This window comes from Emys orbicularis, chromosome 14, assembly GCF_028017835.1.
Source record: "Emys orbicularis isolate rEmyOrb1 chromosome 14, rEmyOrb1.hap1, whole genome shotgun sequence".
NCBI lineage: Eukaryota > Metazoa > Chordata > Testudines > Emydidae > Emys > Emys orbicularis.
In genome coordinates this window covers 38,368,875-38,438,006 of record NC_088696.1, presented here as the reverse complement: position 1 = coordinate 38,438,006, position 69,132 = coordinate 38,368,875, and the positions used below count along the sequence as shown (strand labels likewise).

General features: G+C 55.3%; 4 protein-coding genes across 6 annotated transcripts in view; 1 reads left to right on the top strand and 3 right to left on the bottom strand.

The window, feature by feature from the left end:
• Positions 1-5,173, bottom strand: part of LOC135888989 (sialidase-like) — a 16,349-nt gene extending 11,176 nt beyond the window's left edge. The window contains exon 1 of the mRNA XM_065416801.1: positions 5,084-5,173. Coding sequence (XP_065272873.1) covers positions 5,084-5,173 — 90 coding nt within the window. The remainder of the gene's footprint in view (positions 1-5,083) is intronic.
• Positions 5,174-14,044: 8,871 nt separating this feature from the next.
• On the bottom strand, positions 14,045-35,691 carry MMP15 (matrix metallopeptidase 15). Of its 3 annotated transcripts, none has more exons than XM_065416556.1 (10): positions 35,530-35,691; positions 22,516-22,664; positions 21,906-22,028; positions 20,310-20,617; positions 19,263-19,424; positions 18,081-18,322; positions 17,599-17,737; positions 16,929-17,079; positions 15,916-16,031; positions 14,045-14,529 (listed from the first exon to the last, which is right to left on the bottom strand). In XM_065416556.1, the coding sequence occupies exons 1-10, from the start codon at positions 35,689-35,691 to the stop codon at positions 14,045-14,047; spliced, it is 2,037 nt and encodes a 678-aa protein (XP_065272628.1). The 3 variants fall into 3 exon arrangements, with proteins under 3 accessions (XP_065272628.1, XP_065272630.1, XP_065272629.1); XM_065416558.1 differs by lacking the exon at positions 35,530-35,691 and having other exon boundaries at positions 14,045-14,275; positions 14,411-14,529; positions 22,516-22,658; XM_065416557.1 differs by lacking the exon at positions 35,530-35,691 and having other exon boundaries at positions 18,081-18,268; positions 19,260-19,424; positions 22,516-22,661.
• A 6,941-nt stretch (positions 35,692-42,632) lies between these two features.
• USB1 (U6 snRNA biogenesis phosphodiesterase 1) lies at positions 42,633-51,719 on the bottom strand. The gene is made up of 7 exons (XM_065416584.1): positions 51,571-51,719; positions 50,045-50,199; positions 49,014-49,197; positions 48,325-48,378; positions 47,316-47,421; positions 45,996-46,079; positions 42,633-44,310 (listed from the first exon to the last, which is right to left on the bottom strand). Exons 1-7 carry the CDS (start codon positions 51,717-51,719, stop codon positions 44,206-44,208), a joined length of 837 nt encoding a protein of 278 aa, XP_065272656.1. The 3' UTR covers positions 42,633-44,205.
• A 6,717-nt stretch (positions 51,720-58,436) lies between these two features.
• On the top strand, positions 58,437-62,084 carry ZNF319 (zinc finger protein 319). The gene has a single exon (XM_065416696.1). It carries the CDS (start codon positions 58,437-58,439, stop codon positions 60,093-60,095), a length of 1,659 nt encoding a protein of 552 aa, XP_065272768.1. The 3' UTR covers positions 60,096-62,084.
• The last annotated feature ends 7,048 nt before the right edge of the window (positions 62,085-69,132 follow it).

Sequence of the window (69,132 nt, the reverse complement as noted above, 5' to 3'; positions counted from 1 at the left end):
CCCATGTGTGTACACAGTTACGTACACCATAGTTGCTGGCTGTCATTTTCTCACTCCTGCCCCATGCTTTGTACCTCATTTATTTTTTAGAGAGGGACTATCACCTCCCTGCTTTGTGACCTGGTAGCTCTGCATATGCAATTAAACAGCCTATTGGCATTTTTTTTGCTGTTATATCACAGGAAAACCCCATGTCTAGTTTGCTGCCCACTGTCACCCCTAAGTCTCTTTCCATGTGTTTCCTTCCCATTGAATGTTGGGGAATTGGAGCCTCCCCCCCAGACACATTATTTTGCATTTTTCTCATTTCCTGCCCGTCGGTCTCATCTTTCCAGCTCCCCTGCGATTATTTCTCTGTCCTCCATCGTGTTTGCAACGTCTCCCAAGTCAGTGCCATCTTGCAAGGAGGCAGTGTCCCAAGCAGCAGTAAGACCGGATGGAAGATGGCCTGTCCCACATGAAACGTGCAGTGGCATTATAGTGAGGCTGGGGGAATGGTATTGGCCAAATCACCTGGGAGCCCTGCAATGTGCAGCAGCTGTCAGCTCTCCATGGGGAACCCAGTGGGGATTACAGCCACAAGTGACAGAGCTACTCTACATGGTTCTCCCCCGGCTTGGGGCTGCTCATTCCCTGGATTCCTGCTCCGTGGTTCTCCAGATCAGTTTCGGCCCTGGTGTGTTTTCCTGCTGTGGTTTGGATGGGGAATGTGAGCCTGGATTCTTTGGGCTCGTTAAACTGGCTGTCTCCTTCCAGACCCCTGGGCTTATTCTCAGTGAGGCGTGGCTTCCAGCCACTAGCTGGCAGTGGGGTAGGACCTGCATGCGTGGGAGGAGCAGGAAGCCTCCCTCTGCCTTTGTCCTTGCTGAACTTTCACAGGACCAAAAATAAAGGCTGAGAGCAGCTGCTGCCTAGGGAAGTGCTGACTCCACCTTGGTGGTCTGGTCTAGAGTCCATGACAGTTCTGTAGTGTAGGGGATTTGGATGGCGTCCCTTTAAATAGCTGGTGAGCCCTCTCGTACCTTTCTCCATGGCTGTAAGACCCAGATCCTCCAAGGTATGGAGATGCTTAACGTCCCTTGGTTTCAATGGGAGGTAGACAAATACACATCGTAGCTTTGAGGCGCTGGGCCTAAGCTCTTTGGATCTATTTGCCCAGCTTCCAGCCCAATGGGGCCCCGATCGTGATGGTTCTACTGTAGGAAATGCACTGACTATTACTTAGGGGTGACAGCCAACGGGGTGGATACGCCTCACTCTCACCCTCCATGCCAGGGCGTCCCTAGCTAGAGGAGGGGGGATGGCACCGATGTGAGACGGCAGCATTTGGGATCTGGCTATGAGCTGGAGCTGGTGTTTCTCCAGAGCTAGCACTGCTTCCTTTGAATGGCAGGACATTCAGCGGAGCGCCCCAGGGAGTTAGTGGCCTGGTCTCATTGAGGAGATGCAGTCCCGGCTCTTCTCCTTCCAAACCACCCTTCTTGATCCTCATTGAGAGACATCCCGCAAACCAGCACCGGGCCCATCCCCGGGGACCTTTGGCAGTGTAACACGAAGCCATTGGCTCGGCAGCGGGAAGGATTCAACCTGGGAATCTGGAGGCCACTGCTGTCTGAGCTCAAAGAGCCACTCTGCTGACTAAGACTTTAATTAATAATTAATTTTTAATTTAATTAATACTTTTTTAATTAATAATTTGTAATTAATGGAGATAGCCTATCTCCTAGAACTGGAAGGGACCTTGAAAGGTCATCGAGTCCAGCCCCCTGCCTTCACTAGCAGGACCAAGTCATCGACCTCTACCCATGACCCAGCCACCGATGGCGAGGGATGGCGAGGGACGGTGCAGCACACTGCGGGGGGGGGGGGGGTGCGTTTCATAAACAAGGCTTCTCTGGCCTGGCTCTATCTTGATTTCCTCCCTCTCTGGGCTGTGGCGGGGCAGCGTTGGGCTTAGCAATGAACCTGCAGCATGACCTTGGAGCAAATGGCCATGACTAGCCTTTGCTTTGGGTGCCCTCCGTCCATTGCCCGGCAGGGAACTGAACGGCCGGGGCTGCGAGGGACGGGGGCGTGTTTGCAAGGCTGGTGACAGAGCCCAGCGCCGGGTTCCTAGGATTGCAGGGAGAGAAGAGGAGACAGAGGAGGGCCTTTGTCCTTGAGTGGGAAGGCTGCATTCTGGCAGGCTCCCTGGGAGAAACAGCTGCCTCTTGCAAAACCATCGGCTGGTAATCACACGACTGGAGATAGCAGGGGGAAAGCAGACCCGGGGGGTTACCTGTGCTGACCGCTCCCCTCCTCCGGCGAGGCTCCCCAGCAAACTCCCCTCTGTCTGCGCTAACCTGGCTTGATGCCCCGCAGGCATGCTTCCCCCACGGCAGCGATCCCACTGCCCAGTTACTCGTAGTGGGGAGAGCTCTTCCGTGCAGTCTAGCTGAGATCCAGGCCACCCCAGCCGTTGTCAGGGGCTCTGGTTAATTCAGTCACGAAATGTGTCGTGGGTCTTAGACTGCGAGCTTTACGGGGCAGGGACTGTGTCTTCCTGCGTTGTACAGAGCCTGGCCCGGTGGACTGGGGACACGGGGCACTACCGGGATATCAGGGGCAAATAATAATTCCCTACGGGTGTTTAGCGCCTGACCCTAAATCTCTGGCCTCCAGTTTGGGTGTCATTTTTCCGTTGCCTTTCCTGTGGCTTTCCTCTAGTTCCCCCAACTTTTTCTAATCAAACTGGGCCTGATGGCCGGCTTTGACCCCACTCCCAGTCTGTCCCTCGGTAAATCACCCTGAGGTTTGGCACCATCTCTGCTCAGAAGAGGGGGGCTAATGGAAGAGCAGGGGGCTGCAGGGCAGGGCTGAGGGGCTCTGGCAGAGCTGGGGGAGGGTCTGGGGCTGGGATAGCCGGGGGGGGGGGCTGCAGGTGGGGACTGAGGGGCGTTGACAGACCTGGGGGGTGCTTGGGGGCTGTTGTACGCCAGGTTTGAGATATGTTGCTCCCCAGCCTCCAAACCGATGGAGCTTTTAGATAAATCTGTAAACATTTTAGACCAGTGCAGGGGCTGCTGCTTTCAGGGAGGCCAGATCCCATAAGCACGTCCACCTGGGCAGACGTCACACAGCTTCTCAGCAGGGACTGGTGCAGGTGATGTATGTGCCTCGGCTGCACACAGGGGTCCTGAGGCGACCACACGTCCCCACAGCGCCAGCCTCCAACCATGAGCATGGGACACATGGACTGGAGACCCAGCTTTCACCCTGCCCGCGCCCATAAAGCCCCATGAGCCCCCCCGCAGCATCCCAGCCTTTGAATGCTGCCCAGTTGGGCAGCTGTGGCGTCAGCAGAGGACGATGGGGGCCAGTCCCAGCTGTTGTGCTGGCGTCAGGCTAGTGGGGCAACGTTTGCTTCGTCCTAATTAACTATCAGCTTCATCCTCAGGCCTTCTGTGGCAAGTGGAACGTTTCCCCGTGGAGCGCTTGGTGCAGGGACCTTCTCCCCTCCCAGCTCCTGCCCACGGGCCTCCTCCCCTCGGGCCTCCTCCCCTCGCCTTGGCAGGTGCAAGGGCCACCATCGTTCACCCTGTGCTCGCAAAGCACTTTTCCAGCTGCTCTGCTGAGGAGCCATCAGGTAGGTGTTGAACAATGACATGCCCAGGAAGCCAGTGGCAGTGTAGGGCGTAGACCCAGCCTGACTCCTGAGCCTCTGCCGTGATCCCGCTAGGCCTCACTCCCTCCTTCCCTGCATGCACCTGTCTGGACCTCTGCTCTGCAGCATGTGACATGCATGCCGTGGCCACCAGGTACGCTCCAGTGGCTATCTGGCCGCGTGAGACAGCTCCTGACTCAGTGGCTGTCTCAGCTCGGGAGCAGGTGAGGGCTGGAGTGGCAGGACTTGAGGTGCGTTGGCTCAGCTGTTGGGTCCCGGACTGGGATAGCAGCGGGGGCAGCCGGCAGCCGGAGAGGCCCTGGCAGAGCTGTAAGGCGCTAGGGCTGGAATTGCAGGGGTGCCGCAGGTCAGGACTCAGGTGCATTGACACAGCTGTGTGTTGGGATCCTAGCCTGGAATAGCACATTCCTTAAACCGCATTTGAGTCAGCGCTAAGTCCCCGTCCAAGGGAGCAGAGAAGACTCGCTCCATGTAGCCCATGCATGAACCCTCGCAAGAATCAACTCTCCCGCTCCCTGACCAGAGGCCTGTGAGGCCATTAAGTGCTTCCATCAAATGGTGTAATTGGCTGGACGTCAGACAAGGCAGCCTGTGCATTGTGTGTGTGTGTGGGGGGGTTGATGGGAGAGGAAGTGAATGAGGTCAGTGTGGCTGGGGGGGGAGGGGCGCGGGGGGGGGGGGGGGTTGGATGGAGCAGTGTTGTGAATGGAATGTGATTAACTCCCAGCAGGTTGGCAGGTGGCCAAATACTTCCCGGTTGCTCTGGGATTTCCAGGGAGCTTGCTGCAAGGAGAAGAAGGTGAAGTGGGGGTGTCTCCCCAGCCTCGCTATCGGGGGGGCTGGTTGAGGCAGAGGAACCCACTCAACTGCACACAGGCTGAGGCGCGCCTGGCCCAAGGACCCAGAACATCGTGTGAGCCAGATGCTGCCCCGCCCCGGTCACACCTGGGGCCCATCATCTCCCAGGATGCAGCAGCAGGCCAGCCAGCCTGCCTGTGTTACAGAGACCATGTGGCGTAGTGGGTGGAGCACAGGGCTGGGAGCCAGGAACCCCCCCACCCCCCAAGTTCCACGCCCAACTCTGCATGGACTCCTGCGGCAAGTCACTTACAGGTGGCTGCTGCCCCAGGCGCAGGGAGGGTGACCTGGGGAACGGCTGCACTGAGCTCTGGAAGTGCTGTTCTGTTCACGGGTCCCCAATGGTATAAAGCCTCACGCTGTGTTTTCCCGCACTGGCCCCATCAGAGGCAGGCTCCCAATCCCCCCCGACAGTCAATACTGAGCAGCTGGCCAGCCCCTCACGCCTGGCCTTAGTCCTAACGGCGGTGACGTTCGCATCCCAGAACCACCATCTCCCTGGCTGTTCCCTGAGGTGCCACAGAGCGGCGTCCCGCCCTTGCCAGGGAGACGAGCCCGTACCCCAGAGTCCAGCCCGAGGATGCTGGCTGTCAGGAGGCCTAGGGCCTGACTCTGCTCCCCCACGCTGGTGGAGATCAGGAGTGGCTTCATTGCACCCCGTGGCAGGAGCGAAGCCTCCTTCGCTCCGCAGGGGCCCGAGCCAGGTGCCACCAATCCAACCCACGCAGTGGACGAGCGCAGTTTGCCCTTCCCCTGGGAAGGAGCCGTCCTTGCAGAGAGAACGGCGCAGCCACTGCTGGCCTGTGGCTGCCAGAAGGGTCACGAGCAGCACCGTGGACTGGCGCTGGCATCAGGGCATCAGGCTGGGCACAGTGCGAGGGGGGGCTTGGTTGGCCCTTCACGCCGAACCTTGCCCTCAAACTAACCAAATGCCCAGGCATTAGCCAGAGCCCTCTGGCGCGCTGAGCACTACGACTGCTGCGGGTAACAAAAAGGCCTTTCTGCCCAAGCAGCAGGGAAGAGGAACATCAGGCCGGCTGCTGCAGCCCCATGAAAGGAAAGTCTGTTGTTGTCAGTTGCATCTGAGGCCACGGCTCTGCAGCTGATCCTCTCCTGTTGCAGAATGCGAGGATGGCCCGGCTCTGCTTCCAAAGCCCGGCTGCGCAGAGAGCAAGGATCTCAGCAGAGGCGGGAACAAATGCCGAGGGGAGGCGGTGGATTATTGTGTCTGTGGGCTGGGACTGAGGTTTGTGGTGAAATCAACACCCGCCAGAAAAACCATTTGCTCTGTGAATCCAGGGCCAGCTGGTTCCCAGCTAGCAAGCTCTCGGCCCTGAACTCAGCGCCCTGGGCTTTCGGGGGAAAAGGCCCATGGGGTGCAGAGACCAGGGCCATCTGGCACATGGAGCATGCTGGAGCCTTTTGCCTCGGCGCCAGGCTTCAGGCCGATTGTGCTGGGGTTGAGAACCAGGGCGTTGTTCCCTGCAAGAGTCCCACCTTTTTGGCCCTGCAGTGACCGCCATTACCTGAGTTTGTCGTAGTTCAGCCCCTGTGCTTACCACAGCGGGCCAGTATTACTGCCACCCTGCGCAAGGCTGGAGCAGCCAAGCAGCAGGGCAATAATTATAGGGCGGGGCCTCATGCAAACCCACATCTCTTGTGGAGACTATATTCCCCCCTCAGTAATCTCCAAAGCTGTGCAAAGCTAAGAGGCTGATAAGGGTTATCAGTGCAGATCCAGCCTGAGCGCCTATTTACCCTTTTGCATAAAACTAGGAGGAGGGGCCGACCAATGGCATTAAAAGCCAACAGCCAGCCCACTGATAAAACGAGGGTTTGTTTGGGTGTGTGGGGTGAGATGTTTTAAAATGCAAGGCATAATTAAACTGTGGAACTCAGTGCCGCAGGATATTACCAAAGCTAAGATGTTAGCAGGATTCATAATGAGCGTAGACATTTATTTGAATAGGAACATCCATTTATGGAGATATACACCTATCTCATAGAACTGGAAGGTCATCAAGTCCAGCCTCCAGCCTTCACTAGCAGGACCAAGTACTGATTTTGCCCCAGATGGCCCCCTCAAGGATTGAATTCACAACCCTAGCTTTAGCAGGCTAATGCTCAAACCACTGAGCTATCCCTCCCCCCCCCGAGGTACATTAGCTAGGACTAGACATTTAGCAGGGAGAGAAACACTCATGATTCAGGGCATGTTAACCTCCAGCTGACAGGGGTCAGGAAGACACCTCCCTATACTGCATTATGGGAGCTCTTACAGCTGTCTCTGAAGCTAGTGCTGGACACTGTCAGAAATGGGCTACTGGACTAGAGGGCCCATTGCTCTGATCCAGTCTGGTCATGAGCCCAGCGCATGCGTCCAGGTTTGGGACGACCGCTGCAGGGGGAGGTCTGGAAGGACTCATCATGTGCCTGCCTCGCTGAGGCAACTCCTGCAGCTGCTCCCCATGGACACCTGCCTTTGACGGCAATGGGCGTCTTGTGGTGCCCAGCCGCAGGATTGGGGTCCCTGTCTGCAGCATCACACACACGGCCAGGTGCATTAGAAGGGTCTTTCATTCCCTGGGTATTGGTAGTGGTGGGGTACTGGCCTTGCTGGGCCAGTGGGCCTGATTCACCTCCCCTTGAGCCAGAGTCTCATACCAATGCCCACCACCTGGGTAGCAATGATCACAGAGGGTAAGAGATCACAGGAGGCTGAACACCAGGCAAAACAAGTCTTTTATTGGCTTGTAAAACATTCCCCTCTTTTGCCCCACTTCCCAGCTGGAACGGCTCCCCCATGCCTGGCAACAGGCCCTGTCCCAAAGCCCCTGCAGCCGATAGCGAGGGGCTGGCATGCTGCAGGCAATGCTCTCCTAGCTGCCAAGCCAGGGCAGCATTCAAAGCTTGCCCCACAGAAGCCCGTCTCCCCTGGGTGTTTGCCACCATCGCTGCAGCAAGCCTGGGCTTATGCTAACGCCAGGAAACGGCAATGCAACCTGGCCTTGTGTTTCCTCTGCAGTCCATGGCAGGCCCCTTTGATAGCAGTTTATGTTGGCTTTAACCCTGCTCCGCAATCTCACAGCCTGGAAAACAAAGGCCCTCCCCAGCCAAGTCAATGAAGCAATTGCTGATAAGGTGCTGTGGTCAGGCCGCCTCCAGCTGCTCCTTGGCACCGCCCGGGCTAGGAGGATGGCACAAGGAAATGGGACTGTGGCAGCTGGGCTGCTAGGGGTTGGAAGAGGCTGAGAGCTCTGCACAGGAATGTCAGGGACTGGTGGGCTGGAGGAACGTCAGCTGCTGAGCGCTGGTGGGGAGGGGAGGAGGTGTCTTGGGACGAGGTCAGGGATGCTTTGGGTGCACTGGCAGAGCTGGGGTAGCAGGAGAGCCTGTGAAAGATAGAAGGACAGTGATAGAGCTATAGGGGTAAGCCCAGAGCTGGCCAGGACTGAGGGGCACTGGCAGAGCTGGGTGTGAGGTCCCAGCCCTAGAAGACAGGGGTTCTGCAGGCTAGGACTGAGGGGCACCGGCAGAGCTGAGGGCGCAGACTGGAAGGCAAACTGGGCTAGCAGGGAATGGGGAAAGGGAGGTGCCATCATCCTTTTACACTCCTGAGGGCTGGTACATATGCAGCTCCCAGGGGTATCAAGCAGCGCAAACAGGCCCTCAGAAAGTTAAATCCTGGAGCTGTCAGCCCACCTCCTCACCCCTGGCCCCCTGCCCAGCTCGCTGGGCCCTCACTACCTCCTTGTCTGAAAGCCGCCCAACACAAGGCAAGCTGCTTTTCCTCACAGCCCCATTGTTCCTCTGAGTGCCTGCTCCCCAGATACCAAAACGTAGCCAGCCAGGTCCGTGCTGCGCCTGACATGACTTCCTGGAGAAGGGGCTCCAGGGCCAAGCTCCTCCGTGGAGGTTTTTCTTGCAAGGAAAGTTCAAGCTAGAGCCCCACCCTTGCTAGCCTCCATCCCCATGGCCAGACCAGCGCTGGCGCTGGCTCCTGGTTCATCAGAGGGCAGGAGAAGACAGCCTTCGAGAAAGGCCCCCGCTGTCCATGCACACGGCTCCCCTGCTCGTGAGGCAAAGACTGGCTCCTTCAGGAACGTATTCAAAGGCGGGAGGGGCAGCTTGGGTGCCAGGAATCAGGATGAAGGAGACAGGGGGTTATTTGCTGTAGCAATAGCTGTTACCAGCAGCTCTCCCCGAGCCCTGGGAACTAGTCCCAACCTCATCCCTGCCCTGATTCTGCGGGAGGCCTGATGCCCAGTCCCAGCTCAAAGCAGGGTGGACTCTTACTATCTCCATGGCCCTGCCCAACTCAGGCTGGGCAGCTGCTCCAGTGCCCCCCAGGGGCCTGATCCTGTGAGCCGCAGAGCACCCATGAGCGGCAAGTGCTCAGCACCAGGGCCGGGCCGGGCCACCGGAGAGTCCCCAGGGCAGCGGGATGGAGCAAGAGGCAAGTGTGTGGAACTGCCGCTAATTGCCCCTGGGCTTAATGGACTCATGCTAAGGGGAGCCGGGGGAGGGGACGCACGAGACAGCGGCCCACGGCTGGTTTGGTAGGATTTATTGTGTAGCAGTTAAACATGACCAGCATGGACGTTAAAAAAAACCAAACACACGTGTACACACGAGAGAGAGACAGACAGACAGACACCACAAGGGATAGGGCCTGGCCTGGCGGGCTGTCACCATGAGCCTCCATGCCCCTGGGACACGACCTCTTGCGCTACTGCCGGGGCCCCCTGTTCTCCGCCATGGCTGCCGGCGCAGAGCTGAGGTGGTTAGGGTTAGTTACCCTCCCCTCCAGTCCCATTTCCCCCGTGCTGATGGGGGCATGGATGGGATGCGGGGACAGAGGGAGACATGGGGTGGGGAGAGCTGTCAGGCCACAGAAACAGCCCCTCCTCAGAGGCAGCTGACCTGGGGGAATTGGGGGGGGGGGTGTCACCACCTCAAGTGTTGGTGCCCTGTGCCCTGCTAGGGAGCCTCAGGCTCACATTTCAATGGGCCCTGTTGGCGCTGAGGCCCAGATCCTGGAAGTTAGGCACCTAAATTCCTCTGAGGCTGAGGGCCCGACAGCCTTGGGAACCTAACCCCGGCCTGCCTTGCTAACGCTGCGTGATTGGGCCAGACGTCACTTTGGGGCCCTTTCCAAGCAGGCGTCGGCGTGGAGAGGACCATCAGTCTCACGCCATGGTGAGCTCACCCCTGCAGGAGGGTCAGTGAGGTGAAAGGATCCCCTGGGGGGGACGCTGCCCCAGCGGAGCTGAGCCGCCTGCGGGAAGGCAGGGCGTGGAATTCCTGCCCCAAGGCAGAGCAAAGCGGGAGCTGGGCTCTGGGCCAGCCCTGGCCCGAAATGCACTTTCTCCAGTGCACACCTGTGTGCTTAAAAATGGAACAATTTTCCATTCATTAAAGCCAAGGGCTCTGCGAGTGCCTGGCCCGGGCCCAGCTCCAGCTTCCAGATGGGCTCAAAGAGGGGAACGGCATTGACCGATCAGCGCTGGGAACGCTCCAAATGGGAAAGACAAGCGGCTGGAGCCAACAAAAGGCTTTTTCCAAACAAAGGTGGCCCCATGGTTGCTGACGGGGAAGCCGGGAGCCCGTGCTTTCCCACGGAGGGGTACTGAGTGAAGACTGCTCCAGGGAGCCAAGCTCCTGGGGACTCCAGCGATACTGCCCCCGATCCCGAGGGCTGAGAAAGAACTTGCCCGGCAGCTCCATGTCCTGGGAGAAACGCCTGCCTTTGCGATAATAGCTGAGGTGCCCACAGGGGAGCAGCACCCTGGGGTGAGGGAGAGCAAGTGGCTCTGCTGACTGGGACCCTGGGAACCTAGAGTGCTGAATTATCAACGGTCCTCACCTGCAGATCAAGCCAGGCTGCCCTGGGAGGGTTCGGGGAGTCCTCCGGGATCCTGGACAGTTTCCCCCTGGGGCACTGAGTGAACTGCCCTGCCAGAGGCACCGGTTTGGAAGCAAGCCTGTAGCCCCCAGCCACACAGTGAGACCTCGCCCAGGCAACTGCTATCCATGCAGCGTGGGAGGGGGCAGGCGCCCAGGGACCCTGCGGAGCCGTCTCACCTCCAGCTCAGTGTCAGGGGCAGGGAAAGACACCCACGGGGCCAGAGCCTCAGCGAGTCTAAACTGGCATCGCTCCCCTGAAGCCAATGGGGCTTTACTGGTTTACACCAACTGGGGATCTAGTCCATTGACTTCAGTGGCGCCACATCCATTTACGCCCGCGGAGGCTCTTGTCCAAGTCAATGGAGAGACGCTGATTTCCAGCTGGGGAGAAGCTGGCTCTTAATCTTTGGCCCAAGCAGCCTATTCATCCCTGTGGTGTGCAGCAAACGCCGACCCCCTCCGCCTAGACACATCCCCTTCGCCCGGGCAAAACTGCCAGGGAAACAGACTAGCCCAGACACAAACGTTACTTGCTGGCTCTTGACCATGATAACAAAACCACCAGTATTTTACTCAACCATGAAAAAAGGCAGATTTGGCCAGGCCAGTTCTGGCCCAGAGTTCAGGCATCGGGAACCACAGTAAATCCCACCCGTTTCTGCACCTTGTGCCCATCGGCGGTGCTGGGACAATTTCCCCGTGCAGGGTAAAGCCAGCACGTCTGGTGCAAGAATGGAGCGGGCGGGATCTGCCGAGTGGGTGCTGCCCTCTGGTTCAGGAAAAAGGCAAGAAGGCCTCAGCTGCGCCCACGGGGGTTGGGTGTTCAGAGCCCCCTTGCTCCCGATACGCAACCTTTCCTGGTGGATCCCAGCTCTCCGGGAAGAGGTGTGCCCGATAAGGCACAGTCGAATTCAGTGGTGTAGTTACAAGGAACCTGTACAGTGTCAGCTAATCTGGGGCTTGCCAGGCTGCTGCCGAAACTGGGAAGGCATCTAGCCTGCCTTGCTGCCCCGTCTCCACAGGCTGAACAACCCCGACGGCTGTCCCTTGGCTCCCACAAAAGCTTTTATGGAGCAAAGTTTCTAAGCCACCCCTCCCCCCTGCGCCCCTTCCCAGAGTGGCTTGTCCCCCGCGCACGGCGCTCTCAGGCTCTGAGCGCCCGCACTGCTCTGGGGCAGTGGGGGCTGGGCGCCGGAGCTTGCTGCTTTCCCAGCCCCATTTCCCACAGGCCCCGCAGGCTGCTGTTTGTTTCGGAAGTGGGTGTGCGGGGGAGAAGGAAGCGGATGAAAAGCAGCTACAGGGCGACTTCCATCGTAAGAGCATCTTCCCAATGGATGGAGGCCCCGATGGGAACTGACCAGTGTCGCTGGGGCTGGGAGAAGCACAGGCCCTCGGCTCCCGGCCAGCCTTCCAGGGCAGGTTCCAGAGACCTCTGCTATCTTTAGGCTCCCTCCCTCCCTCGTTTCCCAGCTGTAAACAGTTAAACAGGAAATAAACACAGTGAGGTCACCTCCACCCCGTGTGCCTGGCCCAGAAAGCCCAGCTCAGCACGCCTCGGAAACCAACCAGTGCCTGGGGAATCAGCAGCAGCTGGAGCCGGGCTTCTCTTGCACCGTCTGCTCTGCCAATGCCCTGCAGCCCCCCCTGCTATCCCAGCTCTGGGCCCCCACCCAGCTCAGCCAATGCCCCTCCGCCCTGCCCTGCAGCCCCCCCCATCTATCCCAGCTCTGGGCCCCCACCCAGCTCAGCCAATGCCCCTCCGCCCTGCAGCCCCCCCTGCTATCCCAGCTCTGGGCCCCCACCCAGCTCAGCCAATGCCCCTCCGCCCTGCCCTGGGCCCCCACCCAGCTCAGCCAATGCCCCTCCGCCCTGCCCTGCAGCCCCCCCCATCTATCCCAGCTCTGGGCCCCCACCCAGCTCAGCCAATGCCCCTCCGCCCTGCCCTGCAGCCCCCCCCATCTATCCCACCTCTGGGCCCCCACCCAGCTCAGCCAATGCCCCTCCGCCCTGCCCTGCAGCCCCCCCTGCTATCCCAGCTCTGGGCCCCCACCCAGCTCAGCCAATGCCCCTCCGCCCTGCCCTGGGCCCCCACCCAGCTCAGCCAATGCCCCTCCGCCCTGCCCTGCAGCCCCCCCCATCTATCCCAGCTCTGGGCCCCCACCCAGCTCAGCCAATGCCCCTCCGCCCTGCCCTGCAGCCCCCCCTGCTATCCCAGCTCTGGGCCCTCCCCCAGCTCAGCCAACGCCCCTCAGTCCTGCCCTGCAGCCCCCCCCAGCTACTCTAGCCACAGGCTCAGATGTATAATCCTGGTCAGTCCACATTCCAATCCCTGCTAGACACAAGGCTGAGGCCATCAAACTCATGGCACCTGGGACCTGAGCCAGGATTGGAATCCACTTCTCCAGCTGGCCCGTGCACCCTCACGACCCCACCGCCCTCCCCTTGCTGTAGCTTGGCACTGAAATGCCCAGGAAAGCCAATGTCCACAGCCCAAGGGTGGCCATGGGGAGAAGCTCCTGGAAGAGGCCGTTTCCCCTGGGCCCCGCTGCTAGCGCGCTGTGTGTGGGGAAAAGCTGCTGCTAGACATTAGCACCGTCTGGGCGGGCGAGCGAGAAGAGGGGCCGGGGAGATGGCTTCCCACTCCCCCAGGGCAGTGCACTGAGCGGCTGGCCCACCCGCCCCGGGGAGGAGCAGGGCTGCAAAGACCACCGACACGAGGAGACAGGGAGGGGAGCTTGAAACAGACATCAGAGCCAGACCGCCTCGGATGAACCGAAGAGCCAGGCCTCTCCTATAGGACCTCACCCGGGAAAAGGCTTCCCTTCCCTGGGGCTGGGGGACGTACCCCCCTGGGATTGATCAGACTGGTGACTTGTCAGGGGTGAACTACCCAGACCAGGATCCCCTCCCTCTGCTCCACGGGCCCAGCCAGGACACGGCACAGACAACACACGCACGACATGTGGATGGGCACCAAAGGGAAACATCCAGGACCAGGAGGGCTGATTGCTGGGGGAAGAGCAGAGCTGAGGAAGCATTTTGAGTTCTGCCCCTCCGAGCCTGTGACTGGGCGCCGAGCCGAGAACGCGGGAGAGACCCCCATGGCCCAGGAGGGCCGTAAGGGAAACCCCCCCCAGCTGTCCCCTCCCGTGGGGGGTTCGGCACTCGGGGCCCAGGTGCTTCTGTGAAGCAGAGATGGGGCCCCCCAGCAAATGGCTGCTCCCCAATGCCAGCCCTGCAGCGACGAGAGATCAGGGGCTGCAGAGCACGGACATGGTCTCCCTCGCCCAGCGGGAACACTGGGAGCAACCCAGATCGTGGGGCAACCCCCCTCTCCCCCAGCAGGGAGGGGGCCACAGGCGGCCTTGATCCAGGCACGGGAAGGGCAGAGGTGGCTGTAAGCACGGAGGAGTCTGTAATGGGGCGTCTCTGACATGCTCGAAGGGGAAGCAGGCCTGGCCGAGCGCATTCAACTCAATGTGCAAAACCTCGGTGTAAGTCATCCGGGACAGGCTCCGGGGGCTTCGTCTTCTCAAGCTTCTTTGTTAGCACCATGGTGGTGGGAGAGGGGGATCGGGCTGGGGGCGGGGGTCATGGTGGGGCAGGGGTCCAGGATCAGACCCACTCCTGCAAGGAGCGTTTGCAGTAGAGCAGCATCCGAGGGGCCCCCTTCCTGTGCATCTGGATGATGGCGTAGATGAGGCCCAGAATGCAAAGCAGCAGCACCAGGGGCACCATCACCATGACGATGCTCATGGTCCGCGTGTACTTGTCTATCTGCACCACGATGTCCACGTCGTTGCCGCTGCCCCGGGTGGGGCCGCCGTAGTCCTCCTCCTCCTCCTCCTCCTCCCGGTCGCTGGGGCGTGCTTCGGCCTCCCCTTCGTCCCCCTCCCGGTCATTGCCCGTGCCCCTGCCGTCCGGGTTGAAGGGAGGTCTGTCCAGGTCAGGCCATCGGTGCCCAGGGTCGGGGTCTGGCACCAGTGCCTCGTGGCAGCCCATGAAGTCCCGCAGGATGGACTTGGGGTACCCCGGCTCCGTCTTCAACCGCTCATTGTCGAACTTCCAGTACTTGGTGCCTTTGTAGAAATAGGTGTACGCTGGAAGGGAGCCAATGAGAATAGGTTAGTGCCACCTGATCTGCTAACGGCTCGGCCACCCCCCCAGAATCAACCTCTCTGCTACCCCACCCCACCAGGGAGCCACCTCCTCTGGTATTCTGCCTGCTGCCACACCTGATCAGCCTGCTGGACTGTCTTGTCTGCTATCCTCGCCTCTGGTGGTAGCCAATAACTGATGCTTCAGAGAAAGGAGAATAAAGCTGGTGACAATGCACTCGGCTAATTGTGCAGTGCTGAAGGATGTGTGTTGGGGGAAGGAGGGGTTCCTTCCTGACCCGTGCAGTGAAGGGCTGATGCCCTGAAGCATGAGAGTTAATTTCTCCTAGTGCAAATATAATTGATCCTTTAATTACTCAGCACCTTCCTTTTTAAAACCCAGTCCCAGGAGCTGACCCTATCACTCCCTGGATCCAAAATCCCACTACATGCTCTATGAATGAGCACTTTGTTTGCGACATCCTGCTGGGAGTCTGTTCCCGGCCAGGGACAAACAATTCCCTTTGCTTTAGCGCGGCCCCGGGGGAGCTTAGCGGTTCAGTGCCCTGCTGAACAGAACAGAAGACGGGCATTAGGCTAAGCCAGGTTATGCTCCAGCGACCAGGAAACGGAGCAGAGGAAATTGGACTTCCTGTAACTCCGAACGAGGCGCTCTGCCGTGCCCTCTGCAAGCTCAGGGGTTGACACCAGTCTCCATTCCCGCACCCGGCTCAGTGTAATGCTGCTGCTCCAGTGACCCTTTAGCACCAGAAGCCAGGTAACCCGTGGGGAGCCAGGCCGAAAAGCAGCAGCCCCAGAGTGAACACGGGGAAAGGCCGAGAGGCCGACGCAGGATCGGGGGCAAGCAGAAGCCTGCAATCTGCCGGGGGTTCCACAGGAGGAGTGGGGGGGCAGTTGAACAAGCTGATCAGCTGCTTCTCAGAGCATTAAAGGAGTGAGGGGGTACCAATAATACTACAAAGCAGGGCGGAGCGAGAGGGAAGAGGGGGGAGGGTATAAAGACAGGGAAATGACCAAGTTCCCACCGAGTGGCCTGTGCCCATCTGGTTCCCACGCCCTTGCCAAGGGGCTAGGAGGTTCGAGAGATAGGGATGAAAGGGACTTTCCAACATTTCCCCCCCCCCCCCCCCCACACACACACACAGCTGTGAAAGAGCCATAAGGGGCAGTGATCATTGTTCTCCCTGGAGCGCCCAGGCCAGATCGTCAGCTGGTGTCAATGGCTGCAGCATCTCTGGGCCCATGTACATCAGCTGTGGGGCTGATACAGGTGCTGCTGGGCAGTGCTGGGTGATTTCCCCGCTGGGGTGCGGGTTCCTACAGAGGGGGTAGCCGGCTCCTGCAGGAGGGCTCGAGCGTCTCACTCACAGGCATCCGAGCTCAGGAAGGCCCCCTTGGGCGTGGGAGGGACTCCCACCCACACGGTGATCAGCTTCGGGTAGCCAGGATCCACAGAGTGGGTCTCCTCGTTAAAGCGCCAGTACCTGCATGAGAACAGACGCCCCGGTGAGCAGATGGCACCCAGGCAGCTCAAAGGTGTCTGCCCCCCGCACGGCAGCACCCCGCCAGAAAAGGGTCCCATAGGACGGCTAGGCCAGCTCCAGCCCCGGCTTAGAACCAGCAGGGGGCGTCCCGCTTGCTTAGATCGCGGGAAGCGTGGGGGGGTATATTCCTCCCGCCCACCCATCCTAGTCCAACCAGATGCTCAGTGACACACACGACGATACCTTTGGAACCTCAGAGCACGGTGCAGAGATGGAAGGAGCAGCAGCATCACCCTCATTTAACAGGAGGGGAAACTGAGGCACAGAGCCAGGCGGTGCCTTGCCAAGGTCAGTGGCAGAACTGGGACTAGAACCCAGCCTCCCAGTCCCGTGCGTCAGCCGCAACGTCCTCAGATCGCTGGATCCTACCCACAGTGAGCAGATTGGAGCAGCACATAGACACTCCCCACCCCCCCAACCATAGGTTTGAGTCCCGCAGTGCTGCGGGGTGGGGGGATGCTGGGAGGCTGGCCGGGGGTCAGAAGCAGAGAGCCATGGGGAAGAGCTGCCACCCCAGGTGAAGGGGAGGAGGAAGCTGGGTCCCAGGGCCCACGCCAGGAGAAATCCACAGGGCTGCAGAAAAGTCTCTCGGGAGAAGTGGCAGAAGGGCCAGTGCTCGGGAGGTTACATGAGGGGCTGGGAGGAGTAGGATGATAAACAACACTCAGTGCATCCCATCGGGGGCGCCCCGCATTGTCCCCATGAGACAGATGGAGAAACTGAGGCACACAGCAGAACTGGAAATAGAAGCCAGGGGTCTCCACAGCCAGGCCCCTGCTCTGACCCCATGACCACGGGAAGCCCTGTCGCCCGCATGGCCCATCGGGGCCAACCCACCTGTCCCCGCGGAAGAAGAAGGTGTGTCCCGTGGGCTCCCACCAGATGGCAGTGTCGATCTTGTCGTAGGGGATGCCCTGCCCGTAGCTGGTGAGGGGCTGCGGGTACCCGGGCTCCAGGTTTGCCTCTCGGAAGAGCCAGTACCGATCCCCTGGGAAGGGAAGGAAAAGCCATGGGCCACGTGGCATGTAGGAGACAAGTCACCCCGCCCAGCCCAGCCCGCTGGAGCCCACAGGCCCTCCCGGCCAGGCACGCGGGACCATGCGCTGCTATGGTGCTGAGAAACTGCTTGCGCTAAGCTCAGCACCCGTGTCCCTGCCCTGGCCCTGTTCTCCCGCTGAGACACGGCCTCTCTCAGCAGTAGCACCCCTGCTGGGCACCATCCATCTGCTGCCCTGCCAACCTCCAGGGCTCCTCCTCACCCAGCCTGAGCTTCAGCCCCGGCATGCTGAGCTGGGCACTGCCCCCGGGCCCTGAGCCTTTGCCCCTGGCATTGCCTGAGCTGTGGGGGAGGCCAGGGCTGGGACAGCAGGGGGCAGGGGCTCTGGGGCAGGGCTGTGGGGCACTGGCCGGGGGTGGGGTGAGTCTGCCCAGCTCTGGGAGCAGCAATCGCTCCCTCTCTCCAGCTCTGCATTCACAGAAAGCCCCTGCCCCTCCCCGGGTCTCTCACCTTTGAAGAACACGAATTTGCCGTCGTGCCTCTCGTAGGCGGCGTCGATGTCCCCGGGGAGGCCCCTCCAGAAGTGCCCGATGGGCATGGGGTAGTTGTCCAGCACCCGGTTATGGCGAACCCTCCAGAACCATCGGCCCTTCAAGACAACAGGCCACCAGGCGTGATGCTCAGCACGGCCCAGGAAAACAGCCCGCCCAGCCCACTGCGCATGGGGACCCAGGCCCTGGGCTCCTGGGCTCGGCGGGGCAGCAGGATTCACTCGTAGGGCTCGTTGGGACGGCCCGGGGCAGATCTCCTCACCTCGACCCGCCACAGGCCCAGGGCAGAGGAGCACACTGGGGGGCAGACGGCCAGGCAGCCGGGGAAGGGGGCAGCGGGTGGGGGAAGCAAGTGTCCCATAACCAGACACTGGGAAGGGCCAGGGGGAATGGAGGGAGGGAGGCAGGCCCAGGGCAGGATGGAGAAATGGTGCTTGGTACCTTAAACACAAACATTTCCCCGCGCAGGACAGCCACGGTGTCGAACTCCCCATCACAGATGTTGGGCCCATACTGGTCGGGCCGGTCGGTGGTTCGGGGCTGGTCCGGGTTGCCTGGTTTCGGGGGCCGATCTGGTTTACCGGGGGGAGGTGGCTTGGGGGGTCTGTGGTCTGGCTTTCCAGGGCCGCGGGGAGTCACCGTAGGGAGGGGCCGGGTGGGCTGGGGCTGCCCATCAGGGGCACCTGGGAAAGAGGAGGGGGCAGTGAGAAATCACTCCGAAATGTCTAACCCAGCAGGACAGGAGCGAATGTGCTGTGCTGGTACAAATCTGCAGGCACCTGGGCCTCACCATACCGTGCCCCCATCTTCATGGGCTGCATGGAGTCAGTGGGGTGAGATCCCAGCACTCATGGCTCCAAAAGCACAGGCCTCTGCCACTACAGCTCCAGGGGAATCGCTCGCAGCAGTACAGGGCCTATGACACAACCCGAGCAGGGCAGGGTACTCACTAGACAGGGTAGTGCTTAGATTTTATTGTGACTGGGGACAGATGTTCCCCACATATTACAGCTGTGTGCCTGGAAACACCCCCGGCTTGGGGGCGGAATGACAAATCATTAACTCCTTACTGCCTGCTGCGAAAGGGACAGAGATGCATTTCTGTCTCCCTAGCCTCTCTGACGGCTCCCGGACTCCAGTCCAGGTTCCCAAACCGCAGCCCAAAGGGCAAGGACAGGCAATGCTGGGCAAGCCCCGACCCTGTGCTCCACGCCCACTGCGCTGTCCAGCATACAGCTACCCTCTCAGTACGGTGACAGGAGTCTGGAGAGAGGGGAAGGGGCCCGGGCCACAGTGGACAGCCACTTCCGGGCAGATACAGGGAGGCTGCTCTGGACGACTGGAGCTGCAGAGCAGGTTCTGGTGATACAGGGGGCAAGTCTGAGGAAGGGGCAAAGGGGCACCTGCCTCATCGCCTGATGTACCTGGATCGATGCTGCACAGAAAACTGGTGGCTCAGCAGCAACGAAGGGGTTAACAGCAGCAGCTTAGGGTTCATGCTTTGTTGAAGGGAAGGGACTTTGATCCGGCCTGTCTCTACTTCCCAACACACACACCTGGGCTGGGCTGGCCAAGCCCCACTCCCCGCCCAGCCCCCATGCAGGAGGCTGGGACCCAGCTCACCGTACAGCTGCTGGATGCCCTTGAGGTCATCCTCGGGCAGCTGGAAGTTCTCCGTGTCCATCCACTGGTAGAAGGGGGCCATGATGGCGCTGGGATTGCTGGAGTGCTCCAGCCCCAGCGAGTGCCCCAGCTCGTGGATGGCCACCAGGAAAAGATTGTTGCCTGGGAGGGAGAAATGCACTATCAGACGTGGACAAGAGCTCAGGGACTGCCCCCAGCAGGGTGGACAGACCCCAGGACGCTCACCAACCCTGGGGCTCCTGCAGCCCAATACCCGAGAGGTTAACAATCCTTTCCCTTCCCCCAGACCTCCCTGTGCCAAGCCGGGGCTCTCTGTCCAACGATCTAGGCCAGCCAGTACCTCTCCCACGGTTCTCCCTGACCATGCGCCAGAGGGGGCTGTGCTTGGGATCAGGACACAACTCACCATGCCAGTAATCTCACGCTGGACAGTGTACCCGACACATCGGCAACCCCTGCAGCCTTCAACTCACGCTGCGTGGTGCCCACGCCATGCGGGGCAAGAGACAGCTGCCTCCTCCTTTCTTGCCAGCCACCAGTGTAAAACTCAACTCGGCCTTAACTATCGCTGCTACAGCCAGAAGGGACCGCTGTGACCCTCCAGCGTGCCTCCTGCAGAACGCAGGCCACAGAACCCTACCCAGTAAGTCCAGCCTCAAGCCCATAACTTATGGGTGAGCTAGAGCAGGTCTTTTAGGCCCATATCCCGCCTTGAATTAAAGACGTCAACTGATGGAGAAGACACGACCTCCCGAGGTACACTGTTATTGGCTAATTACCCGCACTTAAAACCTTGCCCCTTATTCCAGCCTGACCACGTCTAGCTTCAGCTTCTTGTTATGCCTTTTCCTGCTAGATTAAAGAGACGGTTACTACCGGAAATCTCTTCCCCAGGTGGGTACTTGTAGCCCACAGTGATCTCTCAACCTTCTGGATTCCAGCTGAGACTCCCCCTCCCCCTACACTAAGTCCTTTTCCCCTCTCCGCCCCAGTCACCAGCCTTCCCAAGGTGCCAGCCAGTCTCACCAGACACGTCGGTGTTCTCCAGTGTCCAGGGCTCGTCCGAGTCAAAGTGCGTGTCCCCTCCCATCCCGGGGCCGGGGAAATACGCATGGGCCAGGAAGCCCCCCACGCCATCGAAGGGGGAGCTGTCTCCATGGAAACCGGAGGCAAAGAGCACCATGATGTCGGCCTCCTTCCTCCTCTTGTGCCTGATGTCATCATAGGGGACCTCTTGGAAGACAAGGGGCGTGGCCTGCTCCCACACCCGGAAGGCTCGGCGAATGGCCTCGTACGAGTGGTACCGCCCCAGCTTATCCGTGTAGTTCTGGATGCTGGAGGCACAAAACCGGGGGTGGGGTTGTGAGTGAGCGTGGGATCGCTTGTGAGGCATGAGGAACCGGGACAGGAGAGGGATCAGATGGGTCAGTTTCACTTTGGTTTCAGGTCAGTTTTGCTCTCTGGCACTATCCCTGTGCAGCAACATCTGGGCTGTGAACCCGGCAGGGGGAAAGCTCACATCCCACCCAAAACCGGTTTCACGGGGCATTACTCATGTATTAGAACGTAATCCAAACCTTTCTCCAGCAGGGACTGACGCCAGGATCTCCAGCTCCAATGCGCAGACCTAGCTAAGCACTGGGGGACGGAGCCTGCTTCCACTGACGTCAATGGCAAATGTCCCACTGGCTTCAGTGGGGAAGGAGCAAGCCCCCAAATCCCCTGTGCACAGCAGAGGAGCGGGGAGTTCTCTCTGGATCAGCCATATGGGGTAGGGCGGGGGGAGGGACAGACACTGGGCCAGCAGGTTACATCAAGGTTTATGATACCCTGAATGCTGGGCCCTGCCCTTCCCTAGGGACTCTCATCTTTCAGTCTTGTTGGTCCCTTGGCAAAGGGCCCGAGACATCCCTTTACTGCCCCATTTCATGCCCTGGGATCTCTTTAACTGCACTGCCCCATGTTTTATAACCATCCTCTCCCAGCTGGGGGGGCAGAGGGGGGTGGGAGCGAAGCAAGCAGCAGAACCCCGTCCCAAGAAGGGAAGCCAATGTCGCTGCTGGCGAGCCACCCTCCAGTACAGCCAGTAGAGCTGCATCGACTCACAGCAGTCGAGGAGCTCGCCCGGAGGCGAGTGAGAGACAGAACATGGCATCAATCCAGTAGGTCGCTCGTAGGTAATGGCAGCACGGCACCTGGGCAGGCAGACATGGCAGCCGCTTAGTGCCTAGCGCTGAGCCTGGGGTGCTTGTTTTGTTTGGGCCATCTGCTGTACGTGCTGCTCAGCTGAAATAATGCCCCAGGTAGATTGATGGGTGGCTGCTGGAGCCCAGCCCCTCTGGAGAGCAGATTCTGGTCCCTAGCCCTGCTGCCCCACCTGGGGGTTGTGCCCTGGGCATGACCCTCTTCCGCTCACCCTGCTGTAAATCAGGAGTAGCTCCTGGAATGACAGCCTTGTAAAACTAGAGTAAGTGAGAATCAGGCCCCGGGTGGTGAGCCGTTTGCCCCTGCTGCATCCTGCATTTGGCCCTAGCAGCCTGGGAGGCCGAGCAGCCCCCGGCCAGGCCCGAGTGGGGACGCAGAGCACTCGAAGCCAAGGCCCAATGGGCCGAGCGCCGATACCTGAAGGTCAGGTGGGTTTGGCTCCAGCGCCGCCCGGTGAGCGCGTACCGCTTCCGCCGCATGTTGGCTTTGATCTGGACTCCAAACTGATCCGGGACACCACAGCGGGGCCGCTTCATCCACCTGGGGGAAGCCGAGCACAGCAGCCACCGAGTGAGGACTGAGAACGTGGGGCGCGTGTCTGGCAGCCTCGCAACGCAGAACAAGGTGGAGGGGGTGGGGCTTAACGCCAAGCAGGAGACCAGACCCTAGGCTCTGGGAAGCCCAGTGTGAAGCTAGATGTGGGGGGCATCAGACAGGTTCCCAAGTCCCACCCATCCGAGAGTGCCTGGCAGTGGGGAGAGTCAGGCGGTTGTTATGGCTGGGGAGATGAAAGGGAGGTCTGGCAGATGCAGGGTGTGGGGAGCCGGGGTCCTTTGGGGCTGTAAGAGGTGGAGGACCGCTCCGTCTCCTCCATCGCCCTGGGAAAGGGGCCCTGTGCTGCTGCCTTGGGCTGGCCCTCCCACCTCAACGTGCCGGATAGTCCAGCCAGTGTCTCCTGGGAGCGTCCCAGGGCCTGGGCGGGAGGGGAGTGGCAGGGAGTTAACGCCTCCCCCTTTCACACGCTTACAGCTTGGTCTCCTCGTCCAGGATGCCCGTCACCGTGATCCCGTAGAACCTCTGCATCTCGGAGAGCGCGGAGGCCAGGGTCTGCGCCGAGCGCATGGTGGACATCTGCCGGCTGGACTGCGGGAGGTAGCCGTAGAGCCGGAGCCAGGCCTGCAAAGGAGGCACGAGGATCACACGCTGAGCCTTCCCTGTGCCCATGATCCTGGGCGCCTGGCTGGCACAGTGGGCTGGGGAGAAAATGGCAAACCTGCCACCTCCAGCTCAGGCCTTTGTGTGGCTACCGACCTGGTCCGGAGTCAGTCCGGCACCCTGGAGGGGGAAGTCTCCGCCGCCCCATGGGAACCAGCCCCGTCTCCCCCTCTCAGAGTCCCCGGCGTGCCCCTCTACGCAGCAGCAGCAAGGTCTGCTTGTGTGCGTACTCCTGGGGTCAAGGCGTCACGCTCCAAAGGGTCCAGTTCAGCTGGCTACTCCCACGCTGCTGGGACAAGCCTGGGCGCCCCGCTGCTGGGAACTGCTCCCACATGCTGCCTTCTAGCCACCTGGGGGAGATCCAACCACCCCCCTCCCCCCGTGTGAGTAACAAGGGGCAGAGATGGGCTGCAGCCCTTAGCACAAGGGGGCCCTCAGCTCCCTGGGGCTGTGAGGTACCCAGGTAATGCAAATAAATGATTCTAACAATAAGGGGTTGCTCCTTCCCGGACCCCTCCAGAGGCCTGGGATCCTGATGTTGCCGCTCTGAGCAAAGGACAAATGAAAAGGGAACTGGGCTGTTTACATTCCAGGCCCAGGAGGCTCTGGGGGGCGGTTTACATGGCAGATAATAAGGCTTTGATCTCCCTCCTGTTCTTCCAACCCTTCGCTTTTATTTACCTGCTATTTTTAACCTCCCTTTTGCACACGTGGGTCTGCCAGGCCGCTGGCCAGAACCGATCCCTCCCCAAGCCGAGATCATGTATCCTACGTTGGGCCACCCCGCCGGACGGTAACAAGAACTGGCAACCAACTTGCTTGTCACAGAGAGGGGGGACGCTGCGTATGGGCAGAGAGGGGTGGAAAACCGGGCCCTGTGCCAATCACGTGGCCAGGGAGATTCCAGGAAGCATCAGCACATGGGCATCAGCTCGGAGGCGGCATGCTGGCAGGGAATCTAGCCCAGGGGGTTGGCGAATCCAACTGGAGACGGGACAGCGGGAGGGGAGGTTGGGGAAAGTGGTACATGCTGCTGCGCTACTAGCGCTGGTTACTCCTGACCCTTTCCATATCCTTTCACATTATTGTTTCCTTATTTCTCACTTGGCTCCAAGCCACTCACAAGAAGCGCTGCAAAGCCCTAGCGAGCAACGCCTCGTTAGCGCAGGGAACTTCAAAGGTGGTTGCATCCTGAAGAGGCAGATTAACACATCAACTCCTGGGTGAGGCAAGAGATAAAATACAGAGCAAATGGGAGGCTGGGGCAAGTCAGTGTTTTATTGTATAGTGAGCGTGGCAGTTTACATGGGGGAAGGCTGCATAGTCCACGGATCGGGCACGAGCTTGGGAGATCAGAGATCTATTCCTAGCCCTGCTGTGGATTCCCGGGGGGTACGTCTACACAGCAAAGAAAAACCTGCAGCTGGCCCATGCTCAGGCTCGGGGACTGGCTGCGGGGCTCTTTCATTGCTGTGTAAACTTCCGGGGTCGGGCTGGGGCCCTGGCTCTAGGACCCTGTGCAGCGGGAAGGTCCCAGAGCCCCGCAAGCCCAAGTCAGCTGGCACGGAGCAGCTGCCGATTTTTCTTTGCTGTGTAGACATACCCTATGTGACCTTGGGGCAGGATTGGCCCAGGAGCTTTGGAAATCTGACCACTGCTTGAGGAGCTGAATTGAAAATCTGGTCCATTAAAGCCTGCTTTTCAGAAGTGCTGAAAATCCACCCCAGCTAGGGATGCTCACCACCCATGCAAATTAGCCCACCCACCTTGCTGCCTCAGTTTCCCCAGCAGTACAATGAGGACAGTGATAGCTGCTTTTGTAAAGTGTTTTGGGGTCTATGGGTGGGAAGCAAATCAGAGCCCCATCCCTGCCCTGAGGAGTTCACAGTCCAGGTTAGACCCAGGGGAAGATGACAGTGGGGGAGAGGGTATGTAGGACAAGGGGGGGACCTGCCCAGTGAAAGTCCGGGAGGGGACTGTTTTCCCACCAGATGTTTCCTGTTAGCTCAGTTTCTTGTAATATACGTGGAGTGTGTGTGGTAAACAGAGTCAGCGCCGCGGAGATGAAAGGATGGGTATAAAGAAGGCAACAGGGAAGGAGATGGTTTCTTTGTGTGAAACGCCTGGCTGCTTGCCTGATGCAAAATCATTTGAGCTAATTCAGCCAGGGTTCTGTCATTGATCCGATGGTTCCTTAAAAGGGGCTGGAAGGAGAGGGGGCAGAATAAGCCAATTTGCAGAGTCAGCTCTTCCCTGGCCCACTGGGACGGTTTGAGAAGAACTTTGCTTCCTGCCAGCAATGTACAGCTGGTGCCCAGTGCTCTCAGGGTACGAGAGCGGCCTCACGCCACCCAGTGGGATGCAGGGCAGGCACAACGCGTAGCCAGAAGTGCTGGGAGCTGCGCTGCCTTTCCTCTAACCTCCCCCTCGTGCGATCGCACAATTTGCTCTCATCCAGCAGTTCAAAGCCTGACGCTGGGAGCAGCTCTATTGGTGCAAATCCACAGCTCGACGTGGGGCACACGCACCCACGCAGCCAGGCCAGCCAAGGGCTGAGGCCCCGCCCCTTTTGTTTTATGGCTGTTGGGGGACTTGGCTGTCATTTGCAGCACGAGTAGCCCCAGAGAACGTTGCCTTCCAGCGAAGCCTCTAAGCCAGGGGGCCCAGCTGATGCAGTGCAGGGTTCCTTGAATATTTATCCAGCTACCAAAGTGATGGGCCCCAAATAAATGCCGCTGAAAGGCGCTGGGAAAGCAGCCATAGACACAGATGCAAACCCAAACCCAGACACTGCAGTCACCAGCTAAGCTCTGCCTGTGGAGCGTGAAGTCAGGATCTGACGGGGCCCTCGCCTTCTGGGAGCATTGAGCTTTTGTACGTGACAAGCCACGAGGGCGCGAGATCCTCACCAGCCCCTGAGCAGGCCTTACTGCCTCTAGCGGCGAAGCATCTCCACGCCAGCATGGTCATAGCTACACTTACAGCCTTCCCTGCGACTAAGGTTTACAGTGCTCTGACAGGGGACTCAAGTGGGCGCTCAGACAATGAAAGCTAAGGCTCCTAAGCTCTAGTCCACTGCTGCCACGGATTCACTGCGTGACCATGAGCAAGTCACTTAATCGTGACGTGCCTCAGTTTCCCCACCTGTACGATGGCGCTAACCTGCTGCATCTGCCTTGGGGAGGTTTGTGAGGATCAAGTACCCTTTTGGAAGTGCTTTGAAAGCCACGGCTGGAGAGTACTAGAGAAGGGCACGGTGTCCTAGCGGTGGGCTAGATTTCGGGCTGTGTGAAATCAGAAATCTCTCGCTGGAGGGGAGATCCCAGGTGCTTTAGGCATCTCTGTCATGCTGAAAGCACTGGAACGACTAATTAGTAACGGACATCAACAGAGCTGGGGGAGACATTCCCATGTTATCCCGCCCACTAGAGCAGGGTCTGTTGGGATTCAGTGGGGCAGGGTGAGCTGAGGTGTGGGGAGCCGTGGCAGAGCGCTCCTTGCTAACACCAGTTTGAACTTGAATTTTGTCGGTTGATAAATCTGCTTTTGTCTGAAGAGGCTTTGCAAGCTGGCTTCGACTGCGAATAATTAGCAGGTCACTAGTGAACTAACTAATGAATCCTCAGTGACAGATACAGAAGGCTCATGAGCCTTGTTTTACATTTGGGGAAACTGAGTCATCGAGCCGGGGAATGACTTGCCTATGGATACACAACAAACTTGTGGCAGACTCTGGCCTAGAATCCAGCTCACGTGACTCCCAGCCTCCTGCTCGAATGAATGTGCTGCACATAGAACTGCCCCTTCCACGGTGTGTCATGGGCAAACCCTTGTAGAACAGGATGCCAGCGAGCCAGGCACAGTGACTGACCACAAGCATGGCAGAGGAAGGGGATTGCTGGCTGCCCGCTCCACAGTGGCCAATGCCTGCCAGGCGGGGCAATGGTGAGGTGAGTAGACTTGCTGTCCTGGATCAGATCATTGGGCTATTGCGTCTGGTTTTCGGGGGGTGGGGAGGAGACGGGAGAAGCTGCAGCTGGCATCACCCTCACTGTGAGCATGCTAATGGGAGACGGCCTAGTTCCTTTCACTCCACTTCCCCCGGCCATCGCCCAGCCAAGCAGGTGTCCCATCCCCCATCTCAGACCTGACTGGAGACCCCCCCCAGCACCAAACAGCTTGGCTTCCTTAACATCTCCCTAGCAGAGCTGCACGGGAGCCTGAGAGGCCCTGACCACATTGTGGGTCCTCAACGCTTCTCAGGATCAGGCCCTGACAACATCTCCTCTCTGCTCCATTAGCTGCAGTCACAGTTCCCTGGCAACAGCTCCAAATCAATAACGACTTATGGGCCCTGTCATGCAAAGGATCCCAGAGTGCTCTGTAGCCTCCCTCAAACAAGGGCAGGGTCAGGCCTCTTGGAAATCCCAGCCCTGAGCATGTGCTGGGGAGAGGTTCTTGGAACCTATTAAAGCTGGGATCATGTTTCTTCTTGCACGAGGAAGATACAGCAGGCCATGTGGTTTGTTTCCTTACACTGATACCAGTCCCGATTAACTCAGAGTGGAGCGACAGATTTTTTTTTTAATATATATCAATGGATTTGCTAATTGATTCATAGCAATCTGATCTACAGGCATGTGGGGTCTATTACGATTTGTAGCCAGAGGTCCCTGCCAAGATCAGGGCCCCTTTGTGCCGGGCACTGTACATATACAGTGAGAGAGAGAGAGTCTCTGCTTCCAATCGCAACAGACAAAGGAGAAAGGAAGGGTCCACGTTCCCATTTTCCTGCTGGGGGGCTTAGGCACAGACAGTTGAAATGACTTGCTCACGGTCACTCAGGGCCCGCGGGGACAAGCCCAGAATTCAATGCAGGGCAGCGCTCAAGCCACAAGACCACCTCAAGGGAAACGGTGCCAGCCAGTCACCATGGAGTCTGAGTGCCTGGGTAGCAACACAGCCAGCCCTGGGGAGAGAGGGGACGTTACCCCACGAGTTGGGGCAGGCCGTGCTGCAGAATCCAGCTCCCGTTCAGCGACCACCTCTGTGTGCTGGGATGCCCCAGCTCCACAGGGGCTCCCTGCGGAGACTTGGACACAGGGCAGGGGCTGCTAGCTGCAAAGGTTGGCGTCTTGCCTCTTCCAGGCCTGGGAGTTGGGAGGTCCCTTCCCTGCAGGCCCTGCCAATCTCCCCAGCACAGCAGCCAGCTGCTCAGGCTACACGCTGGCAATGGGAACCCCGCCCACCTAACGGAAACAAACACCATTGCCAGGGTGTGTAGGAATTGGCTTGGCCCAGAGCCCAGTGGTGAGGGAGGCAGAGACCCGTAGCGCAGGTGTGCTACACCCCATCATAGGCCTTCGGGCCAGAAGAGCTAAGCCTTTGGCTAAGCTGCCAGCACACAGAGGGACCACACCATTGGCAGGACCCAGATCACCACCCATCAGATGCATGGCCAGGCAGGCTACTGAAAGACTGGCGCAGCCCCTCACTCAGCTACCTGGGACAGGTGCCCAGGGGGTACTAAGGCACGGCCCCAAAAGGACTGCAGCTAAGCCAGAGAGCGAGCTCGGAGGCCAGGAGGGCACTCAGTAATCTGCTCCCCTGACAGCACTGCACCATGAGATTGGTTAACCTGCTAACCATCACTGTGCTAAGGAACATCAGTCCCTCAGGAGTACATGCCTCCCTAGGACTTTTGCTGTATATGGCAGCTGCCTATTGTTACAGCAGGTTCTAGGAGGCGTCGTTTAACAAAGACCTCTTTGCGATATGGAGCATGTGCTGATACCTGGGGCTTGGGTATTTCTTTAAACACCTGCGGGTTCCCCCACTCTCCCTGCATCCCTGCCAGGAAGGCTCATACCACCCTTCTAAAAGGATGAAACCTGGAGGTCAAAAGCAAAGCTTCTTAAACAGGACTGTAACCCTGCCCGGGCTCCAGCAGCGTAAGCGCTAACACGCCACTGAGTGACCCACTACAGCCATGGGACGCTAACTGGATAGTCTCGCGAGTCCCCATTCACGTTTAATCGTTTCAGGTTAGCTTCAACCCACTGGCTCTGAGCTGGTTCGTACAGCTGTTTGAGGTGTCCGCTGAAAGAGCCGAGGAGTGACTGTCCATTGGGCAGATGTTAATATACCTGCACTCTGTGTACGCTCCACCGCTAAATTCTGCCCAGGGGCCCTGGTTTCAATGGCACTCTGGGGCGGTGGAAATTCTGTAGAAGCTTCATTTATATTCTATACTGGAGGGTATGAATGAATTTAAATACAAAATTGAATTATATGATGAATTAGAATACAATAAATAGAATGCATCTCCATATTTCAGTTTTTAATGCGCTGCAAATTTTTGGATTGATGTGAGGGGGACGCTAAAGGGGCTGGGCTCAGGGATGGGGGCAGCTGGGGTTTTGAGTACCCAAGGAGGTAGATGAGGCAGTTTGGCTTTGTGGAGGTAAGTACTTCAGCTGGATGTTTCTGCTAAAATGATCACTAGTGAAACAGATCCACTGGTGACATTGTCATCAGTAGGCTTCAGAGTTAACAGTGGGATTGAGAGGTTGGAACATTTCAGAGCTCCTGTTTCAGGCTGTCTACAGGCCCAGGCAGACAGCACTTCAGTGGTTTAGTTTCCATTTGCATTTTTAAAGTTTTCCCTGTAATTGTGAGGACTAGAAACATAACAGACTATAAACACTTCTATTCTGGAGCACAATCCTACAGCAGGTGGTGTATTCCACGACAAATGATTGCTGAAGTCAGGAGGCCCCAGGGCAGAGCTATGCCACTGCACAAGGTGAGTGCGATTCTCAACTGCCCCTGGGGATCTGGATGCCCATTTCCCACTGATTTTCATTGGAAGAGGGTGTCCAAGCCCTCAGCTGGTATGTGTAGGCCCATGTTACTGGAGGAGATAATGCTCACACCAGGGAGTGGTACCAATGGACTCTGCTGTAAGACCAGTTAATGTGGGCTCTGGTTCTGAGAGGAGCAGTGCCCTACAAAGCCCCACTGACTCCAATAGGAGTTAGGGTTGGGTACTGCCTCCCAGGGTCAGCCCAGTGGGGTAGGAGCTGATTCTCCTGTATTCTGGCTGCCTGCCTCTTATCAGGCAGCTGAAGAAGTGAGGGTTTTTTTACCCATGAAAGCTTATGCCCAAATAAATTTGTTAGTCTTTAAGGTGCCACCGGACTCCTTGTTGTTTTGTGGGTACAGACTAACACAGCTACCCCCTGATACTTGCCTCTTAGCAAAAGACTCACTACTACTACCTGGCTGTTGTAGGGAATCCATTGCCTGGATTTTGCCCCATTAAATGGCACCCCATGACTTTGCACTCCGCTTGTGCCCGGCCCCTGAGGAGCTCAAAACACTTCACAAATGGGGGTGTTTATCCCCATTTCACAGATGGGGAAAAGTGAGGCACAGAATGGGCTTGAGCAAGATCCCACCGTAAATCAGTGGCAGGCCTCCTGCTGCTGTAACCACGAGGTAACCCTGCCTCCCCTCCACATGGGGATGGGGAAAGCAGCTTTTGCATACATACGAACATTTAAACTCAACCGGAGGGAGGATTTTGTTCCAGCAGGGGTGTGGATGGTAAAGCCTTCCCTGGGACATACTGAAATACCAAGCGGAGAAGAGATCAGACTTTATTTTTTTTTTTTTGCCCTACATGGGATATTTTCACCACTGCATCAGTGTAGAAGCAAGAAGTTCCCAAGCCTGGGAACAGCATCCCAGGAACACAGCTAGGTGACGACAGCCCCGTAGAAGGATATGTATTATTATTACACCAGCCTTTAGCTGCCCGCTTGCATGAGGTGCTGTACATACTCATCATAAGAGACAGCCTCTGGCCTGAAGAGCTCACACTCCATTGTAGATAGGACAGATGGGGAAAGTGAGACCCAGAGAAGCGAAGGGACTTGCCCAAGGTCACACAGCAAGTTACTAGCAAAACTGGAACTACAGCTCACATTGCTCGACTCCCACTCTGCCACCTTCGCCCCTAGAGTGCCATCCTTGCCTTTCAGTTCTCTGAAACGATTGAGCCATGAACATTTCATAGCAACAAAGCTATTACAAACCCCCCATTGTGAGCAGTTAAGTGACACCCACACTTTAACGTCCAACATTTTACAATGTGCAAGGGCTAGACGCACTCTAGAGCTAATGCAAATACTTGCAAGACCAGTAAACGTTTCCAAGGAGGAGTCCTGGCCTGATCATCAGGCAGCTCTTTATTATTATTAGTTTATATTGTAGCAGAATCAAGGAGCTGCAGGCACAGCTCCAGACCCCACTGTGCTAGGTGCAGTACAAACAAAACGAGGCAATCCCCTGGTCTTCATTGAGCTTTCTGGCATTCACTGCCTCTTGCTCCATAAGTGAAACCTTCAATTCACCTGAATCCATCTGACAAAAACAACATCTTTTCGATGCTCACAGGGTCCTGTGATCGCTATTGAATCTTAGTTTCTAGTAAACTCCCACTGAAATTCCAGCTGGTTTTCAAGCCAGTCCTAGGAATGGAAGTTTTACAGTCTGCTGCCCCCTGCTGGACATCTTGCTCACTGCGTGCTGTGAGCTGCCTTTCGTTGGCTGGAAGTGGATGTAAGGTTAGCAGGTTGCTTGCTTTTTCTTTTCTCTGTAATAGTTTATTGAAGATGTTGTAAAGGGTGACAAATGAAAGGAGCGTCTCTATTGCATTGCATGAATTTGCCCACTGGAGCACAGGGGCATGAGTCACAATTGCACAGCGTCACCATGCTGGTGCATGCAAATGACCACGTACTTGTGCAGCTACCTAATTTGCATGTGCAATCACTGTAGTTGTGCGTGCCAATTAAATGCATTTTTATATAGACAAATTCTCAGACAACCAGGCCCTCAAAGTAAAGATCATTGGTTATAAACTCCAAAGACAGCCACATCCTGCAATGTCCTCTAACCCCGCCACATATCTCCTACTCATCAGCCCTCGCTGCAACCCAGCTACTGGGAATACTGAACGGGCCAGGCTCTCTGTTCAGCCAAGGTGACCTTTCAAACATGTTCTCAAATGCGGGTTGCTATCTTGCCTGACAGTGGGTCTCCTGAAGTTCCCAGATGGCAGGAGTTTTGTGCCAGAGCCATTGTGGGTGGCACATGGGATCTGGGTGTTGCTGTGGCACTATGGAACACAGTCACTGTCTCCGCAGTGGGGACGGGGCATGAGATGGGCTCACTATGCCCCTGACCCTTGCCACATTCCCAAGTGGCACAAGGCAGTGGAACTGGGGGAACACCTTCCCCGTGACAGATTGACAGCTGGGATCCTGCCAGCAACAGGAGCTAAGCGAGTCCAACTGGAACCTTCAGGGTTCACCCTGAGTTCAGCCCAAAGGATGGGCAGAGATTTGGCTGATTCCTGGCCAAACCATCTGAACGTGCATGCACGCACACACACCTGAACACTGGACTCCTAAGCATTTAGTGTCCCCACTGTAAGGCCAGGATCATGCCCTCTGCATTTCCAGAGGGGGCTGCATTCCCAAGCAGGGCCAAGTGGGAGGAACCTGCTGGGCGGAGGGGGAAATCCAGCTCTATAACCAGAGCCCTGTAGGAATTCCCTGCCCTACCCAGCCCAGCTCATTACAATCAGGTCAGGGCTTGGCGGCTGTGAGGCAAGAGCCAAGGTGCTGGGGGAGGGGATGCAGCACCGGTCCAGAAGTCTCAGTCAGGGCAGAGACCCAGCCAGACCAGCAGGCAGGAGCCGGGGGAAAGCAGTGTCCAGCTGAAACTCGACAGACCCAGCTTGTGAGGCGGTGATCTCCCTGCACAGGCCCTGATTACACTCCCCACACACGGCTCAAGGGCAGCAGCGAGACAGACGCTCTTCACAAGGGAAATGGCTATATATACACCCATGCGCACCTCCTCCTCCCCCCCCCCGCCTCACACAGACCTCGCCTTGCCTTCCTTGGGCTCCTCATCTGCTGCTTTAGCCAACCCTGCCAAGCTCGGAGTCTCCCGCTAAGGGGGATGGGCTGGCCTAGTGTTACGCAGACACTGGAGGTTTTTCCTCCCCCACCCAGACTGTTTCTGAGGGATGGGAACACAGTGCCAGGTCGAAGCCCTCTCTGTGCATCCAGAGCCAATGCAAGTGTCTCCTGCCACAACACTGCAGCCCAGCAATTCACCCCCAGCCTGAACCGCAGGGGGACGGGTTCCCTTTTGGGGCAGGATATTTCCGTTTGCAGGCCCAGTCAATCCTTAGCCTCTCAGATGCAACAATCACCAAGGGGCCAATGTGCTGGGAGACACCTAGTCATTAGGTACTGACTGGGACGATGGTACTACCACCTCGGTCACGCAGGCCGCTGAACCACCGGTCAGCTGCGGGCGACTAACCGCCTGGACTGGTGGCGCCTATTCCTTGGCCTGCAGCTGGATTGGAAAAGATGTCCTAGCAGTGAAAGGCTCTGCCTGCCATTCCCCACACCAGCATGAGCCACCCACTCTCCTTACAGGACCAGTCAGTTGTCATTTAAAAATAAATAAATCTCTTATTTCCTTACTAGGCCGCTAGCCTTGTGACTGCCGGGGCTAAAGGAGCACCCTACAGCCCACCCCACGTGTCAGCCAGGGCCTGAACTGCGGCAACAGCTCGCTCAACTCTACCGTTTTACTCCATACATCACTTGTTACACGACTCAAATGGACTTCCTTCCTGTATAAGCCTATAGCCTCATCAGGCGCCCCCTGAACTCAATGGCAAGACACCCACTGGCTCCCACAGTTGCCCTAGGCTCTTTGTTTGAGCCGCAGGGTCCAGAATGGAAATGTGTCGGCACCAGAACGACTTAGTGAAAAACGTTCTCTGAATCCAGCAGGAGGCGGCACCTGCCTCGTTTCCAGCCGTTCGTTGTCGCTGGCTCCGTTTCGGTGCTGGCGGGTAGAGAGCTGAGCTCCTTGGGCAGGGAGAGCCTCTCCTGTGGCTTGTGGGGAAGGGGGGCCAGGGACTGCACAAGTATAAATAGGGAGCGACACATCCTGCCCGTGCCAACCCTCCTTCCATTGTATTATGCACATGGGGAAAACAGAACACTGCCCTGCTAACAACCACTGGGCTGCAATCGTTAACAGAGGCAGCTTCCTCCTTCTCCTGAAGTTCAACCATTTCACCTCCATCCCAACTGGCCAGCCCCTTCCTAGTTCCGTTGTGGTCTCTTCCCAGATCCAGCAATGCACTTCAGTCCTCATCCACAGCACCCCCTGCTATCCCAGTGCTGGGCCTACGCCCAGAGACTACCAGGATAAAAACCAACTAGCACCAGGGGGGTGTGGGGCTATCAGGCTCATGTCTTGTTTCCTTTTCATCTGCAACCATGTCCCATTTCACCCAAATACCATCTAGAGGCTCAATCCAGGAACATGGGTCTGGTTCACGGCCAAATGGCTTCTGTGAAGGCCTATTATAGGATCATTGGTCTCCACCACGTGGCACAGATCCTCTCCCAGAGCCCCATCAACACCTCCTCTCCTAAGAGCCAGAAGGGGTCCCCAATGAGCAACAAAGAACTTCCTCTTCAGGCTGGGAGTTCGGCCCACTGCTTCTGTAGCATTCCCAGCCTGTACTAGTCACGGGCCTGGTCCTGAAAGGTGCGGAGTGCCTCCCACTCCTACTGAAGCTGGGGTCATCCACCATCTTGCAAGATCAGCTGCCAACGGAGCTAGAGGCAGAGACCAGGAGGTGACCTCTAGCCCCCTGCAGGGCAGCAGCAGCAAGTGCCCTGGTCTCTCTGCACCTGTACTTGAAGCAGGTTGCATTTTCTCGTGCCAATCACTCCCAGCTCACATTCCCCTGGCTCCCCACAGAGGAAGCTACACATGCCCTTGAGCTAGCACAGTGCTGCAGCCTCTGGCTTTCCCATGAGGGAGACGGGACCGACAGGGGCCTGGGAAGAGACTGGACAGTACACAGCAGCTTATGGCTGGTGCAAAGGTGGTGAGGGGAGACCAGAGAGAGAAGGGGCCACCAGCCAAACCCATGCAGAAGTAATCCCGTCCGTGTGCCTGCGGGCGGATAGCTCATATAATGGAGATGATAGGAGCCAAGTGTGTTGTTACATCTAAACACACAGATGTAGAGGGGATTCTCTAACAGAGCAAAACCAGAGCTGGAGAAGGGAAATGTTACAGACACAATGTTGGGGCAGAGCACTGCAGGGCTTTAATGCCCCCCCGATTGACCACTTCAGGCCTGGCATTGGCCCAGTACTCAGTGACAGGGCTCAGTGGCAGCTCCTGGAGGGAGCAGGGCCAGTTTGCCCCCCAGGGATCACCATAGGGTGCCGGAAAGCAGAGCCGTGCTCGCACAAAAGGGATTTTTTAGTCAGTGGGCAGAGTGAGAGCAACAGGCAGGTTAGAAGCCGAAGTGCAGGCAAATCAACCCGAGCCTGGGGAGACAAGTGGGCCTTTATTGAAGCACGGTTCCAGGCTAAGCGACCGAAGAACCTACTCAAGCAGGGTGGCCCAAGGGCAGGTCTCACGAGGCCCCGGCCGCCCCATCACTCGCATGGCAGAGCTAGGCTGGGCAGCTGCCGGGCTGTTTTGCTAGTGAACAATTTCTAGTCACAGATCAGGGAAGAGACAAACCCAAGCCACGATGCCATGGGCAGGTGAGTTCCCCTCGAGTGTGCAGCCCGGCAAATCAAGGGTGGCTCCCCCTAGCCCGGCCCGATGCCAATGAGGTCCTGGGCTGGGCACCGCTGGGCCGCCCCCTGGCACGCCCACACTTTCACCCAGGTAAGCGACGACCACGGGCCCCTACCTCTGCATTGACTTCTCCATCCTCCGCCGCCTCGCTGCGCCCCACGGAAGCCAGCAGCAGCAGCAGGCTCCAGCCCAGCATCTTGCCAGAGCCCGTCGGGTGCAGAGTCCAGCCCGGCAGGCAGGTGGGGCTGGCGGTTTGCAGACCGGCCCTCCCGCCCATGGTGCGGCCGGGTGTCCTGCGCCCCCCGGGGGGGGCAAGGTCAGCCTCTCCCGGCCCCGGCTCGGGGCTGGCCGCCCCCGACGCCTCTGCGGGGAGCCCGAGACGCAGCAGGGACCCTGCAGCCAGGGGGGCTCGCTCCACCCCGCGCTAGGCTCCCGGGGCCCCGCTGCCTTCCGAGCCTGCGGCCGGGGCTCGCCGGGCCCCCATGGCTCGCGCAGGGGCCCGCAGGAAAGTTGCACGGGGGCTGCCGCCGCCTTTGTCTGTTGCGCTCAGGCCCCCCGCGCCCGCCCCATGGGGCCGGGCTCAGCCCTGCCGCGCGCTGGGCTCCCGGGGCTCGCCGCGCGGCCGGGCTCGCCGAGGCGCCCCGGGGTGCAGCGCCTGGCGGAGCTCGCTCCTCGCGGCGTCCTGGGCTCGGTGTGCGGCGCGAGCAGCCCGGGAGCGCGGGCGAGCCCCGCCTCTGCCCTCCCTGCGCGGCCTGGGCGGGCTCTTAAAGGGGCAGCCCCCCTCCCAGCCAGCCCCACCCCGGGGAGAGACACTGTCACACCCCCACCCTCAGACCCCTACACACACACACCCTCAGATCCCCCCACAGACACACCCCTACACACACACACCCTCAGATCCCTCCACTCCCTACACACACACACACACAGAGATGCACACTCAGACCCCTACACACCCCACCCCTCAGATCCCTCCACTCCCTACACACACCGACACAACCCCTACACACACAGAGAGATGCACACTCAGACCCCTACACAAACACCCACACCCTCAGATCCCTCCACTCCCTACACACACCGACACACCCCCTACACATACAGAGATGCACATTCAGACCCCTACACCCACACACACAGAGACACCCACACCCCTACATACACAAATACACACACCCTCAGACCACTACACACTGACACACCCCTACACACACTGACACACTCCTTCACACACACAGCCTCAGACCCCCCACTCTCTACACACACACACACCCTCACGCACAGACACACCCCTACACACACACCCTCAGATCCCTCCACTCCCTACACACACCGACACACCCCTTACACAAACACACAGATGCACATTCAGACACCTACACACACACATACAGGAACCCTTGAGACCCCCTACACCCACACCCTCACACACAGACACCCACACCCCTACCTACACAAATACACACACCCTCAGACCACTACACACTGACACACCCCTACACACAGAGAGAGACACAGCCCCAGCAACACACACACAGGCACCCACAGACCCTAGACACACGGCCAGACTCGCAGACAGTCATAATCATACACTTTCCCCATCATGCCCCTACACTCAGACCCCCAGCTCATATGTAGACACATGTACACACACTAGCATCCCCTCCAGACACACAGTCAGTTCAATTCAATGAGGATTTATGGGCCAGCACTTATACTATCCATATTCTTATGTGGATCCCTCTCACCATGGTATGAAAATGAAATAGAAATACCACCACCACCAAGAGCTATGTTGGAAGAATGAGCTTGGAATTTCATTCATTCTGACTGCAGAGAGATTCCTGATTGTTCTTATCAGTAGCCGCTCCAGTCCACACCCAATCACACTGCCTCAGACCACTACTCACTCTCACACACACCTACAAATTTTGCAGCTCTTCACACATACGCACACAGCCGAAGCTACGTGCAAACACACAGATACAGTTAGGCTTCAGAGATACTGGACAGGAGCCAGACTACACTCAAAACCTACGACGACATAGCCATGCCAATAGGTGCTGGAAGAAGGGTTGCTGCTGCACCTCCTGGATCGAAAGGGTTTCCATTATATGCAGGGTTTACAGTTTGGTTCAATGGTTCTCAGCACCCCCACTATACAAATTGTTCCAGCCCCCCTGAGCTATGCCGACTTAATCCACCTCCCCTCCCCAGAAGACTGCTTCCTTCGACCTAGTTACCATTGCTCAGGGAGGTGGAGTTCCTAGAGTGATGGAAAAACCCCTTCCTTCACTGCAGTCCACAGCTACCACTCCGAAACCTGTCACTGATTCTGGGTGTCTCAAATATTTGGGGCTAACTGGGGCCTGATTTTTCAGAGGTGCTGAGCACCCAAAACTCCAGTTGAAGTCAGTGGGAGCCGCCAGTGCTTAGCACCTCTGAAAGTATCTCTGGTTGGGCAGCGAAAAATGGAGGCCTTCCGAAATCAGTGGTCACTTTTGAAAATGGCTGCCTGGTGTCTGCAGAACAGTACAGGTGCTATTGCCTAGGTACTATGGTGCCGTGGTCGTGACCCAACAGTTATGGAGGAGGCTCCTCCATTGCAAGCTCTTGTCACGTGCATCGAACAGTGTGGGCTGACGTGCCAACTTTGTTGCCCTCTCTAAGGTGAATGCTCTTGAAAATGTTAAAATTCCATTGAGGTGGGTGCTAAGTTATCCCCATGTGTGCGTGGGAGGGTGGAGAGGTGGGAAAGGGGCTTTCTGGTTGTAGAGACTGTTTCTCTGTTTGTATAACCTCCACTTTGTTTTTTAAATGCCTGGACTTTGTCCCCCATACGGACAAAAACCTCTTGTGTGTCACGCACAGGGGGGAGGCCATGTGTGCTGAATTAAACCTTGCAATTGCTCTTTCTCTCTCTACGGATTTTTGCCTTGTTGTCCATCACTGTTGTATCTAGGCACCTTCCACATAAATAGATTACCAACAGCAAAGTACCGCAGGAGATTGCATGGAGTCTCTGGCTTGTTTGCCCTTTTCTGGTTCTCAGAAGCTCTGCTTGGGATAGGGTCTTCTGTTGGCAGGGAACAAGGCAGCAATTGATGCAGTGAATGCCTCTCTGGTTATAATGGTAAAGTTAAGGTTTATTTCACTTTAATGTACGTGTCTCTAGTGTCTTTTCTCAGAGGATCTCAAAGTGTTTTACAACCAATAATGAATTAAATCCAAGGCAGCAAGCTCTACCGAAATTTGGTGCACAGATCCCTTGCATTCTGGGGCAGATTCAGACAAAATAAAAATGATTTTTTTATATATTTAAAATGGGATTTATTGAATTAAATACAAGGCTGAATAACACAGTTCCTCTAGCATCAGTTCTGGTTTGGAGTTTGAAATTGGAGTCCATTTAATGTATCTTACCCCCACAATTTCAATTTGAACAGGCTGTAGATCTTTGTATTGAAAATACAGACCTGAAGTGTAGGAGTTGTCACAAGGTAAAGAGAGCCTGATGCAATGTGTGTGTGCATGTGTGGGGGGCATTTGGTACTGTTGTGTTGGCCATTTCTGCTAAAAAGTTTGGCAGTGAAATAGTTAACATGTAAAGCGTCATTAATACGTTCCAGAGTCAACACCCCAGTGAGACAAATGGGAGTAGCTCAAACCTCCCTGGGCTATTGGCTCAGGCTCTCTGCAAATTCCCAGGCATCACTGCCTCACTCACACTTGAGTCACAGTTGGAAGGTTTTCTTCTCAACCATTAGGGCTGGAAATGGAGCTTTGAATAAAATGAAAGCTGAGACGCTGGAGCCCAATTCTGCAGGAAGTTCCCTAGCCAAGGCGGTATGAGGCGCAGAGCATGCCTCGCAACACAACCGTTCCGTTTCTCGCACGTACCACTGACGTCCTGCTGAGCCATCTCCCAGCGGGTTTATTTCAGCGTGGGACCCTCTGGATGCACAAGGCTATTTACTTCCAGTAATTGCCTTTGTTGGGCCAATTACATCCCTAGCATAACTGCCCTGGAGCATCCCAGGGATGAGTTCAAGCGGTGATGATGCTCCAATCCTTGACCTGAATGCTCTCAGTGCTCGGGTGATGTTGTAACCACTTGGTGACTTTGGAGGACCCAGTTCCAAGCGACTGGAGCAAGCCACTCCAGTGGCAGGGCTGGACTCTGCTTAGTCACCATAGTGTAAATCCAGAACATCTCCATTGCCTTCATGGACATCACTCTATTTACTGTGTGTGACTGAGATCCAGACGTGCTTCTGTCTCACCTGCAAGAACCCTGGGCTGGGAGACAGCTCTGCTCTGCCCTGCCAAGCACGTGCCCACAAAGAGCAGAGCAATCAGACAGGGAGTGGTGTCTTCCCCCTGCTGGCTCCAGCGTGGCACTTGTAATTAAACAGCTCTGCTTCGCCAGCTGGAGCAGACAGCAGTAATGAAGCTGGTGCACAGACAAGGAAGCAAATAAGGGAGCCAGGTTCATTCTCCCTCCCTTAGAATCAGGAGTGGCTAGCAGGGAAAGAAAGCATCGTTTGCCAAGGATAAGCTGGGAGGCTGGGGAGGGGACACGCCCCAGCCCTGCAGGGCTAGGAAGGGATGCACTAGCACAGGAGTATTTGCACTGATGGTGGCGAGGGAAACACTTATTGCACACCGAGCCAAACCCGATTTCGCGGTCTGCTCCTGTGAGGTGTCAAGGGCTTCCTATGAACAAGGTCATGGAGTTGAAGGCCAGATGGGACCACCAGATCATCTAGTCCAGTGGTTCCCAAACTGGGGTTCGTGAACCCCTGGGGGTTCGTGAAATGTTACAGGGGGTTCTCGGGAAAAAAATCCCTAATGGCGGACAGAGCTGTCCCTAGGGACCCGGACCCCAGGCACCATGGGGCCAGCAGCCAGGAGCCCCTGGACTTCCAAGAGCTAAGCAGACCAAAGCAAGCATATCTATCATACTGAGGAGATTTAAACTTCAAGACTCCTTATAAGAAATGGAAAGGGAGGTGGATATTTTTTGCTGTTTTTAAAATTAAATAGGCAGCTAGTATAGTTTTTAAAATTATGATGAAGAACAAGTTTAAGCTTTGTTGTAACGTGCATTGTTTGCCTGGACTGCTCAAGACCTGAATGCTTGTGTAGGAGAAACTCTTTAAGTTGGCTTCTTAAATACCTTCATGCTGCTTTCACATCTGATACTCCTTGGTGAAACATAGCAGCCTTGTATTATAACAGGCTTATTCAAAGTGATACAAGCTACGAAAGTGAGATCTTGGAAGAGTGTTGCCATTTTCATAATGTAATAAAAATACTGTAATGATTAATAATAATAAATAGTGTGTAATAAGCATGGCATCAAAACAAATTTTATATTTCCAAGATCACTGCTTTTATAATTTATACTCAGTTAAAGGAGAAAATCCCTGGAAATATTCATTTTTAGGAGGGGGGTTCACGAGATTTGACATTTTAGTGAAAGGGGTTCATAGGTTGTTAAAGTTTGGGAACCACTGATCTAGTCTGACCTCCTGCATTTCACAGGCCACCAACCGACACACTGAGCAAGACAGGGCCTTGCTGAGATCCTGATCACTACCAAGCCAGCCTCTCCCTACAGGGGTCTCTTAGCTGTCGCACCCTGAAAGCTCTCCCCATTCACCTTGCAATACAACTCCCATCATGGCCTCCAGCAACTGAGGAGACCCTCGCTGTCACGCCTCATGCCCCATCTACACTGCAAGTGCAACTGGGCCTTTGCAGCCCTCTGCTGGCCTGGTGACAACGAACACCCAGGAGTTCAGCATGGACAACAGCAGCTTTGTTCACCCAATGACCTTGTGATAACTCTGCGCCAAGCACCCTGCTGCCTAACCAGGTTTGTATCGGTGCATCCTGGGAAACCTGGCCAGCTGTCCCATCATGCCTCATCGGGGGAGACCTGCACACAGAGGCACCAGCAACACACAGAGCAATGACCTCTGGGACGTCCTACCACACAGAGAGCTGGGAGAACAGAGGAGTGGCTGATCCATTTACACGGGCACAGTAAGGGAATCCTGCCTACACTGCAAAAACAGTACATGAAGGCCCTGTGTGCTGGCTTCGGCCTCTGACCGGGGGCTGTCATGGTTACCAACTGAACATTAACCCATTGCTAGTAGGGACAAGCCATGAGTAAAGCCGATAGGGGTACGTTGCTGAGCCGCCATCTCCCTGAAAGTCAGTGGGTCTTGGGCTGCTAAGTGTCTAAGACACTTTGCAAATGAGACAGAGAGAATTTTAGCCCCTGTGGCTAACAGGTTACAAAGAGGGCCAAATTGATGGGGGGGGGGGAGCCAGGAAGTTAAAACCCAGGAGAGGGGGGACATGATCTGGACAGAATTCCCGGCTCTGCAACTGACTCACTGGGAGACATTGGGCAAGTGACTTCATCCAGCCTCAGTTTCCCCATGTGTAGGATTGTGGCTAAGGATACTCACCCATGAGAGTGGAGAGGGGGGTTCGTTTTATATTATTTTTGTTTGTAAATCACATTGAGATCCTCCAATGGCAGGCCATAGAGATGTGCAATGTATTCCCCCCCCAACAGTTGGGTGCTGCCCCACTCAGGGGAACTGTTAACAACACCAATCATGCAGCACCAGCAATGAAGTTGTGCATCACTGGGCAAGCCACAGTCACGTGGGCAGAGAGCCACAGTGTGAGCACAGGTCGATGCCACCACATCCCATCTGGCATGACCACGCTAACACACCATCACAGGGTGGAATAAAGAGCTCATTTCACCAAGGCTTTTAAAAATGATTACTGCATTGTGCATGGGGGGAGTGGTGGGGCAGTGTTCCTGATAATCATGAAGAGTGACAGAGCGTGATCTCTGTTTGGGAACAGCTGGAAGATCTTGATACCTGGATTATTTTATGGAGGAAAGAGAGTTGAAGTGTTTCCTGCTAAAGGTAGCGGGTATAACTGCACGCTTGGGGTGAAATCCTGGCCCCACTAGAATCAAAATTTCCATTGATCCCAAGATCTTACCCTTAAACTCCATGGACCACACAGAAGTAATTCAGTGCAAGGTTGCATAGACTGAAGTGATCTTTGACAGAACTGAGCTCTCAAGACAGTCAGGTTACTGGCTTGGAAGAAAATGAATGCATGCTAGAACAGTTAGACTTCGGTCTGTATGAAAACACAGACACAGGGACCAGAGGCAGAAATAGGAGGTTTTATTTATATATATATTTAATACAAAATTTTAAACAGTGAATTTCATCTTCTGGCCCCTACAAACCCACTCAGGGAGTCCATTAAGAATTTTTAAAATCAAATATTGCAGGTAAGAAGTTGATAAACATAAAGGACTTCTTAGCAAGATTTGAAATGGCAATGAATCCCCTGTGATACTGGTCTCTCTCAAAGCCACGTTGGCCAGTGATACCACCTCCCTGCTATCTCAATGGAGAGAAGGGCCACTGAGGGGCTGATTCTCAGAAGCACTCAATATCTACAATTTCCTTTGAAGTCAATGAGAGCTGCAGCTGCTAAGGACTTCCGAGAATCAGGCCCTACATGTCCAGAATATACCAGGAAAACAACTTTATGGCAACTAGAAACCAGGGTTTGATACTAAACAAAAGCCTCAGGTTCTTCTGGCAGACAAATATAGATTGATGGACATAACTTGCCTGCCCTGTCCAGAATGTCCGAGAGGCCAAAGCACCTGTCAAGGGCAGGAAAGTACAGTCTGCACAGGATCGCTTCAGGAGCTGAAGTGCAGGGCTGTCATTACAGGATCCAGTTAGCTTGATTCATTTGAAAGTGGAGTTAGTCCTGGTGCAAGGTGCGCCCCCTCCCTGGAGACCGATGTTCTTGGCTTGCCCAAATTAAGCTAAACAACAGCAGGTAATTCTGGACTTGGGTATGATCAGAGGGCTGCCAAATACCCTTATTGCTAGCCAGTTCACTTGGGAAAACCAACACTGCCCTCTTTTGGGCATTTGGCAGTATGACAAGCTTCCTATTTAAAATAAAAACCTGCCCTGTGCCTTTTAAAATTCTCAGAAAATCAGTGCCCTGCTGCTCTTCTCCCCCCCCCCCCCCCGCCCCCAAAAGTCTCTCTGTGGATCAGTTTAAACGGAACACTTTCCACTAGTCCCAAACTGGAGTTAGGCTACTTAGCATTGAAAGTCAAGGGCCTTCCCCCTCTTTGCCAGATTTAATCCCACCAGGACTTGGACTGAGGATTTGATCTCAATTTCTCCAGTGTGGCAATAAAGGCATCGGGGAGGAGGAGCCTTATAAGAGGACTTGTCCCCAGTCAGCTGTAGGCAGAGAGATGCTCTGTCCTAATAGAGAAGGCCCTAAGTCTGCACACCTGGAACTTGCTGTTAATAGCTAAGGACTCAGAGCTCAGGACAGTAACTATGCTCTAGATCCCCTTAGCAATGCAGGGCAATTTCCAGCTGTGTGACACACTTCCCTTAGCAACCTCCCTCGCCTCTGCACTAGAAGGCGACTACGGCTTAAAACATCAGCACATCTGCCAACCATAGGTAGCCTAGAACTGCCTGTGTAGATGGCAGTCTACACAGCACAATAACCTAACAGCCTCACATATACACACATCTAGGGCCAGCGGCTTCAAACAAAAGCAACCTGGCTTGAGGCTACAAACCTCCCGAGGCTGATGAGCTGAGAACAGCAACTCGGCATGCATGTGAAACTCCAAACTGTCCAACAGTTAGCAGAGGCGTCAGAGCAGCTGGAGTGAGTGGCTTCCGGTCTCCTACCTCAAGGGGAAGGAGAAGAACTTGTTCCCAGATCTGCAGCGGATCTCATCCCACTGGAATCGCAGCAGGAATGCAGAATCCTCAAACCCATCCACAATCTCCTGGAAAACACACCCAGGGCCGGTAAGGGAAGCGTCACTGTGTGTGAGCTCAGGAGGTTGCCCGCGGATCAAGTCAGTCACTCACAGCACACAGACCACGGCTCTCCTTATGAAGAGGTAGCAGCTGGAGGTCCTCAGGCTTCCCAGGCAGCTCATAAGGAAACCACCTTAGAGAAGCGGAATTAAACTGAAACTCCCACCTAAAAGGTTCTCTTCCCTCCAGTGGCGTAGCCAGGTTCTAAGAGCAGGGGGAGCAAACATTAAAAAGGCGCCCCCCTTTGGCTCCTCCTCTGGCCACGCCCCCCATGGCTCCTCCTCCGGCCACTCTGCCCCCCCCCCCATGGCTCCTCCGGCAGCGCCGCGCCCCCCCCCCCCCATGGCTCCTCCGGCCACGCTGCGGCTATGCTGCGCCCCCCCTTCAAGCCTGGGGTGCGGCAGCCCCCCCAGTTCCAGCCCCGTGTGTGTGCAGGGAACAGAGGGGATTACAGCCTAGATCGGGGTTACAGGGCCTGGCTCTGCTCAGGGGTTCTGACCCCTCACGGCTGGCCAGGAACGCAGCTCCTGGCGGGTCCGGGCCCCTTGGGCAGTGGGGCAGTTTGGGGGAGTCTCTGTGCTCCAGGCTGAGCGCCGGCCGCCCCAAACTCATCCCCCGCTTGCCCGGCTCAGGCTGGGCGGCAAAGAGCCAGAGGCTCCTGCCTAAGCTGACATCCCCGCAGCAGCCCCTTGCCCCTCGCGCCCCCCTTTAGCCAAGCTCCTCTTCTCCACCCCCTCGCCCAGCCCGTCCCTCGCTCTCCCCCCGCGCAGGGAGCCGGGCCGGGGCGGCGGCAGCGGCCACTACCGGGTAGGAGCTGCAAGTGATTCCCCATGTTGTCGGGCTCTTCGCCTCCTTCCTCCGCAGCCTTCGCTGTTTACCCGGACAGGAGCCTGGGAAGCCGCTGGGCGGGAGGAGGAGCCGCTGGGGAATTGCTCTGACCTGCAGCCACAGCGAGCCACGGCACAGCGACCCCTTGCGCCCAGCGAGGCGAGAGCTGCCGGGAGAGCCGCGGGCCGGGCTGGGCGCCCCTCACCGTGTCACGTCCTAGGGCGGGACGTGAGGAACCTTCCTCGTGCTACCGGCAGCGGCGGGGTCTGGTGCAAGGCCGGCGCATGGATCCCGCTCAGAGCGCGGGGCCACCGGTGCCACTTCCCGACAGCCGGGGCGGGGGACGGGGAGGCTAATGGCGCCCCCCGGCCAGCGCAGCCCGGGGCTAGTAGAGGTCACCCATGGTGGTGAAGTGGCCTGCCCGGGCACGCTTCAGGCAGCAGCTGATCGCTCCCCCCAGGGCTGCGGGTTCCCTGTGACCCCTTCGTCTCCCCGCACCAGCCTGGACTTGGGAAGAGAGACGGACGGAGGCAGCCACAGGCAGCCTGCAGCGAGCACAACAAGCCGTTACTAACTAAGGCGCCGCTTTTAGAAAATGTGCTGCGGGGAAGCGGCTGCTTCCCCTGCACCCCGCTAGCTACGCTACTGATTCCCTCATCTCTCTAAGGTTTACAATTCAGCCACCTGAAAGCTCCCAGCTGAAGATACGTGGCTGGGAAGTTACCTGAATCCCTCCTCGTCCCCGGAGACACCTGGCTGGTGTGTTACTTGCATTCCCCCCACCACCACCCTCATCTCGGGAGACAGCTGCATGGGGAGTTACCTGAAGCTCCTGGAGGCACTGCCCTTCCAGCTTGTCAGTCAGGTCCCCGGCACACCAGGCCAGGCTGATATGGAATGACGGGTTCTGTACAGAGAGATACAGAAGCTCAGACAGAGAGAGCAATGGAACAGCAGCTCAGTGCAAGATGGCTGCAAAATCAGAGAGCTGGTGTAACTCAGCCCTGCAGGGTCCCATCACCCAGGATCTCAGAGCGCTTTACATCTGTGAAGTCCCACAACCCACTGTGAAATAGGTAAGCATCATCATCTCTACTTTACAGATAGGGACCCAATGCGCGTCAGTGTCGGGGGGGGGATTTGATACCATGAATCCTGGCTCCCAGCCTGCCTGCTTCCGGTATCAATAGCAAAGGCTGCCTTTCCCCGCCTAGCGTCTCTCAGCTTTGCAAGATGTATTCATAACGTGTGGAGAAACACCTCCTACACAGATACAGATCTGAGAAGTTGTTTGACACCTCTGAGCCAGAAGCAAGCACACAACTCAGCCCATAGACTCAGAGATCAGAGTTTATTTAATAAACCCCCCAAACCCTGTAAGTGAATTTAGGCACAGTGGAAGATGCTGGACTGGCAGCTCAGGAGACTGTCCACAGAACGGGCAGCATCAGTGCCAGCTTCCTGCATAGTGCCCCACCAATGTGCCTCAAAGATGACTGGGGTGGGACTCTCCATGGCCCATACAACCCTAGGCCGTTCTCCTGCCAACAAGGTGCCAGTTTTGGTGGTGGTGGTTTCTGTGACATGTCCCCCTGTGCCCTAGGAACGGGGCTCAGACCCAGGAAATACATTTCACAGACGGGCCATTGGACGGTAATGATTATAAATCACTACAGTCCCGGGCAGGATGTGATCTTGACATGAAAGGCTTGTGTTAGCCCCACAATACCGACCTCCAGGCATTACTGTCAGTGAGTGACCTCAGGCCCTTGATCCAGTCAGCCACTGACTGCCAGGAAATGCCCCGCACGGGGCCTTGAGCACTTAGTGCTATTGCAGGCAGTAATAATGACCCGCATGGCCACCAATGGGAAAGCAGGATAAATGAGTGACATGGGAGCAGACAAACCAGGCTCCCCCTTGGCAGTGGCAAAAGTGGAGCGAGGACAGAGGCAGGAGGCGAGTTCACACTGTGATATGTTTTCCCACTCTCTTTTATTCGCTGCATCTGAAGTTCAAGCCCCTTATGAACTTGTTCCCACCGCCTCCATATTAAAGCCAGGGGAGCAGCTAAGAGCTCTGGCCTCCCTTGGAGGGTTTGGACAGGCAGAGAAGAGGGAGAGGACAAGAGACAAACCATTACCTTGTAGAACGTTGGGAGATCGAACTCCTCCATAACTTTATCTACCTCCGAGACCAGCTCCAGCAACTGAGAATGCCCACACGAGACCTCCAAGCCCACAAACGTCCTGTGCACAGACAGGGAGAAAGATGGAGTGCAGGAAGATCCTCCGAGCAAACTTTTGTCATACAGGAAAAGCAGTGTTCATACCCTACATCGGAGTCCCCTATAAATTTGGGCAGCTTGCTAAGGGCAACCAAGTCCCCATCCCTTCCCAGGGTCATATGTCAGTCTGAGGGGAAAAAAGTAGTGGAACTCTCCTAAACTCCACCTGCTATCTAAGTTCCATCCGTTCATGACACCAACACAAGCCAGCACCCACAGTGGAGTCAGCAACTTTTCCTAGTTTGACTGTCCTCCTTTTTCATGTGCTTTGTTCAGCAATGAAACAGTTAACAATCTCAACATTTTAAATCAGCGTTGTTAGGCTTCAGCGTTAACACACAACAGAGATGACTGGGACAGCTCTTACTTCTGTCAGGGCTATTGTTACAGGCTGTCTGCAGACTCAGGCAGACGTCACTGCATTGGTTACACTGAAGTCACCTTTGCAGCTAAAAGGGCTAGCGGCTTAAATTATTTTTTTGAATGAAAGCTGAGGTTCTGCTGTGCAAGGTGAAACCATCAGGGAAAGGTATCAGCTCAATGAGATGCCATGAACTGGCCCAGTCAGATAACTGGATTTATCGATATATTTTGGGCTGCCAGCAGTTGCAGCCCAAGATCAAAATCTACCCATCCAGGACCATGCCTGGAAGCTCTGGGGGGACTGGGAGGACGGCTATGAAAACCGACAGCAGCAGGTTTTTGGGACAAATGGAGATGATATCACACAGCCACCAAGCTGCTTGACATTGATCAAGGGGTCTGCGCACAGCATGAACCACTCCCCATCCACCCCTCCTAGTGCCAGCTTTCCCCTACTCCCCAGTGCTCTCTAAAAGAGCAAGCTGCTGTGCTAGTCACTCACCTGGTTTTGTGCTGGTTGGTATACACCTTAACCTGGCTGGCCGTACAGAAGAACCTGAAATAGAGGAAAGAAGCAAATTCAACTAAGGCAAGAAACAAAGGAGGAACTGTGAAGTGCCCCGCCATTAAGCTGCTGCAGCAGGGCTGTCCTCTTGCTGGCCAAGCGCATGGGCAAAGGCCTGTTTCTATCAAGGGTGAATCAGTCCAAACTGAACTTTCCTGGGGCTCGGATCAGTCCTTACCCCCCTTAGGTTCCACTTTGCTGTGCACTTCCCGAGCCTAGCCATCAAAATAGCATGAGGCTGTGCCTGGGGAGTCTCCAAGACAGCTGTAAGCACTGAACTCAGGAGAGACCTTTGGTAAGACATTTACAAGACAATACAACACTGTCACTGCTCCTAAACCCAGAGCCTCCTGGGCCACTGGCCTGCTCGCCAGACTAATCTGGTGCCAGATTCTGCACCCATTCAAGTCCAAGGAAAAACTCCCATTGATGTCAATGGGGCAGGATCTAGCCCCCTGCGTAGGGGTCTCGAGAGCAGACACGGGATTAACTGGGCTCCACCACCCGTCGGGGGAATCGCTAGGAGTCCCAGAGTCAGAGCAGGCTGGGAGGTTAGGAACGGCTGGAGTGACCCGAGGAGAGAGGGACACGTGGGGAGTGCCCCTCCAGGGTTGTGCTGCTCTTACCTGTAGAAGGAGGCTACGCGTTCCTTGAGGGACTGGACCAAGGGGTTTATCCAGTGGTAGCGCAGCACCACGCTCTGGGAGAGGCTGATGTGGAATTCCTCCATGGCAGTGAGCGACACCGCATACCTGCGGGCGTGGGAAACGAGGAGCTCCCGCAGCTCCAGCAATTCCTCCTGGATGTCACCTGCCAGGGCAAAGAGCAGCAGGATTAGAGCCTGACCCTCCCCCACAGCACCTGCCCCCGCGCGGAGGGGCTGATCCGTCGGCCCGATGATGAGCTAGAAAGCAGGGGCAACCCCTGGATTCCAATACCTGTTACACACGCTAAAGAAGTCTCACACCAGCCCTGTGAAAATGGGGACCATTATTATCCTTATTCCCCATGAGGAAATAAGGCACAGACTTGGGAATAAAACCTGGGAGTCCCGATTCCCAGTCTGCTGTTCTGCCTCCTTATTTTACAAAGGTAACCAGCACCAACCAAGGCATCAATTAGCAGTTACTGCCAAGCCGCAGAGCCGGGAGAATACACATCAAATGGGAACTTGAATATATACACACACGTTTCCCTTTTGACTCCTTTGGTCTAATGGAGGCCTCTCTCTTACCCGCTCTGTTTGAATGGCCAGAACGTCAGGGTGTGCCAGACCCGTCTAACAGGCCAGTGCATTTACTGACCATACTGCTGGAAAGCAGCTGGCATTGGAGAGAGATGTCCAAGCCCATCATGGGGAATGGGAGCGAAGGCTCTCACTAGGGACTGGGCTCGCCGTCAGTTTGCAGAGACAGATGTTCACAAGATTTGCTCCATGAGCGACACATGCGGGTCCACACACCCTGCTCCTGCCTACACTGCTCCCACGTTGGGGACATGGAGGGCTCCACTCCCAGGGGTCTCTGTCCCTCATCTGTTCCTGCCCACACCAGCCCCAAACTGGTACCGAGAGCTCCTCTCTCCAGTGCTCTCACTTCTTCAGCCCTCACTGTCCCCATACCGGGGAAACAGAGGGGACAGGCCTGAAGTTACCTACAGGGCAGGTAGACGTACGTCGCCCAGTTGCCCCGCTCATGAGGGAAGTTGCGCACTCGTCCGCCATGCTTGGTGCTGTCATCCGTGACCTCCTCTTCCTGGTCTCTGAACATGTTTAAGACGCTGTCCGGCACAGGGAGGCGAGGAATCGGCATGCTGCAGGAGAGATGGGGGGAGGAGAGAGGAGAAAAGGAAATTAACAGGCATGGCCCAACCCTAGAGAGGGACAAGTGTCTTCGGCTAGGTGCACCACAGACACCGGCTCATCCTTCCGCATTTGCACAGACGTGTTCTAGACTCCTCCAAAGTCAGCCAGCAAGGAGAGCTTCTATACAGAGTTCCCCCTCTCAACGCAAGGGTCTCCATCTGTTAGCCCTAGGTTCCTGTGGCTGGCCCTGTCCTGTGCAATCAGTTTTAACCCATCCTCCCCTTATGAAACCTAAAGCCCTGACTGCATTCAGAAGCCCAATAGGGATCCTCTTGCTCTATCCATTGCTAATAATATTTGTGGTTTTGCAGAGGACAGATAATCCCATACAGTCCGGTTGCAGGCCTGGAAAAGGAAAGGGAAGAGGTAATATACCCCCATGACCAATTCCTATTTCTTCCCCTAACAGAGGCTTTGCACTCACTCTTTTCCCAAAGACACTTTCATGATGCTGTATTTCAAACACTTAAATGAGGGAGAACACTTCAGTTACCAAATGCAACATCACGCAGGGAGGACCAAGCTTTGGCTGCCACTGACAAACTGGAAAGTGACACACACCCGGCCCTGCGGTCAGTCCTACATCTTACAGTCACGGAACATTCGGCTGCTCCAAACGTCAGCCTGTCAAACCTACTCATCCACACCGAAAAGCCACTACACAATTCAGCACAACCAGCAGGCCACCTAGCAGAGATCCAGAAATAAAACAGCAAGGGGCATTCATTGCAGGTCAGGGGTAGGGTATGTTTGGCTAAGGGGGGGGTCCAGGCCTAGAGTAGGAGGTACTGCAGGTCAGGACTGAGGGGAGCTAGCAGATCTTCCAAAGTGGGTTAAACTAAACGGGACAAAGGTGCTCTTAGTGCAGAATAATTGTGTCTGCAGGGGGAGATAATAGCTATTGAGCTTTAAAATTCACAATCTAGTTTATTTCACAATAGTTCCCCATGTAGACAAGCCCCTAGATCTGCCAGTGCTCTGTCCAGACCTGCAGCACTTCCTGATTTCAGGAGGCCTGGGCTGGGCTATTAAGCATCAGCTATTTCAGGCTCTGACCCTGTGTAGACAAGCCTTAGTGGGGGCTCAAGGAACTCTGGGCTGAGGGCCCTGGGCAGAGCTGTGTGGGGCCCAGAGGACGCTGCAGGTCAGGCCTGGGGCAGCCCCACTCCATCCCTCTTTTCCTCTCACCTCGAAACTTCAGTTCGAAGCAAACCCTAGGAGACAAACCAAGCGAGGAAACGCACCGAACTGTGCCCGTCCCGCTGCCGCACCCACTGGGGCCCCCCCTTCACCCGGCAGCCCCCCGGCACCAAACCCACCTGGTCTGGGCGGGGCCGGCTCCGTGGGCCACCGTCTCCCCCCGCGAGCAGCCTCCCGCCCCCTCCTCTCTTCCCCCCGCAGCTCCCGGGGAGCCGCCGGATTCATCCTCGGAGCTGCTGCTGTAGCCCACCAGCGCCGCCCCGCTCATGGGGGCCGGCACCGGATCGCCTCCGCTCCGCCCGCAGCCGCCTCCCTTCCTCCCGCGGCGCCTCCGTGCCGCAGCGTGTAGCGTCCCCCGGCTCTCGGGGCCCCGGCCGCGCTGTTCCAGCTCCGGGAGGCTGCAGAGCCGGGGCGCGGGATGGGGAGCCGGGGGCAGGGAGATGCTGCAGGGGAGGAGGCGCCTTGGAGATCAGGAAACCGGAGCAAGTCCGCAGAGGGTGTGAGAAGCCGGGAGGGCTCCTGGCAAGATGCTGACATGGCCAGGGAGCCGGTGGGGTGGTTGTAGGACGGGGTGTGTGTGTGTGTGTGTGTGTACTCCATAGGTGGCAGGAGGCGGGCAGCAGCGGTGTTGTTCACATGCTGGAGCGGGTAGAGAAGGAATCTGGGTCCCGGGTGTGTAGACAGGAGCTTTCACCGGGCCGAGGTGGTGAAGAGGTTTGGGCCTGGGCTCAGGCGGGCGGGGAAGCATTCACCCAGGGGGTGAGCAGTGCCCGTGCCCAAGGGACGTCCAGGTCCTCCCTGCCTTCTTTTGTAGCGAGTGAAGGAAAATTAACTTTCATTCTAAACCACCCCCAGCCCCGGTCTAATCCACCCCTTCCTCCCGGGCTGCTGTGCCTTGGGCACTTTCCTGGTCACAGGAAGCTCACAGGAGGGAGGCTTTTCCCCTTGTACCCAGAGGGCATCTTAGCAGCACAGCAGAGCTGGAGGCACCTCACCCGTGGCAGTGGCAGCCCAGGTGACACCATCCCCCCTGCAGCCCCGAACTGGTGCGGGGACCAAGCAATCCAGGCTGAGGATCATTGGGCCCAAAGCCAGACCTGGGCAAGTAGCGAGTGGGGATCGGAGTGGGGTGGATCATGAGTAACCTGTGATCTTTACAAGAAATCAGTGGCCAGCCTCTGGCACCCCGTTTACACGGGGTGCGGGGAGGGGCCGCCTCAGACCGATGAAATGGGGCTGAGATCCCTGCAGACACCTCTAGGTCCATGAAATCAGAGTCAGGGGGTCTTTGTCACGGGCAAGACTTCCACAGAATGGCCCCTGCCCAGTCCATGTGGGGCAACCGACCCCAGTCAGGGGCAGGCCTGCCGCAGCCCCCCACCCCCAGCCTGTCCGGGGCAGCCCCCATCTCTCCGCCCCTTGGGGCCCAGGGTAGAGCAGCCCCCACAAGTTCCCGTCGCGGTCCGGCAGGGGGCAGTGTGGGAGCGCCGTTCCCGCCGCGGTCCGGCAGGGGGCAGCCCCACTCCCGGTCGCTCCCTCGGCCCCGCCTCCTCCGACTCCCTCCATCCCGGGGCTCGCAGCCGCCGCCCAGAGCCGAGCGGGCCCCACCCGGCAGCGGGACCCCCCCAGCGCCGAGCCGCCGGCTGCCCGCCTGGCCCCCGCCTCGTCCTCCGCCGCCGCCCAGCCTCGGCCCCCGCGCTCCGGGTTGCGCCGCCGGCCCCGGCCGCTACGCCAGCTCGGGGATCGGGAGGAGCCCGCAGGCCGCGGCCCCCGGGACCGAGCCGGGCTGACAGAGGCCGCCCCACCCCCGCCGGGCCCGGCCTGCAGGTGAGAGGGGGAGCCGGGAGCGCCGGGGCCGGGCAGCGCCTCTCCCCGCCCCCACTGCCGGGGGCTCCCCCGGGATCCGGGGGCTCCTCGCCCCCAGTGCTGGAGGGTCCCCGGCACAGGGGGGCTTCCCGTAGCCCGCTGTGTCCCCCGCTTCTCCGAGGGCTTCCCCTGCCCCGATCCCTCCGCTATCGCTGGGGGATCCCCGCCACTCCCCTCTCCCGGGGGCCTGTCCCAAATCCTGGGGGTGTCCCCGGCCCTCCCCACCCCACCCAGCGCTGGGGGCTGTCTCGTTCCGTGACCCGCTTCCTCAGGTCCGTCCTACGGACCCTGTCCCCGGGGAGCCCGGTCTCTCCTCCTCCCGCCCCGGGAGCTGTTCCTCCCCGAGACACAGTCCAATTATTGAATTATGTGTTTTGTTTATTTCTTCCCTCCTCCCCAGCTCTACTCCCAGTTTTGTCTCCTGTCTCTCCCTTCGCTTTCCCCTGCATTTTTGTTCTTCCCAGCTGGAAATGTCCCCAGCTTCACACGTAGGATACAGTCTGGAAGGAGGGGGGTTGTTACTTCTAAGTTAACTAAACACCACTTTTTTTTTTTTTATCTGCAAGTTAAACTTCGTGGTTTGGATGTCTCACCTTAAGGTCTGGTTGAACAGGGGGTGTAATATAAATGGGACTGAGGGGGAGGCTTTATTTCCTGTCATGTTTATTGGCTCATTACAAAGAGGACTTTCAGTGGGGTATTTGTAGCGTTTCCTGCTTCTCTTTACATATTTTTAACTATCCTGTGAGTTCTCCATAACATAATGGTGTAGTTTGTTCTAGTCAGCACTGGCTTTCCTTTGATCCCACCAGGGCAGAAGCCGAATAGAGGACTCGGGTGTGACTGAGTGTGGGGTAGCTTACTAGATCATACAGTGAAAAGGTAAAGATGTCTTTGAGGAACAGGTAGCAGCTGAGGGTGCTTGGTTTTGTCTCAAGATCTAGCTGTATCTTCTAATGGGGAATTATTAAACCTGTTTAACAAGCACATTAACCTTAAGAGTACACTGCAGGCGACAAACGCCAGGAAATTCAGAGGAACACTTGTGCTGGAGTAAACCTGCAGGAACAGACCATTTAATTAAGGCGCAGGCCTGTGCTCCGATTTCCTCTATGCCCTTTGCTGCTGTGAATCTACTTGAGTTGGAATCTGAGCCCTTCTCCCTTGCATGTAGCCTCTGCTGCTGGCCTGCACTCTGGAGTTATCTTTGTGATGTTTTATTTAGTTGAATTTGGTGCTGTGATTGTGACTTGAAGGTTGAGCTGGAAGTGAACCTGGGCCTGAAATGGAGAGGTCCTGATCAGAACACAAATAGGTTCATAACAAAAAGGCAAGAGAAATGATAAGCAGAAGGTGGATCAAATTATGTTTCAGATGGCTACCTTGCCATCCTCTTCTCCAGCTTGAGAGATCTTAAAGTGTCATCATCTTCTGTGTCCCACCAAGGGATGAGCTAGACTGAACATCTGCATTAACTTGTTTATATGTATATGTATATATATATGTGTATATGTATATATGTATATATATGTACCCAGGTTGGTATTTCCTAACAGCTTTATTTGGGTATTCCCTAGCTATTTCCATATTGCATCAGGCCATAGTCCAGAGTGCTGTCTCTGCTTACCTATCAGACTGCGTAACAGCCAACTATAGATTAAACTTGCCCACGGGGAAGTTTTTTTTTCTTCTTCTTCCTGGGCAGTTAGTGGTTGGCTTATGCCCTGAAACATGAGATTATCTATTCTTAGTCTTATTCCAACTAGTGTAACTGCAGATATTCTTTATAAATAGTTCAAAATTAAAGCTGGGGATAGGGTGGAATATGCAGGATTGGAAAGGGAGATCCCAGTGAAGCTGCTAGCCCTAAGGAGTTTGGTGGCTTCTATGAATAGTGAACCATTGAATATAACGTTGTAAAGGCAAATTGGTTAGTGCAGCATTCTGTTGATAGTGGAGCATCCTATTGAGTACCAAAATAGTGCAACTCAATCTGAGCTGAATGCCATGGTGGCCTATATGAAATTTTGGGTTGTTTTTTTTTTTTTGCCACTTATCACTGATGTGTGAGACAGTTGCAGCAATGAGTGGGCGACTAAGCCATCAGTTTCTGCTGAATCCAAAGTCACCTGTTAACGGGAAACTAATATGAAAGATGGCGCTTTTGAGCAGGGCCTGGGAGGAATATCGGTACCCTCTTTCTTCCCAAGAGGTGGTGGTGGAATTCTTGCCAGGGGATTGGCCTGCTCCTGGGTCTCGCTGTTACCTCACTATCTTCCTCTTGTATCTGCTTCTGGCTAATAGGTTTAGCCTTCTTACTAAGAGGTATGTGTTCTTAGTTCTGTGTTATGCATCTAGAGGATTATAACTCCTGCTGAGCCTTCTTTGTAAGGCAGAAAATGTGATACCTTTCATTGGGACAATGAGTAAATTATGCACAAGTTTGTAGGCTCTAGTGATCCTCCCTTCAGCAGTTTGACAGTCTCTGTAACCAAACAATCACGTTATGTACTCTGGCCACGTTCACTAAGAGACCTATATGGCTACAAACACTTTTGGGTACTGTGATCTGTCTGTAAGTGGGCCTTTGCTCTAGTCCAGGGGTCGGCAACCTACGGCACGCGAGCCGATTCTAAATAGGGTGACCAGATGTCCCGATTTTATAGGGACAGTCCCGATTTTTGGGTCTTTTTCTTATATAGGATCCTATTACCCCCCCACCCCCGTCCCGATTTTTCACACTTGCTGTCTGGTCACCCTAATTCTAAATGGCACGCTGCCTGCCCAGTGAGAGGAGGAGGAGGAGGGGCGGAGGGGCTGGAAAGCGCCACACTGGGGGAAGAAGCGGGGGAGAGGGGAAGCTTGGCTGCGGCAGGACCAAGCTTCTGCCTCCTGCCCCGGCAGGGGAGAGCGGTGGGGGGGGGGGGGTCCCGGCCCCCTGCCCCACTCAGCCCCCCGCCCATCGCTGTCCCCTGCGGGGGCAGGAGGCAGAAGCTTGGTCCTGCAGCAGCCAAGTTTCCACCCTCCCCCCGCTTCTTCCCACAGCTTGGTGCATTCCGCCCCCCCCCTCCTCCTTCCCCTCCCTGCCCGCGATGGCCCTGGGGAGAGGCGGGGGAGCGGAGCGGCAGCCTGCACACCGCTCCGTAGAGCAGACAGAGAGAGGTAGGGATGGGCCTGGGGGAAGGGGGTGGAACAGGGCATATCCCTCCCAGCCCCCTGCCGTGAGCCGCTCAGGGCAGGGGGCTGGGAGCACCCCCACGAGCCGAGCACCCCAGCCTTCTGCCCTGCACCCCACGCCCCCCCCAGCCCTCTGCCCTGATCTCCCCCCAACACCCAGCCTTTTGCCCTGCACCTCCACACACCCCCAGCCCTCTGCCCTGACCTCACCCCAACACCCAGCCTTCTGCCCTGCACCTCCACACACACCCCAGCCCTCTGCCCTGACCTCGAGTCGCCCTGCTCAGCCCACTGCAGGCCTAGGTGAACAGAACCCCAGGCTGGAAGCGGACTGAGCAGGCTGGCGGCGTAAGATCAGCATTTTAATTTAATTTTAAATGAAGCTTCTAAAACATTTTGAAAACCTTGTTAACTAAACTATTGTTGTATGTAAAGTAATATAATATAGACTTATAGAGAGAGACCTTCTAAAAAACATTAACATGTATTACCGGCACGCAAAACCTTAAATTAAAGAGAATAAATGAAGACTCGGCACACCACTTTTGAAAGGTTGCCTACCCCTGCTCTAGTCTAATGGGTTAATGTTGTGTGGCCCACCATAAGCAGAGTAATTGTTTCCCTGGAGCCCTCTTGTTCTTCCTAGTCTCAAAATAAGAAGATATTTTATTCACTTGAATCCCCTCTTCAGTGAGGCTGTTTCGTTTCTACAGCTGTGGTGTCAGGTACACTAACAAAGTTGGGAATTGGAAGTAAATCCTGAGATATCTGTTTCCCCAAGTAAGCCTGTGGTACTCAACCAGTCCTAAGTGGATCAGAGTGGATCCGCTTGTGATGCTAGATTTCAGTGTAAAACTTGATTGGCTCCTAGCATACAGCAGTGTGTATCTACCCCCTGGGACTGCACAACCGTGAGATAACATTTTGGTTTTAGTAGATGTGCTGAACCTCAGCAGATCCTGTCACATTCCTGTGCAGTGATGTTTTTTATAAGGGTTTGTGGAGGGCAGTATTTTTAGTCCGACTAGGGGCTGTATGTCTTCTTGAGTGAGGTTTACATGAAATCATTAGAAAGGTTGGACTTGTCTTTTGGCGAGCAAGCCACTTTTACCATCACTAGCCAATGGTCTCATAACAAGTGAATGCGTGGGGATTTGAAATTGAAATGTTGATTAAATTAATCCAGTTGACTATATAGTCTTCTCTGCTGAGAATTTAGGAAAGAGATGGTGACATGTCATTCGATAGTCTCAATCTGTGCCCCAAATGGGGACAAAAGAATCCCCAGACTCTCTCTAAACTGAAACAGTCACAGCCACATGTACACATGCTTCCCTTTCTGGGCCACCACACTTGATTGAAAATGCAGGGAGCCAAAAAACAAGGCTGCCAGTCATTAGGACAAAATCAGTCTAATGGGAGTGTGGCTGTCAGGGCAGGACTTGGTCCCTTCTGGTCCTAGGTAAAACTTCCCCCAGACTGTGTGTTCTTCCTGGTTCAGTTAGTTTCCCCCCCTTTTTGCGTAAGTGTGGCTTGCATACAATAGGTAGAATAGATTATTTTTAGTCTGATCCATGGGTTGAACACACAGTTGTCTTGCTTACCTGTGGGAACTGATGTGAGCTGTCTTCTTTCCTTGCAGAGTTGTTCCTTGGAACGTGTTCCTCACCTTCCCCAATGTGAGTGCATTGGGTCAACACGGACAAGGGCCTCCTGTGGTCTTCAAGACACTCTTTTGCTTCTGGTTTCCATTTAGTTTATCCAAAAAACTTGAGACAGGATCTAATGAAAAGCACTCCCTGCTGCTGATACCTAGAGAGTGGGCTGGATTCCCCACCCCCAGTTCAGGACCAGCTGCTGGGAATCAGTGTCTTCTGAATTGATCCCCTCGACCGAGAAGCTGAAGCTGTGTCTGCTAAAACCCCATTTCTTTTTCCCAAGCATGTCAGAAAGCTGGCAGCAGCAGCAACAACAGCAGCAGCAACCACAACAGCAACAACATCACGCCGGGACAGCAGCTCTCACAGAGCACTCGATCCCTTCGAGCACAGCTGAGAACCCTTTGGGTTGTGCTGTCTACGGCATCCTGCTCCAACCAGACCCCAATCCGCAGCATCACCAGCCCCCCCCAATCCAGGCTGGAGAGCCGTCCCACAAATGCGGCGTGTGCGGCCACGATCTTACTCACCTGTCCAACCCACATGAGCACCAGTGTCTGCCAGGGCACGACCGCTCCTTCCAGTGCACTCAGTGCCTGAAGATCTTCCACCAGGCTACTGACCTGCTTGAGCACCAGTGCATCCAGGTAGAACAGAAGCCCTTCGTGTGTGGGGTCTGCAAGATGGGCTTCTCCCTGCTGACCTCCCTAGCCCAGCACCACAACGTACACAACGGCAGCGCCATGAAGTGCTCCATCTGCGAGAAGACCTACAAGCCGCCCGAGGCGGAGCACTCCCAGGCCCTCGACTCGTTGGAGAAGCCCTACAGCTGCTCCATTTGCCAGAAGACCTTCAAGCACCTGTCGGAGCTCTCGCGGCACGAGCGCATCCACACTGGCGAGAAACCTTACAAGTGCACCCTGTGCGACAAGAGCTTCAGTCAGTCATCACACCTGGTGCACCACAAGCGGACGCACAGCTCGGAGCGGCCGTACAAGTGCACGGTGTGCGAGAAGACCTTCAAGCACCGCTCGCACCTGGTGCGCCACATGTACGCCCACTCGGGCGAGCACCTCTTCAAGTGCAGTGTCTGTGAGCTGCACTTCAAGGAGTCGTCGGAGTTGCTGCACCACCAGTGCACGCCCAGTGGGGAGCGCCCCTTCCGCTGCGGCGAGTGCCACAAGTCCTTCAAGCGCCCCTCGGACCTGCGGCAGCACGAGCGCACGCACAGCGAGGAGCGCCCCTTCAAGTGTGACCTGTGCCAGATGAGCTTCAAGCAGCAATATGCGCTCATGCGCCACCGCCGCACCCACAAGGTGGAGGAGCCCTTCAAGTGCAACCTGTGCGAGAAGGGCTTCGTGCAGCCCTCGCACCTGGTCTATCACCAACACGTGCACGGCATAGAGAACCTGTTCAAGTGCAACGTGTGCCAGAAGGGCTTCAACCAGTCCTCGGAGCTGTTGCGGCACAAGTGCGTGCAGAACGCCGAGCGGCCCTTCAAGTGCACCGTGTGCAACAAGTCCTACAAGAGGTCCTCGGCCCTGCAGAAGCACCAGCTGTCGCACTGTGCCGAGAAGCCGCTCAAGTGCACGCTGTGCGAGAGACGCTTCTTCTCCTCCTCGGAGTTCGTGCAGCACCGCTGCGACCCGGTGCGCGAGAAACCCCTCAAGTGCCCAGACTGCGAGAAGCGGTTCAAATACGCCTCCGACCTGCAGCGGCACCGGCGCGTGCACACGGGCGAGAAGCCTTACAAGTGCCCGTCGTGCGAGAAGGCCTTCAAGCAGCGTGAGCACCTCAACAAGCACCACAGCGTGCATGCCCGGGAGCAGCAATACAAGTGCATGTGGTGTGGGGAGAGGTTCCTGGACTTGGGCTTGCTGCAGGAACACAGCGTCCAGCACACCGCCGAGGGGGCGTACCAGGTGGCGGCCTGCTTGCCGTGAGCCTCCTCGGCAGGCTTCAGCGAGCATGCAGACCTCTCAACTGCCCTCTTCCCTTCCCTGATCGTACAGGATCGATACCCGTACCTAGGTGGGGCAGCGGGAGATGGGCTGCTGGCCTGGTTGACGGTGCTCTGGCCTCTTTGTGCTGTTCCACCTGTATTAGTGTCTTACTGATCTGACGGACAATATGTGAAGAGTCCAGGGGGGTGGAGGAGAAGGGAAGGAAATAGTGAAAGCAAATCAAATACCTGCTTGTCCTTTTCTGGATTGTAGTTCACACTGCACCTGCAGTTCAAAGGGACGTGAGTTTGCAAGTCTCTGCTCAGCTGCCCCCGGGGACTGTAGCCCTTTACACCCCCCCCTAGTAACGAGGTTCCCTGAGAGAGCCGGCTGACTGTCCCTGGCCTTCAGAGAGGCTCAGGAACAATCCAGACCCAGGCACGACTCCCTCCCCAGGCATAGCTGCATTTTCTGCAGTGAAACAGCAGGCTTCCAGTTTGGGAGCCTTCCTGCTTGTTAGTCCAAATACAGTTACGTTGCTTGAAGGCCGTTTCGAGTCAGTAGCACTGGTTGACCAAATGGTCCTTGGAGCTCCCCAGACCTACTTCTCACTAGAGTGAGCAGAAGGGAACAGCATCAGGACTGCTGTGCTCCAGATGTACTGAGTCCTTTGCTGGCTGTAGAAGTCTGCAAAGGATCCTTTCCCTCTCACCTGACCCCCAGGAGCTCTGGTGCAGTCAAAGGGTTACAAGGGTGCTGCATGGTATCTGGAGCCAACACAAGCCCTTCTCTCGTAGTGCTACTCAGAGATGCACTTGGATGGGGCATACGATCCCAGCCTCAGGGGCCTCCGTGCCGAAATAAAGAGAGGTCTCTGAGTGGGATCAGCAGTAAAACACTAAGGGGTGGGGGAAACACTACTATTAAAATACAACTTGAAAAAAAAATCAGCAAAAGAGAAGTTTGTTTAGAAATGAGTTTGAGGATTTGGGATCCTAATTGAGAGGTAGGAGCCTGTAACCCACGTTCAAATTCTGTGGCATTAAATTGTGATCGTATGGGGCATGACCTCTTTATTCTGATCAGACAGTGAGTAGGGGAGAATTAATTCTCTCTTGTGTAATTGGCTTCTTGGGAAGGGCAGGTTAGCAGAGGGTCAGGGATGAATGTTTTCCTTCCTGGGAGTCCCTGTGGACCCCTCTCGTTGGTCCCTTATCCCACCTGTATCCTTCATGGGAATTTCATCTTTATATTGCAACTAGGAACCATTTTAAAAAAAAATCACCATCTGTTTTCCCATTTGACAGGGCTGATCCAGCCCCCAGAACTGTCGTCTACAGAATATTGTTAGCGTCTCACGACCAAGGGTTCTTCAGCTAACGTTTGGCACTTCCTAGGCCAGAGGAGTGCCTGCTGCATTACCCAAAATCCTTTCCTTGCCACCAGCTTGGCTGGCTAGTGTTTGAATTGGTGGTACACTGGTTGTAACTAGTGAGCAGTGGTGGTCAAACTACCTGCATGCTGCCCAACCGGATAGGGTCACAAAAGCAGTTCCATTGTGGGTGACAGACACCCACATTAACCTTGTAAAAGGTTAAGTCACGCCTGTTTTCTCTCAAAGGATCCCCTACTCCATGTCTACTTCCAGCACCATAAAGAGGACCAGAGCTTATTTCCACAGGGGGCTGGAAAAGTTGAATGAACAGGTCCCAGCAGGACCAAGTTTTCCTCACGAGCAGCTTTAAGGCGTTTAAATGAACCTCTGGCACCTGAGGAGGAGTGACTCAGTCAGTGCTCTTCGTATTTCACGCTGCCTCAAAGATGTAGAACTGACTTCTACCAAGTTTTCTGTCTGCGTTTATTTTCCATTTTGCTTTTTTTTAAAAAGCAGTTTGTTAATATTCATTAAAAGAAATCCTGTATAGTTTAATTTGATGTCATTTTGGATCTTTAAAAAGAGAGATTCAGTTCTAGGTAGCTGGTTTTTGATGTTAATATATAGAGTTCAGTGTATTCTTAACTATAGGAGTAAAACTGAAACAAAAACAAGAAAAGCTAATCTTGTTCAGGTTGTCTTTATAAGTGGGTAAGGTTGGGGGAGTCAGGGAGAGGTGGCGTTGGAGGGGACATCGCTATTGGAAATTGAAATTCAGGATATGGGGGGAGAACTAAGGAACGAAATTGTTCAACATGCAAGACATTTGGCTATAGAGACTCTTTTTGTTCCAGCTGCAGAGCATTTGACGTTTTGCACTAATGCCTTTGGGACATCCATTGGGAACCACCAGCGCTGGTGAATTGGCTCCTAAGACGATAAACACATTTCAAATTAAAAAATCAAGACTGGCTCCCAGTGTCCTCCCTCGTTTTGTTTTGACAGCCAGAAGCATTGATAGTTCAGAACCTACAGGTAAATGTTCTGCAGTAAACTGCGCCACCAAGATTGGGTAACAGACCCTGCTGTTAGTGCTCTGCCAGCTACTGTATTCAACTTGGCTGTGGAGAGACCAAAAAGTGGATTAATGAGGTTCTACTGTAGTTAAACAGCAAACAATAGATTTATTATGGGTGGCAAATACCACACCCTCCTCAAGAGATCAGAGGGGTGCTGTAGCGGTGGATCTGAATGTATAGTAGGCAGCAGTGGTGTGGCACCTACAAGTAGGGAGATAAATTATTGTCCAGATATACAGGCTCCTGTTGCATCTCTGCAATACTACTTTTATTAACAAGAGAGTTTCTCCTCTTCCTCTCCTCCGACTCTGGTTTCTGTCCCATCCGCTTCAGAGCACCAGGTAGCTCTGGATGCGAAGGATCTGTTCTCAGCTCAGTACCTCTCCCTGGTTTTTGTAACCAATTTATGAGTATGTGAACCCAGGCTAAACCTCATTGCATTCCCCACTGGCTCTGGTGCACTCTCATGCTATGTTTAGCTGTCTGCTCCAGCCGGGAAGTCAATGAGCTGCTGAACTGTTCAGGGCGGGAGCAGGTAGCTAGGCAGCGCAGTGCCTGGTACCCTGGCTGCTCTGTGCTGGAGTGGGCAGCTGACCTCAGCAGTGGCAGAAGACAGCGGTTCTGTCTTTTCTGCTGTGTGAGTTATTTCTAAGGCTTGGTCTACACTTACCCCCCAATTCGAACTAAGGTACGCAACTTCAGCTACGTGAATAACGAAGTACCTTAGTTCGAACTTACCTCGGTCCACACGCGGCAGGCAGGCTCCCCCGTCGACGCCACGGTTCCCCCGTCGACGCCGCGGTACTCCTCTCGTCTAGCTGGAGTACCGCAGTCGACGGCGATCACTTCCTGGTTCGACTTATCGTGTCCAGACAAGACGCGATAAGTCGAACCCAGAACTTCGATTCCCAGCCGCCGAACTAGCGGCTGGGTGTAGACATACCCTAAGTTAGTCCCCAAAATGGGGATGGTTGGTGATGAACTGGAAGGGGATGGAGAGGATGTTTGTGTTCCGTAATTGAGAGATCTGGCCCTTTTCTGAGAAGGGAAGCATTGGCCTGCTAAACCCAGGGTTGTGAGTTCAATCCTTGAGAGGGCCATTTAGGGAACGAGTAAAAATCTGTCTGGGGATTGGTCCTGCTTTGAGCAGGGGGGTTGGACTAGATGACCTCTTGAGGTCCCTTCCAACTCTAATATTCTATGATTCTATGAATTACACATTTAAGGATGGAGGATGCTGATGTACGACTGTAGTAGCCAGAGAGTCTTCATTTGTAAAGTAAATAGCTGGTCATACACAACAGAGGCCTGCCCCTGATGCCAGTGTTACAGGAGTGTTAGGTTTGTGGGCAGGCCCTTTGCACGGGGGCTACTCCTTTCCACCCACTTTAGGGCACCTTCATGCTGCCAGAGCACCATAAAAGGGTCTTAGTGTAACAGAATCAGGCCCAAGATCTCTTGAATCTATGTCCAGTCTGTGGAAATGCAGTTCATAGCTGCAACCCTGTAAACTAGAGACATGCATTTCTCAGGTCTGTACGCACCCAGGGCTGTTACCCAGCTCTCGGGTAGTGCAGATGCATCCCAGGAGCCCTAATCGTTGGTAAATGTTGAGGTGACAGTACTGTGGGAAAGGGTCTGGGGGTTATAGCAGATCACACATTGACTGAGTCAGGAATGTGATGCAGCTGCAAAAAAGGCTAATATCATTCCGGGGTGCACTAACAGGAGTGTCACATGTCAGACACAGGTGGTAACTGTCCCCGTTCTTCTCAGCACTAGTTAGGCCCCAGCTGGAGTCCTGTGTCCAGGTCTGGGTGCCACACTTTAGAGAAGATGTGGACAAATTGGAGAGAGTCTGGGGGGAGCAACAAAAACGATTAACTGTTCAGAAAACCTGACATATGAAGAAAGGTTAAAAAAACTGGGCATGTTTAGTCTTGAAGGACTGAGGAGGGATTTGGGTCTTCAAATATGTTAAGGGCTGCTATAAAGAGGAAGGTGGCCAGTTGTTCTCCATGTCCAAGTAGGACAAGAAGTAATGGGCTTGATCTGCAGCAAGGGAGATTTTAGGTTAGCAGTTAGGAAAAACTTTCTAACTATAAGGGAAATTAAGCTCTGGAATAGGCTTCCAAGGGAGGGTGTGGGAGTTCTTAAGAACAGGTTGGACAAATACCTGTCCGGTATGACCTAGGTTTACTTGCTCCTGCCTCTGCCCAGGGGGCTGGATTAGATGACCTCTTGAGGTCCCTTCCAGCCCTACACTTCTGTGATTCTATGTGTGGCTTCAGGACTACAGTTGGCTTGTTCTGTTTGGTAACAGTGCAGTCCAGTTCCAATTAAAAACGCTGATTGTCCTAACAGCCGATGACAGCATCTGTTGCAGGAGCAGATTAATAGTCAGGTGTATGTGGCCATACCTTTGATCAGAAGTGTTAAAATGCTGTTCCTGGGACAAGGGTAGGGTGGGGACAAGTTATGTGGTAGAACTGGTGCTATAGCCCTGGATTTTAACTACAAGCTGTTCCCTTAAAGATGTTTAGATTGGGGAGAAGAGGGTTGGTTTACATAGCTGTGCCTTTCAGAGTCAGGTGTTTTTTAAACTGGAGTAAGTGGTAGAAATAGTAGAACATCATCTTGCAAGAGAACCTCCCTGGTTCTGCTTCTGGGGGGCTCCTGCAGCTGATACAATGGCTGCCTTTCCAAAGCGGGTTATGATGACACCATCCTACAGGGCGGAAGAGCTCATACGCTATTGACTGTTTTCAGTTGACCTTTTACTTTCAAACCAAAGAGCAAATGTGGCCAAAGCCTCTATGGGGTAAAATGTGTTAAACTCTGTATCTGTATTGCACTTCCTTTCTCTTCCGTTCTGACGTTTATAGAGAGAGAGACGGCTGGGGTATCTGTAGCCCCACATCCTGGTTTCAAAAGATACTCCTCCGTCTGCTCATGGTACCTAACAGTCCCGGCCAGCTTTATCTGCCCTGGGCGCGGGAAGGCAGGCACAATAGCTCAATAGCTGTAAGATGTTATTGGCTAGATGCGGTCCATCTTGTGTGTGGCGGTTTCTCTAGCGTGAAGCCCTTGAAGATCAGAAGAATAGGAATGAAAAGACGGAACTTTTGGAAACTCATAGAAAGATGGGATGGTGGGGGGAACCTACGTTGTACTTCTGCAGCCGGGCAACTGGCTTCCAGACAATGCGTTCAGTTCTTCATAGCTGTGTGTTTGCCTCCAGGAAGGAGAGATTCCTTCTTATCCATCTTTTTCTGTCCTCCTCCCTTTTCCTGTTTCCCTTCCTTCAACGTAGCCACAGGATGCCTTGACATCTTTTTATTTTCTCCCTCCCCGTGTCTCTTGTGCACTCTTCAGCAGTCTTTGGGGATTATCCTTTTATAATCACCTCTGGGTTTCTTTGCACCTCTTATGTTGGTTTTGCTCTTTGTAAAGGATGGTACATTTTTCCCTTTTGCCGTTTTGATTATTTTTCTACTATGGATTTCTTTAAAATAAATACCTTTCGGAGACCAGTGGTAGTTCTCATTTACTTGAAGACCTTGAATGGTGGGGATTTTAAAGAAACCTGATGGGTAAGGTGCCCAGTTCCATTGAATTCCAATGGGATTTGAGCAGCTAACTCAATTGCAGTCTGCAGAGCCATTGCCCGCAGTGGCACAGCCAAAGCTAGCAAAGGATTTGCGCAGCCACATTCCTCATTCTTTTTTTAGGGTCCGTTCCATCCTGGGCGTGTCAATTCAGCCTTACAGGCGGGGGTGTTGGCAACAAAGGGTGAAGAAAGTGTCTCCCAATGCTCCTGTGTAGGAAACTGAGGTTGCAGAACCAAGAGGAGACTGGTCAGCATAGCTGTAAAACAGGCGCTCGCCTGAGGCTGTCTACACTACCGGGGATTGATGCACCGGAGGTTGATTTAGTGGGTCTAGTGAAGACCCGCTAAATCGATGGCAGAGCGATCTCGGTCGACCCCAGTACTCCACCACGAACGAGAGGAGTAAGGTAAGTCAACGGGAGAGCGTCTCCCATTGACACTGCGATGTCTACACCACGCTGGAAGTCGCCCTAAGCTGCGTCGACTCCAGCTACATTATTCACATCGCTGGAGTTGTGCAACGTAGGTCAATTTACCACGGTAGTGTAGACATAGCCTGATGAGTTGCAGTTTCTCCAGTAAATTGTCCATTGACACTGTCAAGGCAAATCTTGATAGTAACTTAGTGGAGAGCTCTAAAGGGTTCATGGGGTAGAAATGGTGAGTTAGCGGTGTATCGAGATACGCACTGATACTGTGCATATGGAATTTAAAAAACTTCAATCTATCCTTAAATGGTTGTTCCTACGACTGCCTATGGGGCTGTCACGCTGTAGCTCTCAAGGTGGAAGGATATCCTGGCTTCACCATGATGGGTACAACCTACTTTGTACCCGTGCCCTGGGTACAGCTGTCTGATCTTGGTCCCATATTCAGTGATTGTTTAGGGGCGTGATGCGGCATGAGGGTCTCCCTCTTAGAGCTGGGTGCTGATGTGCGTGCTCAGCGTTGGGTTGCCATGTGGCTCCTGGAGGAGTTGGTGCTGATCAAAGTGAACACTAATGGGAAAAACTGGAGGATGGATGAGGCCAAAGCGGCCTGTGACAATGGATTGGTACAGTCTCCTGGCTCTCCGCTGAAATAACTCGCCTGCGTGATGTTTTTGAGGAGGAGAAGAGCACTTTTTTTATTTCCTTCGGGCATTACAGTCAACCCAGGACTGCAACTGGTAACTGGGTGTTTAACTAATGAAGCAAAAACCTTAACCTTGAATGTTAACTATTCTTGATCAAGCTGTGACACGCTGAGTTAACTCTCTGGAAGATTTCTGTTCCTGTGTACGCAGACATCCCATAGAGATGGACAGGCAAGTATGAATTTTGGGCTACCACTCCGTCTTGGGTTCTGGCAACTTGAGCGTCTCTTGTGATTTGGGATCCACTTTGTTCCTCCGTGGCATGTTCCCTGCTGACCATCTTAAAGTCATCCAGGAGCTGAGCCTCCTGACATCCCTAGACCTCTGAGAGCGAATCCCTTTGCCAGAACCCCAAGGTGGAATTCTAACCCCTAACTCCAGGTGCTTGTCTCTAAAGTTTTATATGATCCATGGATCTGATTTCTTTTCAGGGGCAGTTCTTCGTTGCAGTGGAGCCGGGTCAGTAGCAGAGGGCTTGTTGGCCCGCCCACAGTCTCTGATGGGGTGAGGTTATAGGTGGATCGCGTAACCTATGGTTGTGACTCCTTGCCTGTGAATTAGCAGGGCTGTGTGAGATTGTACTCGTGAGCGATGAGGCTCCTGTGTGGCTTGCAGTGCCTTTAACACTGCTCTGCGTGTGTTTATAAGACTATATCCCATACGTGTGTGTGTGTGTGTGTGTGTGTGTGTGTGTATATATATATATATATATATTGTATTAACCTGTCCGGCTCTCCTGTGTGATTGTCAAATGGTTTTGCTTTACTAATAAATTTATAGTTATTTATACCTTCTTGTGGGTGTGTAAGGTTTCTAGAGGGGGACATCACGCATGACCCCTCTTACCCTAAGTGTTTACCATTTTTTTTTTTTTTTAAATCTATTCCTGGTGCTGCTCCTGTTTTTGAGCATCTGTGGAGGGAAAAACAATAGCTTGTGCTGCTGATACCGAAGGTCACAAAATGGGAAAACGTTCAGGATTCAAGCCACTAAAACAAAAGAGGAAAAAGTTTTGATGTGCTCCACTCCTGCTAGAAATGAGAGCATGTTCCTCTTATCTGCTGGCTTTCCCTGGATGGAAGGTTATGGCCAAAGGCTTCCACTACCACGAGCTTAGCAGCGACGAGTATAGGTGCTCTGTCTATCCAGTACAGTTAGCAATGATTTAATTGGTGAAATGGATCGATTCCTGCTCCAAGGATCCTGATTCCACGGAAGGCTCCCACAGTGTCAAAAGGCGCTTTGCTTCTCGCTCAACGCTCATCTATTCATGGCATTGTAATAACTCTGTGGTTTGGAGGTGAATTGGGCAGAAACCAGGCACAGAAATTCTCAAATGCACAAAGTTATTCTCCCCTCCACCCACTCCATCATGCGGGTTTTGTTATTTTGGTCAGATAATGGAGATGCGAAGAGGAAAATAGTTTTGCTTGTCTGTGGCCCCACTTCCTCCCTACCCCTCTTGAGATCTAAAACTGGGAGAGAACATCCAGTCCACCAGCACACGATTAATGTCTGGGGGGTTGAGATGGCAGAGCTATGTAACTCTGAAAATGAGAGACCCTGATCAGGCATGAGGGATCTCTTGACATCAAAACTCACGCTGCAAGAAATGTAGCCTGTTTCCTCCTCATTTTTAGGTGTCTCCCATCTGAGCCTGTCCTGCAGCAGTAGCACCTTCAAAACATTTCTCCCTTCTAAATGGTCCTGCTTATATTGTCCCCCATAGCTCTCAAAGCGCTATGACAAAAGAAGGGTAAGCAGTATCTGCATTTTACAGGGGGCGGGGAAGGAGGCGCACAGAGGGGAAAATGACTTGCCTAAGATCACCCAGTGGC

Bases quoted from the DNA above. Each gene is read 5' to 3' on its own strand.
- MMP15 (XM_065416556.1), bottom strand. From the start codon at position 35,691: ATGGGCGGGAGGGCCGGTCTGCAAACCGCCAGCCCCACCTGCCTGCCG. The intron at 22,029-22,515 runs GTAAGCGTGTGA...GGCTTCCCCCAG, and splicing joins CTGGACGAGGAGACCAAGCT to GTGGATGAAGCGGCCCCGCT. The intron at 14,530-15,915 runs GTGAGTGAGACG...GCTCCCTTCCAG, and splicing joins CTTCCTGAGCTCGGATGCCT to CGTACACCTATTTCTACAAA.
- USB1 (XM_065416584.1), bottom strand. From the start codon at position 51,719: ATGAGCGGGGCGGCGCTGGTGGGCTACAGCAGCAGCTCCGAGGATGAA. The intron at 50,200-51,570 runs GTGGGTTTGGTG...TCTCTCCTGCAG, and splicing joins GCCGGCCCCGCCCAGACCAG to CATGCCGATTCCTCGCCTCC. The intron at 48,379-49,013 runs GTAAGAGCAGCA...CCTCTATTTCAG, and splicing joins CGCGTAGCCTCCTTCTACAG to GTTCTTCTGTACGGCCAGCC.
- ZNF319 (XM_065416696.1), top strand. From the start codon at position 58,437: ATGTCAGAAAGCTGGCAGCAGCAGCAACAACAGCAGCAGCAACCACAA.